The sequence below is a fragment of the Vanellus vanellus genome (assembly GCF_965231255.1).
Source record: "Vanellus vanellus genome assembly, chromosome: 3".
NCBI classification, from domain to species: Eukaryota; Metazoa; Chordata; class Aves; order Charadriiformes; family Charadriidae; genus Vanellus; species Vanellus vanellus.
This window is the reverse complement of record NC_138907.1, coordinates 48,044,946-48,107,202: the sequence shown is the minus strand read 5'-3', so window position 1 is coordinate 48,107,202 and position 62,257 is coordinate 48,044,946. Positions and strand designations below refer to the sequence as shown.

Sequence of the window (62,257 nt, the reverse complement as noted above, 5' to 3'; positions counted from 1 at the left end):
TGAGGGAGGGACTCTTGGCTTTCTCCAGCTACCAGGTTATTCTTGACTGTGGTAACAAAGCAGGTATCAACAGTCGGAGCTAGGCGTGCATCCTGCATGAGTGCCTCGTCTACTTTATGACATAATATTTTTTTAATAACTTGTACTAATAAATAGGATACTGATGCTGAATTTGTTGGCAATGTTTTAAGAATTTATTTAGAAACTGTAAAACAGCATGAACTCATATGTCAGGTTTTCCAAAAGGGTAATAATAATACACAAAGTTTTAGTTGGACCAGAAGACAAAAAGCAGTTTGTTTCCAATTCAAAAAATACAAACGTTTGCTACAGGTACAAAATTATAAAAAGTTTCTATTTTCCTCTTGATCTGGTGACAGACACATACAGCAGAGATGTATATTTCACCAGCTCCAAATTCATATAAGCTATGGGAAATGATAAAGAAAAAAAATGTCGTGGTTAAGAAGAAAACACAGAAACAACTTCTTGTCTTTCCTTTAACCAGAATTGAACGCTGTTATCTTATTCCTTTGCACTTTTGTGGTTGCCAACATTTAAATTAGTGTTATTCATGCTTCATATAACAATCAGAAATAACAGCAGGTTTACCTCATGCATTTATTTTCAATATTCATCACATAATGTCTTCTCACCATGCTACCTAGACAGGTTAGTGTTTTTATTGACAACATTTAAGGGAGGTGGAGGATGAAGGAATGAAATTGGGATCCAGGAATGTTTCTATCTACCTAGAAATCCTCCCAATTAGCATCAAAAATATTTTTGTAATTAATTCTGCTTGGATCTGTTTGCAGTAACAAATGTAACAAAAAGTCGCTTAACAGAAGGGGAAAATGCTGCTGAGTGCTTCCGTCAGTAAAACGCACGTCTATCTCCCGTATTGTGCAAAGGTGCAGGAGCCCCGCACATGTAGTCTCTGTGGGTTGCATATGGGCTTCTGCACCTAAGAAGACCAAGTGCGTCTTATTTGTGATGGATTTGTGCTTCAGGCTGCTGCTCCAGCCGGTTGTGTGTGTGCAGCATTCAGTAGTGCTGGGCAGAGGAATCGCTGAAAATGTTGTCAGTAAAAACTAGAAGCAGCTCACTTTTTAAAAATAATTAAAAAAAAAAAAAAAAGATTCTCCATCTTTGTTTGGTAATTTTCAGTGACAAGTGCCCTGTACATTTGCAGCGTGGTTGATTTGTTACTGTAACCTGTTGAAGGACTTCCAAAGTTGATCTAGCCAAGATGCTTGGGGTTTTCATATTATCTTTCCTGGCTCAAAGTTGAATTTTTGACTTTACTATTTAAGCAGAATGCTGCAAGGCTGTGAAGCCTGAGATTTGGTCTAACAACTCTCTTTCCTTATCTTTCTGTTTGTGAGCAAAGGATGTACTAGATGGCACCAGAAAGCTGCTGCTACCAGGTGATGGTACTCTGCATCCCTTCTCACAGGAACAGGTAATCTAAATTGTGATCCAGAAAAGGCACTACCTCTTGTTGGCAGTTGCAAACACAGGGTTTTTCATATGGTGGTAGCGGCAGCTCGGCTTTGATCTCATCTCTCTCTCTTACCTTGTTTAAGAAATATTATTATGTGAGAAAGAAAGAAAAAAAACCCCGCGTCTCACATTTCTTCTTGCTCTAGAACAACTCAGAAACTAGAGTATTGGGTGCTCTCTGCCATCGTTACTACCTACACTTTGGAAAAGAAAAAAAAAAACCAACCAACCCCTTGCACAGCACTACGACAGAGCTCTATCACCAGCCAAGAACAAACTACAGCAACACACTATCATGGTATTATTTACAACACGATGGAGCATTATGCATATAATAAATTACATTTAATACTTTTCCTCTTAAACTCTGATATATGTAAGCTTATGCTTTTTTAATTTCTTTTGTTCAGTCCAATATATTTTCCTCTATGTATCTTAACTGTATAGGCAAGTATGGGAGGTTACAATGCTGTTTGCCTGTCTTTTCTATGTTTTTAGAAGCCAAATTGCTTTCCAAATTCACGAGATGTCACAGTATGCTTCTGTCCCCACTGACGTTTATTTTATGGCGCATACCTTTCCACAGCAGAAGCAGTAAGGGATTGTCAACTAGGCCTGTGCTCATATTGATAACGAGTCTTAGTAAGAGGTCTTCAAGTGAGCTCTTTCTGAGTGGCTGAGGGAAAAGAAGGGAGTGGAAATTGTGTAGCGTTGCATGCTTTGGGAAGTCTGACAGTGCTCCTCATGGCATACTACTACTATTTGGTCCCACTGAGCCTAACAGGGAAACTTACAGAGGAAAAAGCCAGGAAGAAGGTTCACAAAAGATAAGGTTAGGGTTCAAGAGTCCCTTGTTGCTCTGCAGGACCAAGTTTGCTCGCTGTATTTAGCAGCTGTGCAGAGGTTTCAAATTGGTGTATGCAGAAGTCAAGCTTCCTGATGTTTATTAGAGGAGAGGGCTTGGAGTTTTTTTAAACATTAAGTCAATTTATAGCTACCTTGTGTCAACTCTGCACTATAGTGGATGAGATTAATGCCAGTGCAAATGGCTTTGCTCTCCTACTTAGAAGGAAGAGCCTGGCCTCTAGGAGCAGAAGAGTCCTACGAAAGGCAGCTCTGTGCGGGTCCAGGTGCGGGAGGAGCTCGGAGTCCCGGAGAGCTGCACCAATACCCCAAGGAATCAAAAGGAAGCAAGAGACATCCAGAGTGGTCCCCTTTGGTATTTATGGCACTCCTCAGCTCCCTGGGTTCTCCTTGGGCAGTCAGCAACAGTTTCTGCAAGGACCAAACTACTAAAGGCTGGCTCCCTCCTAAAGAAGGGATTTGGAGGAAACAAAAACTGGCGTAAGAGGTGCTGTAGATGAAGAACATGTGAACTGCTGGGTTTATAACAAGACAGACCTCGGGGGAGTTACCTGCAGAGAAACAAACTGCCTCTAGCCCAAGCAGAGAGGTGGAAGTGCTTCTTCCCACCTGATGCTGTTCTCCAAAGGGAAAATTGTGCTCTGCCTATGTTCAGATGGCTACTGCCATCTAGATGCTCTGCATAAATATTCATGTGTGGAGTACTTGGTTTCCTAGTGTAATTCTAACTACTTAAGCGTTATTTCTGTTAACCAAACTGCCAGACTGTATCCAGCTGCAGTCATGAGGCGCTCTATTGGGGTAACCTGGTTTACTGCTATGGGCCATGCCAAGTCCAAGTCCTCGAATGTGTACACAACTAACACATACGCCCGCTTTGTTTAGGTTTAGAGCTAGGCTAAATTAGTCTTACTAATGCAGGATACCTACTTCTAACTGTATTCCTTTTATTTTGTTTGCATTTCCACAGGGTTAATAGGAGACCATTAATAATGGTAGCTAGTCTGTACCCTACTTTTATGAATGTTAGAATGTGTAGAGGATAACAAATGAGCTTGTCTACAGTTCTGAAGCATGTTGCTACCTACTGTCCATATTTCCACTAGAAATTAGTAACCTGTATCACTGACTGCCTTCTCCCCAAGGTATAACACACCAGGAATTGATACCAAAGCAACTATGAAAACCAAAACTGAATACCGCAAACATTTCTAAAACCCATACAGAATTAATTTTAAACATTTGGCAATGGTTGAAGATTGGAAAGATATAAATTCATTTGAGTTTCCTTCACAGAAGTCGGGAGTAAAGACAAAGGTTCAGTCTCAAAACAAACAATGTCCTTTTGTTTTTAATAGGAAAAGTGAAAGTGGAGCGCCTTCTGTATTAAAATTATCACAGGATGTTTCCCAATATAAAAAACAATGTGCAACTTATGTACAGTATTCCCATACACTGCTCTGACCGGCAATACTCAAAGCCAATGCTGTAATTACAACTGTTAGGTTTGTAGAGGACAACTTTACAATGAGCACTCGAGGAAATCTGGGGTCTGGTAGCATTCTAGCTGAGGTAGGTTAAAACAGACCCACTAATTAGAAAATCCTGCATGAGTTCATAGGGTATTAAATGAAACCAAAAATTATAACACAGTTGGTTTCTGCTACTCTTTAAGAAACTGAAATGAGCATAGCACAGTTATTGCAACGTCTGCAAGCTTACTAATACAATCCGTTCCAGACTTTGAAGAAAGTACCATCGTTTTCCCACTTAAACACTTACGTTATTTTTTTTTTTTCCCGTTGTTGGTTTTGTTTCCTGTTTCAGTTTTGACATCACTGGAGGTGCGCGGCTGTTCTGCAGGCGAGGTGGGCTATAGGATGCTTGGTTGGTTACAGGCAGCGTGACAGCAGGCTGCTTTTTGTCTGTGCAATAGCCTGGGACTGTCTCGTTCTGGGCTGCCTCCCCCTCCCCACAAGGGCTGCGAGGTGGGATGACCCCGGGGAGGATCCTGGCGGCCACTCTGCCACAGGGACGCCTTGCCGTGGCTCAGCGCCGCCTGAGTGATGGGCTCCGGCCAGAGACCAGGAGCGGACCTGCGGCAGGTTGCCTGGGGGCCGGCAGGCTGCCCGAAGGCGGGCCTGGGCTGTTTGTCCTGTGGCTGTGGTTTAATGCAAGGCAGTAAGCTGGATCTTGGTCAGAATATTTCTTTTCAGGTTTAATAATTACACATCTGGTAACAATATGCGTATGCGTGTGCGTATGCTTGGAGAGGAAAATGTGTATAAGCAGCAGGATTCAAAAAAAGGAAATAGTACATCGATGGGGTTTAAGAGTTTATGCTTTTCTTGTTTGATAGCACCACACTTACATAGGATTAGAGTGACGGAGTCTGAGATGTCGTGGGCTCGCAGAGTCTGCTGCATCTTGTCCTTACGCATTGCCGCTATACACACGCACACGCTTGCATAAGTTAACTGCGTTCAGGGGAAATGAAGCACACGCACAAATTAATGTGTTTTCTGACAACAGGACGCAGGTGACGGTGCCATGGCTGTGGGAGAAGTTCCCCATCAGTCAGACTCGGGTTGTCATGGGCAGCACCTGAAATGGCTGCTTGTTTCATGGGAGATGCCAGACACAGGTAAGTCTTGCAAAAGGTTTATCTGTCAATCCAGAAAAATTCTTAGGGACAGATCTCACATTAATGCTATGAATGCCTCTCGCTCAAGTGCTTCGTTAGGATCAAGACGTTAATTAGCTCACACTAATCTAGTAGAAAATTAAGGCTTCTGATCTCAAAGCTACATTGGAACTACAGCTGCCTAGGGCTTATCAGGATCAAGGCTGGAAAGCAGCATTTCTTTACGTGTGCATGTGCTGTATTTAAATAAATCTCTTATCAGTTCAATTCTAAGGGATCTCCCCTGCACCGTTTTTCAAGAGTTGTGCTGATAATCACAAGCAGATCTTCTGTATGCTAGTCTCCACAATCACACCAAAATAACAATCACTAAAATGTATCATGGATATTTTTCTCTCAACTTTTCGTATCTGAATTCTGCATGTATCGTGGTGTTAGTTAAAACAGCACAACTATTAACATAGCAGTGTTTGGAAACCAATCTTACTCTCGTTGAAGATAATAAGTTCTACCCCTGAATTCTAGGGGGACATTATCCCGTAGCTTACTGCAGTCTAGAGCCAGAAGGAATAATTAATGGCCATTTGAGCCCCTGAATGTAATGGGCAACCAGGAATTCTTGAGCATGCAGCCTCCACTTCAGCTGTCAAAACATCGGCTTTCTTGATTTAAGGACTTCAGGTGGCAAGGGAATCCAGTTCACTCACTGGTAAATGGCTCCAACAGCCATTGTCCCTCAGTTTTAGTCTTACCCATTCTTTTCCAGCATCCGTAATATCTTCTAAGCACAAATCCAGCCATGAGAGAGAAAATACACTCATTTAACCTTTTTGCTTTATAAATGTACACGTGTGTCTGTGTGTGTGCATATGTGTGTACATATGTATGCAATGCAGTGCAGATATGTTCAGGTACCCGTCTGCAACTGAGTGCCAGTTCAGTGGGTGTGCTTGCTATGGCTGTTAAATTAAAAGTTGAGCGGGCTAGCTGTAACCCGTGGATTATTCGGTGAGCAACGTGCCGTGCAATGCTTTAAGTCAGGGAAGAGAATGCTTTTTTTGCTGACTTACTGAAAAGTGCCAAATCACACTGAGAAAGCTTACAGAATCCAGCACGGGGTCGGGCAGGGGCTTCATTAGTTGTTGGGCAACTTGGGCTGTTTTACACATTGTGGCACCTCCAGTCCCGTTTGCAAGGTCACCTGCACAAAGAAGAAATAACACATAGATTCAAAACTGAGACATCCTCAGCAGAAAGCGTTCATGAAGGCCAAGAGCAAGTAGATGACGGGAAGGGCTGTGGGACTTCAGGTCCAGGTTTCAGTCGTCAAGAATATAATGGAGATGATACCCAGCCCCTGAAATAAAAAGGTGTCCTTCCCCCTTCCCTCCTGAACACCTTGGGATCTAGAAGCCAAGTGTCTGTGTCTCTCCCCCAATCCAGCCACCAGTTGTAGGTCTCTAGCAGTGCTGCTTGCTAGACACAAGGTGGGTGGCGCCTTTGTGTGAGGGACCCCGAGTACTTCAAGACAAGCATTACACAGCGGAGCCCACGTACTAAATACAAGAAAATCCTCTTATCTTTGCTGTCCTGGCAGGACACAGCACAGGGCATTTTAGTGCTCCTTCTATTACCTGACATCTCTACGAGGTCGGGGTTCCCACACAGACACACCAGAGCACCATTCAACAGCAAACACAAGCTTAGTCTCAGAGTTCCCCTGCCCCCTTGTTGGCCGCACTCTGCCTTAACTCGGTTGTAGTGAGAAATGTAAGTCAGGTACTTAAAGGGTGCGGGTACCTAAAACTGAATGTAGGTTGTGAGTAAAAATCTGTGTTGATTATAGCAGTGAGGTGCCCAGAGAAGTGCCTGTGCCTTCCATGTTGGTGCATCAAATACAATGAAGCTATGAAACTTTCTTGAAAGATTTGGATGCTGTGGGTAACAAATGCTAAATGTTCACGTACCGATAAGGCCGTGCGAGCTTTCTGGTTTCAGTTTGGGTGTTTTAAATGATGAGTGCTCCACCCTGGCTGCATTCGTCCTGCCTGACCTAACCTGACCTCCTTCAGTCCTCAGACTCCTGGGTGTTTCCATAGGTTCTCCCTTACACTATGTCCTCTTTCTAGCCATGTGCGGCGGTCTTGAAGTCAAAATGCATTATTATTGCATTAATGCATTATTATTAAAGAAGGTTTCTCCAAGAGGAGATCCTCTTGAGAACCGAGAGCAATCTCCAAAATTCAGAAGGAGCAGGAATGATGTGCTGACTGAATCTTCTGCTGCGCTAATTCTCTGACCTACCTTGTCTTTGCTCTCCTTACCACTGTGCTGCTCTCATTTCTGTCTCTTGATGACATTAATAATCTCCAAACCTAAGATCTAAGAGGAATTAGGATACCCATGTTTTTTATTCAAACGGCCAGAGGCAGCTTTACCACCACTGCTTTCCAAGTGGAGCGTTGCAGCAAAGCGGAGGAATTATCGTGTGCAGTTACTTGTATTTGTTTTTACAGCATTACGCCTCACATCTGTGAGGCAAGGCAGAAGGTCAAATGCGGTTTTCCAAAAAAAGTGTTAGTAGCCCAGACACCAGTCTGAGAAGGAATGAGCCCCTGTCCATACTGACTACCCATGGATGACGTTATCAGCCCCAGGAGCAACGGCCAGTAGCACGCATTCTCCTTTAGATGAGACCAGTAAGTGGGACTGAACTGCAGAAGACTTACCTGGACGTTTCGATTGAGGCTCAGCGCAGGCATGAAGACACCCTCGACGTTTTCAAACGCAGGAGGCCCTTGCTGCTGCCCATTTATGTAAAAGGTCAGGTTGTGCTTGTTCAGATCCAGGAGAACACCAACGGTGGCACCTTTAGAAACTCCTCCTTCGGTCCTAAGGTAGAAAGGGACTACGCTGTTGGTGAAGGCAGAGTGCTGCACCGCCGCTGCGCTCTCTAGGACAAAGCGGTCTTGCTAAGCAAAGGGAGAGCGGAGCAGCATAGTTAAATTATTATCCCTGCAGCATTTGGCAATGACTGACCCACGCCTCTATCCGAAGCATATGTTCCACATTTACGGGAGCTTAATGGGGGGATGCTAAAGAGAAATTAGGTCCATCCATCCTCCAGCTGCAATCTAAGAGTTGAAAATGGGGTCCAGAGCAAACAGGTCCCCTCGGCTGACGAGAGACGGGGAGGTGAGCAGGTCAGGTCAGCACTGAGCGTGCGGGACAGGAGTCCAGGAAACTCGGCTCCTCAGAGCATCCCTGCGATAGTGGAGTGATGCACAGCAGGGAATGAAAAAGCAGAAAGCTGGTTTCCTCGGCGTTCATTTCTAACCATTATGCCTGCTAACAGCTCAACACTCAGACTTCCAGTTTGAGCACTCACCTTGGCATCCCCCGAGGGGACCCAGCTTTCCAGAGACCAGGGAGCCGGCAGAGGGTACTGGGAGGATACTGGGTTTGGGGAGCAAGGGAAGGTGGGGCTGGTTAGGGGTAAGCGTAGCTCCCTGACTGACAAGGTGCCCAGCTATAGGACTGGGAGCCGTTTCAAGCGTGCAGGCACGGTTATCAATACCAGCGATAATTGGTTGTGTCAGGAGCAGCTGCTGAGAGCTACCACGGTATCAGAGCTTGCCAGGACAGACTCAGCCAGCCATTACACGCTCCAGCGATTTGACATTAATGCACTTTGATAGGAGGGTTAGTCAAACCCAGCGTTACTATAAAGAGCACTGAGCAAAAAAAAAATCTACTAGATATGCAGATTGGCCACAGGCACTGCTACTCTGCTAATATCGGGGGGGGTCTGCGATGGATTTACAGCCTGACACAATTTGTTCAGGGTAAATCAGATTTCAAATAATTTACAGTAGGAAAGGAAGCAGCTGTCTTTTGTCCCACGCACCCCCTCAGGCACATAAAATTCACAGAGTTAATATAATTTTAACATAAAATTTATCACAATAGGTAGGCAAAACATCAAAAAAAAAAAAAAGGGGAGCAGGGGGCGAGGGATCAAAATACGATTAAGAAGAATACAGTGCAGGTTAAGAAATTTTCACCTTGTCCACTAGGTGTCATAAACTGTTTTCCTTTAGTGGCACATGGCATTTCCTCTGAAGGTAAAGGGAGTTTTATCTGTGGCATAATAGTATAGGATATTATTCTGACTTTTCCATTTAAAGCTCTTCAAACAATAATAGTATAGCTGAGAATCATGAATTGGGCTTTCAGATGTGTTAGATTTCAAACTACACAGTTCTCAGGTTCCTTTTATTTGCTTTCTGGTCCTATAGGCATTAATAGGCTTCTCTTTGAGCTCTTGTCCAAAGCCATAAAGTAAATTATTTTCCAACAAAAGTTCAGATGCTCACCTATCCTCAGTATCTCAGAATCTAGACTGTTTTTATTAAAAGCACTCAATCATAAAACTCATGATGTGATTGTGGGAAGCAACAGTACTATGATCTAGAGCTATTTGCAAATAGAATATGTTATTTTGTTCCTCTGTTTAGGAACAGCTTTGATTGTAGGGCACCACGTTTTATATCCTGCAGTGTTTTAAAATAGATTTTATGACATTCTTTTAAATGACATCGATTCTCTTAGGGAAACAGAAACAGCAACTTTGCCTTTTTGAGATTATTCTGCTCTTTCCTATATGATACGCTGATTTGCTTCTTGTGGGCTAATTAGCTATGTGCTGCGCAGTGACATTGAGTGACTCCTCTGCGGCCCCTGGGGACAGCCCAGCTGAAGAGGACATAGATGCTGCTTGCAGAGCCCAGCCGAGGCGAGTGCAGGACCCAGCTGCGACCTCTCCAGAGCAGAGGGATGGGGACCTTCTCCCTTCCCTGCTGCCCCAAGTCTTGCAGGACGTTGTTAGGTAGGTTGCCTCGTTCCTCGGCTGCCACCTCCCCACAGTGAGCAACCAGCTCTGGCAGGACGAAGCCAGGGCGAAAGCAAGCAGGGGACAATTTGCTGGGCTGCTACCAGGGAGGCAGGACTTTTTCTGAGGCTGAAGAGCTGCTCTTTCTGAGCATCCCATGATTTCCTTGGGAACTGTACGTCAAGGAATCCAGTGCTTTTTGGACCACTGTCATGGTCACTTCCTCTAGGAGGAGAGGTCAAAGTTCCATGAGCAAACTTATGCAAGGTATGTCCTCACTCTTCTGTACGTCATTTAGACAGTACTACAAGACAATTTCTCTAATAAAAGCCTTAGCTGCAATAAAAAACCCCAGCTAGCTCAAGAGACTCAAACTGATGTTGCTCCCTCCTGCTCCGCTTCTGTGGCAACATGTAAAAAAGCTGTTGCTTTACTGTAATGCATTTTCTAAACTACTTAATGACAGTTATACCGTAGCCTCTAATAATCTGCAGGCCAGGTAAAAGGAAAATACAACTGTTTTTTACAATATTTCTTCAATATATACTTAGCATTCATTAAATGACAATACATTTTTGAACATATACACCACTCTTTCATTATTCCAAGTAAATCCCAATCTTCACACCTCTTTTCTCACAGTCCTGAACATTGTTATTTCTGGGTGCAACGGTAAGTTCTGAGTGTGGGATTGCTGTGCGGAAGCCTGGAAGGTCAGAGTACGGTTAGGGGAATTTGGCTACCATGAAAAATGCCACTGCCTGTGGCAGCGGAGGCTCTTATTCTGAGATGCTTTCAGCAGCAGCTTGGACAATGTGCGGAGTAGGACTGCAAGGATTGGCTTGAGGAATTAAGAAGAGCAATAAGTTCCACTATTATTGAAAAAGCAATTTATGACCACTTTAAGAAACTGAAGAATTAGTTTAACTATCCATTAACAGTATTTTAATCATGAGTTTTACAATAAGTTAACAACTTCACCCTGTCTATTGTCAAGCACAGTATTTTTCAGTCAATTATAACATTTTTTGTGTGATGAAAACCTGGTTTTGAAATCTCTGAAGTCAGTGAAGAGAGTCTCCTGATTGCAGGGGGCTTTAAGACTACACTCCAAATTCTCTAGATTTTGACTTCCCACTGTCTTTCAGTACAAAATATTGCAGTGCAATTTCCGTCTCTTTCTCTACTTAACCGTGGAGAGGCTAGAGTATCGCCTTTAGCACCAGGAACTCCTGCTCTGGGGAACTTTGCCAAGGAACGGATCTATTGCAATGAATGCCAGTGCCTCTCAGCCATGGGCATGTAACATCTCTGGTGTGAACTGATTATTTCCAGGAATAATGAGGCTGAAAGGTATCTCACAAAGCTATATCCCTACCCTAAAGTGTTTTCTTAACCGATGTTTGTTCAACCTGTTGTCAAAAGTCCCCTCTGTTTTTGAGAGCATGAGAGTCTCCTGTTCCTGCCTCTTCTTCCAGCATTATGGAAGTCATGCTAGTTTTTAAGGATGTAGGCAGGTCCAATTTTGCATTCTGTGAGTGAGAAGAACAAGAAACCGCTCTAAACGTGACAGGTCCCATGAATAGGTCTTTCAAGCTCCACTTCAACTTGTCCTTGAAGCTAGTAATTTATTTATTCCCCTAATTTGTTCTCGTGAAGATTAGGAAGGATGAAATAATTACTAAGACATAGCCTCCATTACAGTAACATCTGAGAGGCTAAAAGCTGTCAATAGATTTCCTTTGGCCTGTGCCACCGTGCCATCACGCCCATGTCTCCGGTGGGGAAAAACAAGACTATTACAACTAATGAGTTAAAAAACTGACCTACTTGACTGTCATGGTTAAAAATATAATGCCTAGACCTAATTTCATTGAAGCGCACGTGATTTCATAAGACTGCATGCCCTTCGCGAGCGTACTTCACTTGAATGGCTATTCCGCGGGTCTATCTGTGCCTTGGATGTGCCGGCAAAGCCTTTGTGCTTTATCTAGTAAAAACTGGGAAACTGTCATCAACAGAAAGCACTTCGTTCTCCTGTTTAAGCAGGATGATTGGAAATTCGAAGTGTTTTCCATTGTGCTTCCCAGAAAAAAAGGTTTTGCTTCGCTCGTCCGTTGCTTGCCGGGAGGAGCATGTCGAGGACCAAATCCATAAAATAGGTTTCTGGGACAGTAGCACACAGAATGGTTGCCAGCTTTTTTCCAGAAAACATAAGCTGTTTCACAGAGCATTAAAATTAATACAGCTTAACATTACTTCCGCCCTAAATCGAATCAAGATATTAAAGGGACAGAGAACTTTTTGGTATATTTGTTACATTGATGTTATTTTATTCTGTATTGACTTAGGACATCATTTAAGGCCTTTGGAGCCAATGAAAATATTCCAATTGACTTCAGATAGCTTTGGATCCAGCTACAAGGTTCTTCCACCTGTCTGTAATGAACTGTGAAATCAAACTATGCTTCAAACAAAAAATCCCAGCAATCACGGTATACTTATTTAAAATACAAGTATGCTTTAGAGTATAAATGATTATTCAACAGGAGACATTACAACCAGCTTTAGGATACAATGAATGTTGGCATGAACGTATCTCTTCAAGGAGATAATATCAGCATTTGAGCATTTTAAAAATCACTGCAAGCCTTTCTTTTACTCATTTGGTACAACAGAAACAACAGCTGAGCTAGTGAGCGTGGAAGACCTGCTGGAACAGTCAGGAGAAAACTAGATGGAAATTGATTCCCGCCCTGCCACAGACCTGCTGTGTATCCTTGCTCAGTCACTTTATTTGTACATCGGTCTCCCACCATGATAGAGTACGTATACAAACATACCATTTTCCAAAATAAGTAAGGGACTTAGCATCCTGAATCACACTCCTCAGCTGAGATCTTCTCAAAGGTCTCAGTTCCCATAATACTCAGCTGACCTTCGGCTGGGGCCTGACCCTCTCGTGGTACACGGAGAGAGAGCAGTGCGGTTCTGCTCTGGTGATACCCCAGGGAGCTTCAAGCAAAGCTGACCCCGTGTAGCTCCCCTACACAGCCCAGCACCATGTCAAGGAGAACACAGCCAGCATTAGGCAGAGGTAACTATCATGAGGGCTGAAAGCCGTGCAGTCACATCAGCACAACGCTGGATCTACGCTGATACACGTTGTCTCTGTATGATTTGGCCCTGGAGGTAGCTTCAGCTAGAAGATGTCTCCCCACCGCTCTGTTGCACAGAGCACAGAGAGCCTCTAAGTGGTGGAAGAAAGAGGGGTTTGGTAATGATGTCTCAGGGGCATTCTGAAATCCTCCTTTGTGTAAATTGCTTGTACTGGTTGAGACACTGTTCAAAGCTCTTCAGTACAACGGCTCAGTTGGATGGATGCTGTCACGGCCCTCACTGCCAAACAGTCCCTTGTGTCCAGATCACCATAGGTGGGACCTACAGCATTATCTTTAATCAGCTTTCAGGACCGGCAATAAACACCTGCATTTTGAACAGGTGATCACCAGTGTTTTGCCTAATTACTGTGCAACCCTGCAGCCACGACTCCTCCTAAGGAAGAGACTCAACCACCTTTCTCCCTGCACTCCTCCAGCACTGACAGAGAACTCCTGCATCCCAGTGCGCTGTGCTCCTGTCTGCTGGTGCCACGGGTGCGCCGAGCAATAAAGGGCTTAACTCACAGCAGGGGAGATTTAGGCTAGATCTCAGGAAAAAAATGCTAATGGTGAGGATAACAAACACCAACACAGATTGCTAAGGTGCAATCACTGTCACTGATGATATTTTTAGAAAGAATAGAATAACTGCGTTTAGCAGGGAGATGGACTAGATGGCTTGCTGAGACTCCTGGTGCAAAGCAGAAAAAAGGATGAGTAATGAGAAGAGCATGCAGGAGGCGCTTACCGATTGGTGTGAGAATTGCAATGCATGAACCAGCTGCGGTTGTTGTCAACGTACATGGCCCACGCCTTGTCGTCCTTGCCTAGCATCATGTCCTTGACGACGTTAATCCTCGCAATGCCAAAGGCTGGATCCGGATGGTTGTCATACCGGTCCACATGCAGTTCCCAGTAATGCACGCCCTTGGAGAAGGCTGCTGTGCCAAGAACAACCCGGTCATCATAGCTGTTGCAGGTGGCAGTCTGGTTGTCATTCGACAGCACTATGTCTCTGTGAGCCGAGGAGGGGTCGAAGGTGAACCACGCCACTGTGGAAGGGGAAAAGGAAAAACAGGATTGTGGCAGAATGGGCTGCGTTCAAGTGTTGTCTGCTTCACTTCAATTAGGAGAATGAGATTCTGCCTTCCTAAAGACCCTTCTGCACTTTCAGGTAATAAAGACCATCTTTCCTCGTTACCGTAGGCAGCTACACAAGATTGCTTTGTGCTGGTACCCTGCTGTTTCTCAGCTCAGAAGTGCCTTATATTATCTGTGCTTGCTCCTCTGAACTTAAGCTGCTAAGGGCAGTGACTTTCTGTTCTCACACGGTAACAAAAATGTCATCGAGGAGACAAAGGCTTCTCCGTGATATGGAAACTGCTCACAAAGGTGAATGGGTTCAGGATCACCTCTAATGGAAACGGAGTTCCACTGCATCCATGCTGGTTAGGACTGACTTCACTAGTTTATCAAAGGGGAAAGAAACGGGGAAAAGAAAACCCAACAGAAAAAGCTCTTAAAATATAAATATTTTATACTGGCCTATTTTGGCAACACAGCATAAAAGTGGAAGTGATAACAGCATGCACTTCTTGATTCATTACAGTATCATTAATGAAGATGAGCTTCTTGTAATGCCCGTATGGATGTCAAGTATAATTACAGAGGAACAAGCGTGAATTCCCATCTCTGTATTATCAAACCTTGCTGCGAAACTGAAGCAGGAGTGAAGAAAAAGGCAATTTCCAAAGATATATGGAGAAGTGGAGACAGAATGTCACAAAAATACCCTGTGTTGCATAACTGCTTCTGTATACTAAAGCAAATAAGAATCTTAGATCCGAGACTTCTACAGCCAAATAAAATTGCATGTTTTGAAACCTGAAGTGTTGCTGATAATGGAAAATCCCCCAAAGTGCTAGGAGGAGAGCTCAGTCCCTGTGCATGCTCAGTGCCCGGCCTCTCTGCTCAGATGATCCAAAATCTCCATGCCAGTAAGTGCTAAAGATATTAGTGGGTATAAACAGATGGAAGTGTCCTGCCACTGCGACCTGCAGCTTTTCACTTACTCAAAAACTGGAAAAAGCCCAACTCACCATCCGATGTCTGTAAAATAACTGTCTTGCTGTAAGGACCAACTCCCGATGAGTTGAAAGCTTTGACTCTTGCATTATAAGTACTGTTGAAATGAAGGCCATCGATGGTGCAGAGAGTCTCCTTGCCAACATATACTTCCTAAACATTCCACAAAAAAAAAAAAGAAAAGAGAGAAGAGAAAGAGGGACACGGTTTAACTATTTCCCTGTGCCTTGTGATCACATGTCAAGACTTCTAAATATAAGCCACAAGTGAACAGCTTCTCGTTGCTTCCCAGGATGTAGAAGTTATGCTCTTATAACATGAACAGCCACACCAGAGGAGACATTGAGGATGGTTAGCAGTGGAGACACTAAGGTGAAGATGAAGCTGGAAGGGTACAGCAATAAAGGGCAACCCAGAAAGATCTCAATTTTTATCCTCTTTTCCTAAACATCTACTCCAAAACACTGTTTTGGATAGCAGTCCCAGTGTCTGACCTACCATGACCATTTTTATAGTTATGTAGGACCAAAAAAGGGGGGAGGGGGAGAACAAAAAAAAACAAGTAAGCACAGTTTTATTCTGTTGGAAAGATTGTCTCATGCCTGTGTTAAAATATAATTTTGAAACCTGCAAACACAGAGCCAGAAGGAACTGATCTCCTAAAGATTAGGATCCCATGCATCACATATGAAACAGCAACTAGACAACAGAGACATCATAAAAGTCTGCAAAGATTTATTAAACAGCAAGCACTTATGTAATGTGAAATATTTCAGGAAAAGGAACATCTAGGCAGACTAATGAAGAGGATCAGTCAGATTATACGGTCTATGATGAACTGAAAGAAGCCTAGAAACCTCGTTTGTTGGAAAACGGAAAAAAGCAACAGAAAATGACAGAAAAGAAAAAAATCCTGTCTTGGCAGTGGGTTGAAAGCCATAGTTCCTTTCCACCTCCGACTTCTCCAATTCTGTGAAATCCATTGATTTATGGTAGCAAAGGGCATAAAGAGCTTAAGGCTGTGACTAAGCAGACCAGTCAAGGCCCAGTTCAGTTAAGACACTTAAGTATATGCTTAAGAGTAGTCCTGTTGATTAAGGATCTTTGATATGAACCTAAAATAAATTAATATGTGATGAATAAGAAAGGGGTTACTGAAGTTTACAGCAGGCCATGCGTTTGTCCACTTTGCTACCATGGTGGCTGCTACATATAACAAAATCTTTTGGGTCCTGAGTTAGCTGGTCATCTTTCACGGAGAGAAAGAAGAGTTTTAATAGAATAGCTTAATTTATCTCCATGTTATAACATATGCTGCCTGTGCAAAAAAGTTGTATTTGTAGGACAACTCTCACATTTTCTAATCCATTTCATATTTTTACCGCCGTTCGCCATTTGTGTTTACTCAGGTTGATGCTCTCTGCTATGATGGGTGACAAAAAACATTCTTTAAATCCATTGAATACTGATAAGGTGCAGTCAGTGTCACTACTTTCAGATATATAACCCATCAAGAAATGGGTCAGCAAACTTATTGAAATGGCATTGCTGAGAATCCCGCAGTTTATCTTTCAATGGGTAAAACTGAGGGTGTTTCTAACACAGCAAGCAAAGTGTTCCCCTTAGAAGTTGTCACCCTAGATTTTTAAGGACTGAGATGGTTTTGTATATTTTTCAATCCAAAATCCTGACCTGGCAGTGCTGGCAATCCTAAAACCTTTGCCAGTTACAAATCCCCCATACAAATGGGCTTGGATACACAGCAGCCTGAAATCTTGTTTATTCACAAGTATTTATTTAGATGTGAATAGCTCTTGAAAAGTTTTATCCAAGAGACTGGAGTTCATAACACCTTGTTCCTAACTCTTCATTCATCACGCGCTAATAACACTCTTACCTACCTACCTACAAAGGTACCTTTTCACGCTTTCAGTAGCGGAGACCACCCTCTTCAAACCCATGTGAAATGACACTTGGACCAAGCAACTGAGGAGACCTTCCAGAAACACAGTGCCCTCTTCAAAATGCCCTGCCAATATTGCTGTGTCTTCTATTGAAGGGCATCCAAACCAGGTGCCTTTGCTGGCTATGGGTGTAGCAGTTTGGCACAGGAAAGCAGTTCCTTACATGGACCAGAGCCAGGACATTTTCAGCTTGAGAAACCTTTAGGTTTCCAGTGGGAAGCCAGTTTGCAGCTCCCAAAGAAATGCCATCACGTGTTTTTGGCAAAATTTCCCATTTGTGAAGACAGCAGCTGTGCTCCACAATGGTCTCCAGATGCTTTCAAGGCACTAGCCCTTAGGCTGGGCCAGCCTGGTCATGGAGCAACAGGAGCATGAAGCCTGCCTAAGGAGGAAGGGACACAGCTTCCAGCAGGATGTGGCTGGCAGAAGCTGAATGAATTAATTCTGTGGTTTGGGTTTTTTTTTAGCAGGATGTGGCGGGAGAGGAAGGGTGCCTAGAAGTAGCCTGCACCTGCGGGCAGGAGGAAGCAGTTGTGGTATCACCCTGAAGGTCTGGAAGGACAGCACTCAGGATGCCTTCCTGTACTTACCAACCCCATTGCAGAATGACTGCAGAAAGCTTCCACCAGCCTGGTCTCATCTACTCCCAGAGAAAAGAATTAGAAATCCCGTATTTTTATGCAGGATCCCATTTTTACTCAGAAAACCAGGAAAAATTGCATTGCACTTCTGGACCAAGAATCTCAGCTGTTGAAATGGGCTGCTATGGACAGATGAGAGTGAGGGCTTCAAAGAAATCTCTGGTTTGTGGAAGTAACCACTTTCAGCTCATTTAGGTTAGTATGGGATTTTCGGGGAGCGGGGGGGGAGGAGATTCTCCAAATTCTACCACGCAGTAGATGTCGTAGTGACTTGAAATTCCACCTTCCACTTCAGCAAGGCCCTCTTTGCCAGAGCCCTGGGAATAACCTCAACAAAACTTCCTCCCCAAGCTGGGGGTCCTTCTAATAAGCAGCATCTGCACCTGGGGCTTTCTACATCCACATGATGTATGCAGGGATGTTTTGACAACCCATATCTTCCCTACCCCCTCTCCCCACCCTCAGACAGACACAAATCCATATCCTGAGGAAACTCATATACAAAGAAACACAAATAAATGCTGAATGAAATTCTCACTCGGAATTGGCCACCATCTCCATCATCAAGTTCCAAGATATAACCCTCCACCGGGTTGTGGCTCAAAGGTGGCATCCTCCAGGCCAATGTCACACTGTTGTTTCTGGTGCAACACTTCTCCAGCTGCAGTAATGGGACGGGTGGCACTGTAAGAGGAACTGGGTACAGATTAGTGTAACTCTACCCTACCCCATCAGTCTGTTCATGGGCAGCGTGACAACCTCCCTCTCCTCGCAGGGAAGTCAATATTCCTTAGGAAGAGGGTCCGTTCCCTTCCTTGGAACAAAAGGCAGTAAAAACGATATAACAAAATGTCGTTACTCAGTTAGACAAATCATTTGGCTGAAATATCGTTTGGCTGAAATACATAAACAGAAACGTATCTGGACATGCTTCTAGTGCCTCATAAGAACTATAGTCTGGGGACCTCACGTCTGGTTTCCTTCCCAGGAAACGGGCTGAAAGAGATTTTTCTCAGGCTAGAGCACTTTGCCCCCACTGTCCCCAAAAGGATAGAGGGAGCAGTGGTGGCAGGGGGTGTCTCATATCATGAGGCGATGCGAGAGATGCAGTGCTGCCAGGCAGCCCAGCTCATTAAGGAAGAATTGGGTTATTAACCAGCAGAGCAGCCACTCTGCCCAGCACGTCAGCAAGATAGAGCCTGAACTCCACTGACAGAAGGAAAACAATTCTTCACAATAGTTTGCTGTTTTTTTTTTTTAAATTTAATCTACCAACACCCCTCCCTACACCCAGTTTTTCATCAAAACTACCTTGGATATGCCTCTTTAGTGACTCGCTCAGGAGAAACACCAAGAGACTGTTGACCAGACCAGCATCTTCAAAATAAAAATAAACAGAGTAAAACATTCACCCATGCCTCTGTGGGAAAGAGGCCTCCACCACACCTTCTCTGCTGAACACAACTAAACTCTCACCGTTCACTCTTTGCTGGAAATTATAAAGTGAAAATTCAGTCTTCTGGAGAGATCTGGCATGTATCTTACGCACCGTTGAAATCGCACAGGTTAAGCGGAATGTAAGCAACGCATAGACCCTGCCTGGTCTTCTGCCCAAGGCTGAATTTCACTGTTCAGGATCATTTTTGCAGAGCTCGACAGTGTCATACAAGCAGCTGAGTGCTCTGAGCATTCATTGTCTTAGCTCTTAACAACGTCAGTTTGCTCTTCTTTTATCTACTCTGCTTGGAGCCTCTAGTTTATTCCCCCCCCCCGCATGAGAGCTAAGCCCTTGAGGTCTTCCTTTCTTCCTATTTTACCTCTCTGGATAAAAGAGGGCTGTTTGCGTTTTGTGTACCAAGCAGGCTGTGGGAAAGTGGATGCTACGATGTGATGGGGCTAAGGCTTCACCCCCACTTTGGAAGAAGTGACACGAAAGCCAACATCACACTTGTGATAAACAGCGCAGAAGCTACTGCAGCTTTCTGCTGCCGCTATCCATCACCACGGTGAACACGGATGGTTGGTAGCCCAGAAGAATGACTGTGGTCTCAAACAAAAGAGCTTTATAAATTAGCTCTTGAAGGTTTTTCTGTGAAAAGAGAAAAAAAAAAAGCCTTGTTCCTATTCCTTGATATTTAAAGATGATTCACAGGATGTCATAAATAAAAACCTGCTTGTTTTTTCACATGGAAAGTTCAGGCTTTTCTCTAGGAGACACTGTGTCTGGAAAAGTAACAGAAATGTGCCATTGCAGGAGTCCAAAACCTGACAACGAGGAATTCAGAGGTAATGGGATTTTTTAAATGAACCATTTTAAGTTTGGGGGTTGGTTTGTGTTTGTTAGTCTGTGTATTTCCAGTGATTGATGAGGTTGGGAGAAGATAGGGCTGTATCAGCCATCCACACTCCTGCCACTTTAGCTAACCAGTTAACCCTCTCAGGAGGCATTCGCTGGATCCTCCCCACTTCTGAGAACTCCCTCCGGCAAAACCGAATGAAAACCTAATTCCTGAAGTTTATGAAGTGCAAAACAGACAACGCCTCCTCACCTCTGAATAGACCACTAACTTCTCCAACCCCCTGCAAAAATCTCCTAGGAACACTGATGGGAGGACTTCAAGAACTGTTCATGTAATGCACAACGCTGAAAAAAAAGAGCACAATTTTGCGGGGAGGGTAAGTGCTTTACAGGTCCCTTTTAATTCTGGAAACAGGAATGCCAAATAGCATTGAAAAAGTTTTCATATGGTACAGTGCTGTTGTTTCCACTTCCCAGGGGCAGTATGAATTTTGGCCCTACGTGTGGGAGTCACAGGCAGTATGGGGAAGTGCCTGGGCTTCTTTACTGTGTCACTGGACAGTTAAGTTTTTGTGAGTAATCCTTATCAGCCTCCTACTCCCTTTGGGTCAACCTGTGGCCTCAACTACACAACCTACAGCAGCTGAAGGAGGGGTGAGATACTCCCACCAAGCAGCTGTGCAGCTTTGCTGGATGATTTTTCTGCTGGATGATTTGCTAACTCAAGGGTAGCCTGGGCTGTAGTGACCATGAAATGCTTCAGTTCGAAATCCTCGAGGCAGCGAGGAAGGTGAGCAACAGGCTGACCACCCTGGACTTTGGGAGAGCTGACTTTGGCCTCTTGAAGAATCTGCTTGGTATGGTGCCATGGGATGAAGCGCTGGAGGGAAGAGGGGCCCAAGAAAGTTGGTTAATATTCAAGGACCACCTCCTCCAAGCTCAGGAGCGATGCATCCCTACAAAGAGAAAGGCAGGCAGAAAAGCCAGGAGGCCTGCATGGATGAATAAGGAGCTCATGGACATGACCAAAAGGCAAAAGGAGGCCTATAGGGAGTGGAAACAGGGGTGGGTAGCCTGGGAGGAATACAGAGGAATCATTCAAGCACCCAGGGATCAAGTTAGACAAGCTAAAGCCCAGATAGAACTAAATCTGTCCGGGGACATTAAGACAAACAAAAAATCCTTCTTTAAGTATGTCAGTGAGAAAAGAAAGATTAGGAAAAACGTGGGCCCTCTCCGGAAGGAAACGCAAGAATTGGTTACCCGGGACAGAGACAGAGCTGAGGTACTCAATGACTTTTTTGCCTCAGTCTTCACTGGCAAGGACTGCAGCCACATTGCCCATGACGCAGAATGCAAAGGCGAGGATTGGAAAAATGGAGAACCGCCCACTGTAGGTGAAGATCAAGTACAAGACCACCTGAGGAACCTGAAGGTGCACAAGTCCATGGGACCTGATGAGATACATGCGCGGGTCCTGAGGGAACTGGCAGATCAAGTCGCTAAGCCACTAGCCATCGTATTTGAGAAGTCGTGGTGGTCTGGTGAGGTTCCTGTCAACTGGAAAAGGGGAAACATAACACCTATTTTCAAAAAGGGAAACAAGGAAGACCCGGAGAACTACAGGCCAGGCAGTCTCACCTCTGTGCCTGGCAAGATCATGGAGCAGATCCTCTTGGAAACTCTGCTGAGACACATAGAAAACAAGGAGGTGATTGGTGACAGCCAGCATGGCTTCACCAAGGGCAAGTCACGCCTGACAAATTTGGTGGCCTTCTACAAAGGGGTTACAGCGGCAGTGGATAAGGGAAGATCAACCGATGTCATCTACCTGGACTTGTGCAAAGCATTTGACACCGTCCCACACGATATCCTGGTCTCTAAATTGAAGAGACATGGATTCGACAAATGGACCACTCAGTGGATAAAGAACTGGCTGGATGGTCACACTCAAAGAGTTGCGGTCAATGGCTCGATGTCCAAATGGAGAGCAGTGACAAGTGGCATTCCTCAGGGGTCGGTACTGGGACCTGTACTGTTCAACATCTTTATCGGTGACATGGACAGTGGGGTCGAGCGCACCCTCAGCAAGTTTGCCAATGATACCAAGCTGTTTGGCGAGGTAGACACGCTGGAGGGGCGGGATGCCATCCAGAGGGACCTGGACAGGCTGGAGAGGTGGGCCCAAGCCAACCTCATGCACTTCAACAAGGCCAAGTGCGAGGTCCTACATCTGGGTCAGGGCAATCACAAGCACAGATACAGGCTCGGCAGGGAATGGCTGGAGAGCAGCTCTGAGGAGAAGGACCTGGAGGTTCTGATTGACGAGAAGCTCAACATGAGCCAGCAGTGTGCAGCCCAGAAGGCCAACCGTATCCTGGGCTGCATCAAAAGAAGGGTGGCCAGCCGGTCAAAGGAGGTGATTCTGCCCTTCTACTCCGCTCTCGTAAGACCCCACCTGGTGTACTGCATCCAGCTCTGGAGTCCCCAACATAAGAAGGACATGGACCTGCTGGAGTGTGTCCAGAGGAGAGCCACAAGGATGATCCGAGGGTTGGATGAGGAGAGGCTGAAAGAGTTGGGGCTGTTCAGCCTGGAGAAGAGAAGGCTCAGAGGAGACCTTATTGCAGCCTTCCAGTACCTAAAGGGGGCCTACAGGAGAGCTGGGGAAGGACTTTTTTACTAGGGCATGTAGTGATAGGACAAGGGGGAATGGCTTCAAACCGGAAGAGGGCAGGTTTAGATTAAACATTAGGAAGAATTTTTTCACTTTGAGGGTGGTAAGGCACTGGAACAGGTTGCCCAGAGAGGCTGTTGAGGCCCCATCCCTGGAGGTGTTCAAGGCCAGGCTGGACGTGGCCTTGGGCAACCTGGTCTAGTGGGAGGTGTCCCTGCCTATGGCAGGGGGGTTGGAACTCAATGATCTTCAAGGTCCTTTCCAACCTAAACCATTCTATGATTCTATGATTCTATGATGCTTGCTGTGCGTGCCCTCCTGCCTCCTCCCCTGAACAGAGTATGGGCAGAGATTTGCCTTGATCTCAGATTACTTCTGGGAGGAGAAAAGGTGAACACTTGCAAAAGTCATAGGAAAGTGCAAAGCAAGTTGAATAATCGGGACACTGGGATATACTTCATAGTGAAGAGCAACGGGACAGGACTAAAAAGAGAAAAATATAGGCTAAGTGTCAGAAAAAAAAAAGAAGACTCAGATGTTAAATTACAGTACTGTCCCACTTCTTGTTCAACTTAAAGTCCTCAAGAGAGTTTTTGAAGGAAAAGAGTAAAACTGTTTAGGGAGAAATGACACTGAATTGGCACAGCAAGACCTATTAATGAGTCTGAATGATGTCCTACTATTTTAGAAGTGCTTCATGCAGGTCACACTTAGCTAAAAAATGTGATATTGATGTCTCACGTCAACTCAGCAGTTTCAAAACCACACTACTCAATGCATCTCAGAGCTGATCTCTTCTCAGTGTAGAGCAGGGCTGTTCTAAGATGTTGTCTGTTATTCGTCCCCTTGACAAGCAAGTTGTGCAATGATGCCCTGCACCTTCCCAGATTGATTTTTAAAGGACTAAATGCAGTGAAAGAAACCCTCAGAAACATGAAAACTTTGACGTCCTCCAAAACTGCAATACGGTCTTGTAAGAGCCTGAGTCATTGCTGTAGCAAGTGCCCTACAAACAGTGTTATCGAGAGAGAAGGACAGACCACAGGCAAAGACCTGGGTCCATGACTCAAAGCAGACAGAACCAGGGATAAAGCCTACGATGAAACAATTACTCTTTCATTATCAGGGCTGGGCAGCTCATGGCTGGAGAAGCAGAGAAGATTTGTGGCAGGAGCTATGTCTGGGGCATCTTCATGGACTGGTTGGCAGAAGAGGGAAGGAGTCACTCAAGACAAGGAGAAGGGGCATATGAATGTGTATTCAGAGGTGGTACAGAAAAGTAGAGAGTAGCCGTATTTTTTCCTATTTTGTACCTAGTCTCTGTTTTACAACAAACCAAGATTGCATGACAGTTCTGCCATTTGAACAGAACAAACCTGGGACACGTATTTGCCTGTGCCCAGGCAAATATGATACACACGTTGAGCCAGCCATCAAAGAGCACAGGAACTTTTTTGCTGTGGCACTCAGAGAAAGCAACAGAGAGAAGGAAACGTGGACAGAAGAAAGCGATCTGGGAAAGCTCAAAATGCCAGCAATCACTAGAGCTGTGCGTGTGCCTCAGCAGGTCAGCTAGCCTGGGGAGTGTGGGACTCTTGCCAAAGGGCTGTCAGTGAGACCCTTTGGTCAACATGACTGCTTAAGCGTTACTTCTGCACCTATCACGTTTCTGCACATTTAATTTGTTACCAAACTCCCCCTGACCTTTATTTATTGAGATTAGCTTTAGGTATGGGCTTATACAGAGTCCACCAGTGAGGTACATAAACAAGTCATCAAAGCAAATGTAATGTGATTTGTTCTCATTTTCATTCTTTGTCTAACACAGTCAATCAATGTTTACTTACAAGCATGCTTTCACTCTAAATGACCCTTGCAAGCTCACTGAGGTTGAATGAGGCCAGAGTTTGAAAAAAAAAAAAAAAGGAATTCAGTCATGCACTAAGCATCGATAACAATAGTACAGACCTTACATTGTAAAGCTTTTGGAACAAAACAACTTGCCGTTGGAAAAGCTACGCTGGCCCTATTCTCCTATGTTTCCCCAAATTCCCTTTACAGATCATCTCTGAAATCTTTAACGCATCTACTCCTGTCAGATCAACCCATATAGTGACTTAATAACACTCCCCTCAACACCAACAATTTGCAAAGACTGATGACTTGTTGGGGCACTGGGGTAGGTAGCATTGGAAAAAAGGAGCAGATGGGAAAAGATACATAGATTTTTCTTTGTGAAACTGGAGGCTTGGAAATATACAAGCCCAGATGGTGATAAAAAGCAAAACATCGCTGTGCAACACCAGCTTCCCCTCACAGTCAGCAAAGCGATGTTCCCAGTCAGTCTGGGTGCTCGCTGCTGAAACGCTGAGCTGCTTACTGTGTGGTACCTGTATTTCTAGATGCAAGACCACTGTGCCTGAGAAGATAATGCAAAGCTGGTTGAGGTCACAAAGGTAAATTTCAGGAAAAAAAATGCCAAAGTGTCAGACTGAGCAGTTCAAATGCACATAGATTCGCAGTCATTAACTGGAAAATATAAATACACCTCTATATACTAAACAATCCTCAATACCTATGAAAATTAGCTTGGGACCAGTTGAAGGCTTGTACTGCTTCGGCACACAGAGGTGTGAGGAGCAATAATGCAGTCCCTTATAAAGGAATGGTGGCCAGGACAAATGGCATTTCCACCATTTTTTGCATGGCAGGTACATGGTCACACCAGTTGTGCTGAGCAACTTGATGGGACATGCAGCAGGTACTCCCTGGTCGAGGCCAAGACAGCTCAAGGAAAATCCCTTTCTGAGGTCTGACTGTTAAGATGCACCCGGGGAGCAAAGCCCAGGGATGTTCGTAAGCTCTGTGCAGCTTTGGGCAGAAGCAGTCCTGTCCTCTTCTCTGCTCCTCAGACGGGGTCTAGCTCCGTCTCAGAGCTTCACTGCGATCATATGATAAATGAGGGCATCAACAGACAGCACTGTCTTTCATAAAGCTCCAGTGAATCTGGCTCAATTAAAGTCTCTAAGTCTTCAAGCTTAAGGCCAGACGAATGTCCAAAAGCCAAATACCTAAGCTGCTCTCACCTCAAGTGACCTGTGGTTAATTACCAATCTAAGTGGATAGTTCAACTAAATTCTTTATACGTTTGGGAAGGGGAGCGGTGGAAGATTAGTATTAAATATATTTAACAATAAATATGGCCAGCATTAAATATAAACAGATTTTAAAAGACAAGTGCAGACAGTATTCGGAGAAGTTTTTTTCAGTGATACCCTTTCTCACTTGACCCCGCTTTCCCGACTGTTAACATTGCAAAGGAGCAGTTCACAGGTGTTATTTGTGTAACTTTAACACAGCCCATTCATGCCAAGATGTAAACCATTCTTGGTGAGCAGACTTTGGCCTTTAGCTGTTTATCCATTGTTTATCCACATATTTATCTTCCAAAATATCCATCCTAATTAGTTTATCTTGGGTCTCTTAGGTTCAGAATTAGGCCCAGAGAGGACAGATAAACTGAACAGAACTCTTCATGCTTGTTTGGAGTCAAAAAAAAGCACATCCGGCATCACAACACGATTACCTTTAACTCATTCATCGACTTCTGGCAGCCTCTATCTTCTCACCCACATGGATAATTCAGGCTTAAATCACCACTGAGGGAAGCTAATGGCAGCATTCCCAGGGACCACAATGGCCTTCAAATGTAGCCGGTCTATGGATCTATCTAATTCTGATGCAGTTCTCATCCTGCTCCATACAAACCCAGCTTACTACAAGCGCGTGATGTTAATATTTTTTTTTGTTAATGGCATCTACTGTTCATCAGCTTCTGCTTTAAAATACTTTTTTTTTTTAACCTCCTTTGCCTTTAGCGTGTCCCTTGGAATCATTCAGATACCTGAAATCAAGGAAGAGTACAGCCATGAAGCTACTTTTCCCTTGTGAATCTCTGCCTCATGAATTTTTTTAAGCTGGGCACTGTTCACAGCACAGTCCAGATATAAGTCAAAGGGGTTTTTTTTTTCCCTATTCAAGCATGTAAGTCTGCGAATATTTATTTACTACTTCAGCTGTTCCTGACAAGATAGGGGTAACTGGTACTTTGAATTAACCGTGTTAAATCTAGGAATGCTGTAAAATGGCATAAAGTTTCATGCAGCTAATGGCTTTTTAATCTTCAAAGCTGATAGACAGCCTTAGTCTGAAGAATTTATCTTTTCAAATCTTTAACTGCACCTGGTATGTCTGTCTGAGCTTGTCAGGTCTCTGTATGTGAGGTGAGCGCACCCTTCTAGGAAACACCCAGTAATCTGAATTTGCTTGAAAACCTTTTAAAACTATCCAGCCATTTCAAGTCACTCCTCTTTCCTCCCCCCCTGCCCCCCGACCCTCCCAGCACTGTTTGAACACATGCACGAAAAACAGAAAAAAGAAAATCATAAAAGCTCACCCCTACATTTCATCTGAATAAAATCCAGCTGGTGAATCGACTGCAGTAAAGGTTCGCTATCCAGAGTCAAGTCAAACTCAGCAGACACTTTTGGCTCCAAGGCTCCTTTGACCCACTGTTCCTGAGATACCTGAACACGCTTGATTAATGCATCCGAAATCTGAAAGAGAGTATCAGGCTTATAATTAAATGGCAGATGCATCCCTTAAAAGTGACAGAATGCCTGTGAGATACAGCAAAAGAAAAACAGGAATACGACTGCACAACAGCCGAGACGGGATCTGGTCAGTTTGGGGTGAGGTCCATTTATGTTGCATCCTTTCCTCTAGTCTTTTCAAAACAAATCTTATCTTGGGGTAAGAAAGTAAAAATCACATTTATAAAGCCTGTTAAGATTACGTTACGTATCGTGCCTCTGAATGCCACATATACTTCTACACTCTGTTCTCTGATCTGCACAGCCTAGTTTTGCTCTCCTGTTTAAAAAGCAGTTACACAAAGAGAGGCTTAAGTGTTAGAAGGTCTCTCCATTCAGCAGAGATGACTCAGTGGATGAAAGCTGAAAGGAATAAAAAAATCAAATGGGAAGGAAGGTGTGTATTTCTCACAGTGAGGGTGCTAAGTTGTCAGATTTTCAAAGAATATGATGGATTTTCTATCACTGCATCAAAACTGGATTTCATTCTTAAAGCTTAGCTCTAATTCAGCCTGCAGATGATTAGGCCAAAAGTCAGACTAAGATGATCGCAATGGGCTCTTCTGGAAGTGAAATCCTGGCTCTGTGAAGATCAATGAACTCAACTGTCCTTGAGTTCAGTGAAGCTGCCATTTGGATATCTGGAGTCCCTCCCAGTGAGCTTTCTGTAAGTCAAGGGAGCAGAATTTTCTTCTGGATAGGTCAGAGAGAGTTTTTCTTTATTGCAGGAGTTCAGATACTTTTCCTCATTGCTGCCACTGGAAGACACTCCTGTCTGAGCCCCTGCAGCAACAGCTCCTAATCAGTCTGTACAGTAAGTGGAGGAGCATCTCATATCCTACCTGCAACCTTGGGGTCACTTACTGGGATGCTGGATCCCTTGGCCGTGTTTCAACGTCCTGGCTGCAGGAGCAGTCACTCTAAGTAATGCAGTGCCCCAGTGTTTGCTGGTTGGCTTGAAAGCATCATTGGATAAACCAGGAAAAGGTAAAAACAACAGGTTTTTTTTATATAAAAGGTGACCACAAAGAATGAAGCCACAAAGGTTATGCGAAAAGCAAGCTGAAATGACAACGAAGCATGTATCTAGCCAGCATGTGGATAAGACCTTAAGGTTTCATTTGTCCTGCAGTATCCAATCGACAGCCCGTTAAAATCTGTGTGGTCTTGAGATTACTATACACCACACACTCCCAGCTCTTGCTTGAGACCAGATGTGACAGTAACAATCAATCTGGAGTGCTAATAGGTTTAAGTTGGCTAATTCTCATCCTGTTTCTTAGGGATGCTGTGACAGCCCCCTGACACTCATGCATTTATGTGTGCAGTGTGCCCTGTTCAGCTGACAGCCACATGCAGATCATTTTGTTTGATGTGCCTGTCTTCTTAGGCGATTAATAAGGCAACAAAACTAACAGGCCAAAATAAAATAATTAACCAAATAATATAATTAATAAGGCAAAATAATTGATTGGATAATAAAACTGTTATGTTTTATCTCATCAATAGACACTTTCACTGCTTGCACCTAAGAAACAATCCCCTGCAAATTAAGGCAATTGTTGGCTAGGCCATGTTTTGCAAAGAGGGGGTACCTGGATTCTCCAGCTACAAGGCAGGTTTTGTAGCCCTACGAGGTGTGACAACCCCAGTGAAGCAAAGCTACACACGAGCCCTTGAGGCTGGATTTCCTCACAGGGGAGATGTTGAAAGGACTCCTTCACATTGGAAAGAGTACTGCAAAGGGGAGAAGCAAAAAGGGGGAGAAGTACTACTCTGCGGAGCCACAGACCTTTCCAAATTGATTGGAGAGCTCTGTGAGGCTCTGTGTTGGGTTTCTCGGAGGAGGATAAAATAATATTCTGGAGGAAGTTATCATTAACTGCACGGCATCTCTCTTTCAGCTCAGAAGGAAGGGCTGGCAAGAGGAAAGACGTCAGCAGTCAAGGAAGCGGTGTGACCGCTAACTCCACACCTCGGTCAGAGTGCGGCTGTTCACAGCCATCCCTTCTTTGGGACGCTCATGCAGTCACCAGGCTTTTAGACAGCTTTGAGACAGTACTAACAGGAGTTCAGCTGAACCTGCCTCGGAGGTGAAAAAGGCTAATTAGCAAAGCCGCCCATTTTTAGATTTAACTTCAGTGTCTTTTCTTTTTGTTCCCCCGAAACATTGGAAAGACAAATACCTGTAAAAACCCAGAGGGATCGTTTTCTTTGATAACTTCTAGGCAGTACTCCATAAGCCCCGTTGACTGGCGTAGCTTCAGTGTACAGTGATTTATCTGGTCCCAAACAACCTGGAAAACAAGCATCAGGACAGTTCTGGTGACTGCCTCAGATTACAGTGAATATATAATCTTATTGTATAAGATTATTTCAGAAGAGATAACAAATGGAAGAGTGTGTTAAAGCTATGCTTAATTTAGCTGCCATATGGCCATTGCCGTATCTCCATCAGCTACACTCACTTGCTCTGTATTGTAAATACTGATAATTAGCTTGGCAAAATGTTGTGCACAGGGAATCTCAATTTTCAGAGCAAATTAATTGCTCAAAGATCAGGCTTGCTTGGGGCAGAAAGAGCACAGAACATGTTTCTGCATTTGCAGTATTCACATTTACAATCACGCTTTCACTAAAATCCGAGCTTTTAAAAAATCCTTCACTTAAAAGGCAAATATTATAGAGAATAACTGCAGGAGTGGTTTCTTGCAGATTATGCTCTACCTACCATTCCCTTCATAACTCACCATTGATCCTGCTCTGCTTAAGAACACATTCTGGGATTAAGAAATAAAAAAGCCGCATCTCATTTTTCCAGATTTTGGACTTGATTCTGCTGCCGCACGTCTGTAGACTGGGCCTAATAGCACTGTGTTCGACAGCACAACTCCCGAAGTGCAACAGCCAAAAAAGAATAAACTGCAGGATTAACTTTGCTGTTAGCAGTTTGTCTGAAGTGTTGGTTCTTATTAAACATGGGGGTTTTCAAATGCTGATCTCAGGTAGATTTTATTCATTGTTTGTCATGTTAGGTTTTTCACTTCAATTTTTCTTTCTGTCTTAGATACTGTTAATGTTACTGGCACTATAATACCTCAAAATCACAGATGCAGTTCCACATTTCAAGAAATGTGTATATTTAAACATTTCTTGACTGCCACCTTGTTCAACCATTTTTAGCTTTCTTCTCCCACGCCCCTTTACTGCATTTTTTTAATACTTTTTGAGTAAGAATGTGGATTTCCGGGGCTGGCTTGCCTGAATTTCAAAGGTTTGAAGAGACACCAAAATCCCAACATTCTACTTGGGCAGAAGGGATTTCTTGCATTTGGAAGGTCCTAGAATCCAAACCACACAGGTTTCACTGTCAAGTACCTCAAAAGACAGCCCAAAACCATCAGAGAAACAAAGACTGATGGCCTGATTCAATGAACTGCTGAAGTATATGTCTAATTTTAAGTGTATAAGCAGAGCTCCACCAAACTGCTGAACTGGAATCTGCCGAAGGACTTCAGGATTTGGTGGTTAGGAATTTTCATAGCATAAAGGCCTGGGGACTTAACAAAATGCACAGTAACACAAGGTATTGACAGCCGTGCTTAGCTGATGAGAGTTGTGCTCACCTTCAGCTTGTGCTCACGTTCTTTGGTCACCTTTGTGAGCAGTTTCGCCTTTTGTCGCGTTAACGCATCAACCAAGGCATCACACTGAGCGACAAGACAGGCTTCATAATCCAACCCATTCTCCTAAAAGAAGGCGAGAGTCATACTCATAAAAGAAAGCATATTTTACACTTTAAGCTATTATTCTTTCTTACCTGGTTTTCCGTTCAGAAAAAATTTCCTTTCAAGACTTCAGCATCTCTGTTGCCTTTCTGATTTCATTATAGCTGTACCAGTAATAGCTGAGTGCTATAAAACGAAAGAGTAAGATGCTATGCCACAAAATGGGTTTATTTAAAACCCTGATTTACTGGCACTTTCCAGGCAACAGATGCAGTACGACATAATGCAAAATCTAAACCTAACATACACAGTGCATAGATATACGTAAGAAAGCTCTGCCCCCCCTCTTCTAATTATCCTGTTGTAACAACTTTGAAATCACTGGCTCTGCATCATGACAATTAGAAGAGAATTATGAACCAGAAAGTGGTCTACAGGTTTACTACAAGGAAATTAATCAGGTACAAAGCCCTGAGATTTTGTGTATTGCTTCAAGTAGTTTTTAAAAATAGCTAGCCCTTGACAGTGGATACATATATTTGGTGAGCTTTAAAAAAATAATAAATACATGGCAGGTTTTTTATTCACATTGTGGTAAAAGTCGCTGCTAGGTAGAGGCCAGCGTCTGAGGTGTACAACACTTGTCCCCACTGAGCCTTGCACAGGGCCTGGGTATCATAAAGCCCAGTCCTATCAATGGGGAACAAACCCTGCTACCACAGAATCCCACCCCAGATGTAGAAATCTGAGTAGATGGTACTACAAGGTCCTGAGCTGCCCCTCCTCCCGGGGATGGCTTTCTCTGGCCGTGGAACTGATGCTGTAGCACCCATCCAAAGGAGGGCTCTCCCTCTCTTCCTCTGCTCGTGAGACTAGACGAAGGAGAAAGCGTTCAGGCTCCTCTTCCCAGTAGATGTTCAGTTGTCCTAGCAGCTTTCCCCCCAAATACCCAAATTAAAAAGAAAAAAAAAAAAAGCAGCATGGAATGTGAGAAAATTTTAAAGAGAAGCATCTCTGTCATAAACCGTCACACGCCTCTAACTCATTACTATCTCTTAGCTCTTTTGGTTATGCTCTTCTTTTCTGTTCATTGCTTTGTCTTCATTCTTTTGAGAGCAAAATTTTCAGCACTGTATTCCCTTCTCCCACTGCGATCCACGCATCCCGTTGTCCAGCTGAGAGATGCAGGGTAGCTTTTCCCTGAGAGCCCCCCGCCGCAGTCCTAGACCTGCCAGCAAGACGGGTGGGCGGACAGACACCAGACAGCTCAGTTACTCTTCGCAGGTTTGACTTAGACTCTTCCTGTTTGCGTCTCTCCCTCCTCGGCTTATATCACACCCGACTCCCCCTTAAGCCCACTTCCATCCAGCCTCTCTTGAAGTGCTGGTTCGCGTACAGAGCCTGAGCCAGTCGATGGCTGTAGTGCATCCTTTCTCTCCTCGTTTTCTGTTCGCACATCAAACAGGGTGCTTGGCGATATGCCTCTTTCAAGTGAGAAAGGATGAAATTGTTGCAGCAGATGGGAAAATGTGAAAATCAGATAACGACAGCAACAAGGAGGAGCAAGGAAGCAACAGGGGCAGCGAGGAACAGGCAGTTTCTGAAGAGACCAAGAGATTTAAAAGTGACCTCAGAAAGAAGGGAAGGAAAAAAGTGGGAGAAACGAGATCTGCAAAGCAGGGAAAAGAAAAGTAGATTATGAATTTGCAAACTGCCCCAGGCAAGATAAAAGCATAGGTCCTGGTAGCTCTGGCAAACTCAGAGAGGAGATAAAGAGTGCAGATGGCTGTCTGGTCTGCTGTGCATTGAAACAGGATAATAAAATGTACGTTTTGCTCACTCCTTTGTGTAAACATACATTTTAAAGACATTTTTGCTGAGGGGTAAATGTCTGTATGTGTGTGTGGCAACCCTCATAAGACTTCTACTAGAAATAACCTGCTCTGAGATACATGGTTCTGAGTATAAATCTACACACAAAGACTACATCTGTTCCGCCCCAAATAACAGTCCAAGAACTGGGGTTTTTTTGGTCCGGATGCCAAAAGGCACAGATCAGCTCACGACAGACCTAAACCGTTTCCCCTCAAATAGCATGGCTGTACCAAATCTGCCTACCAGGAGTATGCCCTGCTATATGCTGTCATCAAATGCTGCTTGAGTATCACCTGGGAAGAGTACAATTTGCCATGGGAAAAACCATGCCAGGGAGCTCATTAAGGGTTAAAGGGTGCGGGTGATCATCTCGGAGCTGTGCTCCGGCTTTGTTTTACTTAGGGATACACGTGCAGCTGATTAGTCCTGCGGTTTTAGTTTGCTGAAATTTGATGTCCTCACTCAGAGTCATGCCGGAGACCGGCTCAACATGCGAGGGTCAGATTCAGCATTGTGCCCAGACATGCCTCAATCTTAGAGGGTGACTGCTGGATCCAATTTCCTCTTCTGAGTGCTCCTCTAGCATTTTAAGCAATGAGCAGCATCAAAGAAATGGCTTGGTCTTTTGATCTAATTGTAGCAGCTCCCTTACGCAGAGCAATTTGGCAGTGATTTTATTGAAACACATTAAAGGATTTTACAGCATAGTCATAAATAGTTATAATAGGCCACCTTTAGGTTTCGGAAGGGAAAAATACATTTTTAATGGAGCTAGGTGACTCAAGACAAGATTGGTGATAGACTACTGTTTTGGATGAGTTATTCCATCCTAAAATAGCTTTTCATACCTGTAGGAAAAACTGCTATCTAGAGGTGCCCATCCTTCTCCTTGGACAACGAAAGAAGCCTAAATGACTAGGTTAGATGAGCTGCATAACTTTTAAACAGGTGAAGTCGGCTGAGAGAAACCTCACACTGTGTCTAAAACACAGCATGTGACAGGTGCCAGCCGGTGGCTCTGCACTGATTTCTTTCAGTTAGATGTGCTTTTTTTTTTTACCAGTTTCCCTGTCTTGGTTTGTTGCCTTCCCCGCGTGGCTGCAGAAGACTGTGAGGGTGGGTAGCTATGCTGCCCTCTGGCAACCTGAGAGCTTGAGTAGCATTTGGGGTACAAATTCATCATCTGAAGTGTTAAGTGGAATTTTAATGATTAAATTCTAAACCAAATACAGATTTTTCAACTTCTGCCGTGGCTTTCTGTTAGTAACAGGAACAGGACTTGCTTGTTGATGGAAGATGAGCAAGCAGCAGAGTGGGTATATCGTAGAACAGATGATGTATATCCCCCAGAAAACGCACCGCCAACAGAGCACCACCACTGCGTCTAATAAATGTCCCCTCCTGGGCACTTTCCAGCTCAAACTACGGCAGCACATTTCCAGCCACACTCTGCAGGGTGAGAAGGACCTTGAGGATCATTTGACCTCCGGCACTGACGGGTCTAAATTTGGTTGAAAATGGCACTTGTGACGTTTTGGGTTTGTGCCCTCAATTACTGCACTCACCATGAGTGACTATTAAAGGAGGGCAATTGCAGGCATGAAAATATCTTCTGCTTCAATAAACCACCACATTGCTTTAGCAGCGCTTGTTTCTTCTTTTTTTTTTGACTTCCTACAAATACTCTAATAAACAGGTTGATTGCGTTTATTCCAGAAACGAGTACATTTTTAGGAACTGTAAGATGAAAAACAAGAAGTAAATTTTGAATGTGTTAAAATGAGAACTTATCCTACATGCCCAATTGAAGCAATTGCAGTCAGGAAGGAGGCCAGAATCATGACCGATGGATTCAATCAAGTACTAATCAACACAGCTCAGACGTCCAGTATTGAGTATCAACTCCTCGCAACAAACAGCGAACAATTGAGAAGCTAAGAGGGGCTTGCAGGCATTACTTGATGAATAATTTTGCCTAGCAAATCCATTCAAGAAAGGTTAGAGGATTCCAGGAAAGATGATATTAGCACAGGAGACAAAGTCATCAAATAAATTATTCACTCAGTTCTATTGATTACTGTATTATCAAAACAGCTGATATTCTGCAGTTACCTGAATCTGCTGCAATAAATTTTTCAGCTGAACCAAAAATTCTTTAGCTTCCTTTGCTTTATCTGAAACACCATTTAAAGCCTGAGACAGCTGTGCCTGCAAGGGAAAAAAGGAGGGGGGGAAAAAGGAAAAATTAGAGATAAAATGCAAATGTGTTTCTTACTAATCCTTAGTTTTGATGATTAATAATGTGCTAAAAGGCTTACTTGCTGTTGCGTGTATTCTTACATGCACAGAGTGTTTGTGCTAGAAAAGAACTGTTAAGATTTTAATTGTATATAATATTTAATAAAGGTGAAATATGTATGTGGGGGCAGCCAAGTATTGTGTCTGCACACTTCACTTTATTGCAGTGACTTGGTAAGTCAAAATACCTTTTTATAAGACAGCTACCCACATATATAAGGAGATAATAGTCTTACACTTACGCAGTAGCATCTGTCATGCTGAAAAATCCCCAAATGCTTTCCAAACTGGCACTTTTATTTTCATCAAAGCCTGAATTCTTTAGAAATGTGGTAGATCCTACCAAACTTGAGATACACTACAACTTCAAAGACAAATCTGCACTTTCAGACTTCTTAGCCATGTCCCTTTGGGGCTCCTGTTTCCCATACTGTAGCCCAACAGAAGGGTGAATACTTCTGGAACAGTTGGAAAAAAACCTTCCTCTAACTTTTGACTGGTGAGACATATGGAATATGTTTTTTGTCCACACTAACATCCCCCTTCTGCAGCTGGCACCTGAGATCTCTCAACCAAACCTGAAGCTTCTCGATGGATTTCTAGGACGAGAAGGAAATGGTGGTTCTACACCTGGCAGACCAAGAACAGCTGTGATCTGACCAGAGCAGCTGCAGCACCGCTTCCCTGGAAGCCTGGCTGGGATTACAGAAACCGTACTGCTCTGCTTGTCAGCCCACGGCAAGCCCAGGTGCAGCAACATTGGAAAGACACAGACCTGTTGGACTGGGTCCAGAGGAGGGCCACGAAGATGATCAGGGGGCTGAAGTACCTCTCCTGTGAGGACAGGCTGAGAGAGTTGGGGTTGTTCAGCCTGGAGAAGAGAAGGCTCCGGGGAGACCTTATTGCAGCCTTCCAGTACCTAAAGAGGGCCTACGGGAGAGCTGGGGAAGGACTTTTTAGTAGGGCATGTAGTGATAGGACGAGGGGGAATGGCTTCAAACCGGAAGAAGGTAGATTTAGATTAGATATTAGGAAGAAATTTTCGCTCTGAGGGTGGTGAGGCACTGGAACAGGTTACCCAGAGAAGCTGTGGATGTCCCATCCCTGGAGGTGTTCAAGGCCAGGCTGGATGGGGCTTTGAGCAACCTGGTCTAGTGGGAGGTGTCCCTGCCTATGGCAGGGGGGTTGGAACTAGGTGATCTTCAAGGTCCCTTCCAACCTAAACCATTCTATGATTCTATGATTACTTCTCCGTGTCGACATAATGTAGAGTGACCAGAGAGGTCCCATCGTGACTGTCCTGCAGGTTAGACACCCTCTTTGTGGGTCTACCCCTCAGGAGGACTTTGCAACTACCAGATTGGCAATGCCCACTTAATTATCCTCACCAAATGGATATGACAACTGACATCAGGAAATGGAAGATGAAGTATCTTTGCTAACGTCAGGCTTTCAGAAGGATGCCATCTCTTGTTTTCTTGGGACTACTAGAGTGTGTCTTGAGACAGTGCCTTGTATGTTGGAAGGTACAAATGTTATGAGCCTCTAAGAGGAGACCTAATTGAAATTCAGTAAGTCACCACTCATTCTCTGCTTCCCTCTTGCTCCTGGAGGGATGTAAATTAATCCACCCCTGAAAAGGGCACAGCTCACTTCTTCATGCTGCCAAAGTTTTGAGCTTACCTCCCGCCTGAATGTCTCCTACTCATCCACCCCTTGTACTCGCCCATTTGTGGGGGACAGCAAAGAGCAGCTCCTTCTGGGCACTTCCCAGCCCAGCTCCAAGGCAGGCAGAGAGGCACTGCCTGACCTCACACACCTCTGAGGGAAGTGGGGACAAACCCTGGCTGGGAGCCAGGACTGAGTTATAGAGAAAGAAGCCACCGTAGGTTTTTTTCCCCTCAGATTCACACAAACTTTTTCCTTTTAGCCCAGCTGCAGGTATTACATTAGTGCTAAATTTGAAAATAAAATACGCTTCACTACCAGTCATTTGTAACAAATGCAACGGGAAGACACATTACTGTGTATGTTTCTCAATATTTGAATATTTAGCATTCTCTTACACAAACTTGTCACTGCACAAAAATTTAAAGTGAGGATGTTTAATATGAATGCTACTTGAGGTCACAGAAGCAAACCTCCAGGTGCTTGAAAGGGTCCCTTTTTTCTGCCAGATCAGACAACTGGGACTCCAGATCAGCCCTCCATGGGCTGATCGCAGTTGCCAGAGCTTAAAGCCCACCCTATTTGATTACACTTTCTGCTCCATCCGCAAGGCACATCTGAGCCTTTGGTTTGTCAAGCTGAGGAAGGACAAGGTGGAAGCGGCACATGACCAAGTGGCTGGGGAGGAAGTGAGAAAGAAATAGGTGGCAAAAGCATGGTAGGCTCTGCCGTTGCCTGACCCAACCAAATTGTCCCAGGGAGGCAAGGGTTCCTTTCCTTCAAATCAAAACCAGTGGCTGGTCCCAACAAAAGTAAAATGTCCACTTTCCCAAAACCTGCCCTAGCTGTCAAATCATCTCAATGTGCACTTCACCAGATAAGAAGAGCCAAAAGCTATACATGGGCATCACAGCAGCCGTAGAAACCTGAATCACTGCAGGCAAATTGTAACCGGCATATGTACCGATGGTAATTAGCACAGTCATGCCCAGCTCCCAGCACGCTCCCATTGCAAAGAGCCACAATAGAAACTCAACATCATTGTTCAAAGGGCTCGTAAGTGAATTGCCATGTTCATTAAAACCTGTGGTTGCGTTAACGCAACTGCAGCATGAAGCTGAGAAGACCAGATCTCCATTTGTGAAACCCACTTAGAGGTAATAGCCCTGTTTTTCCAAGCATTTGTAAAAGATTCCTTACAAAGCAGTGGAATTTAGTCATGCACTTCTCATTAAAATCAAATGGAGCTACATGACTAAGCCCTCAGTAAACCAACCAAGCCATAAAAAATGCCCTGTACTCTCAGAGCAATCTTTCGTGCTGCAGAAATATTTACTGGAAGCCAAACTGAAATGTTACAAGCTCCATTGACTTCGACAATTAACTCCTGAGAAACAGTATCCTACCTGGTCTTATCTTTACTTTAATACCTGGTCTGGCAACCAATAATGTGGGTGCTGGAGATGGATACCAAGTTTCTACTTCTATCAAATACAGGAACAGAGAGATAACAAGGGTGAGTAATTAAACCCAGATGGGCTTGGAAGACCGATGCTTTCTTTGATTTTAGAAAATGAACCAGATAATGCCCATGTCCTTTTTCAACCAAACAGTTCATGCTCATTTAACTTGTTTTCCCTCCATCTCTCTTTAGCGGCAGATTAACTATTGATTAGATAAGTTGCCCTGCCGCTGAATTCTGAAACAGCCCACATGTTTTTGGGAACATAGCTCTTCAGGCCAGCAGATAAAAGCAGGCATTTGGACTCCAACACTTGCCCTCAACCACCTGCCTGCCCTTCACACACCTATCCAGCTGTGGCTTTTTTCAGTGTTTCGGTATATACGTATATATAACCATTTAGAATGAGCAGAGCTGAAATGCATCCACCATCATTCCTCGTGCTGGTAGGTCAAAAGGCCTACCAACTTAAATTTGACAACAGCGTCACGGGTTTTGCTATGAAGACACTGCAAAAGGACTTAACTTCGGCAGAAGACTTACACAGTTTTACTTAATAACCTTAAACTGCTGGTCCAGGTGCAGTTTTCATGCAAGTGAATATAATAAAGTGCAGCTAAGTCAGTGGATTTTCACAGATTTATGTCATTGGAGGCCTGCTGTTATGTCACACTGTTTTTAATTTCTCTGTAGGAGAAGTTACATACAGCAGCATAATGGAGAACCTGCAGCATTAACAGGGGCCAACCAGTCCAGTACAGCTTTCATGCCAACAGTACAGCTGAGGGTAAATGCACATTTCATTGCACGGTCTGTAGCACTGTACGGACCAGGTTATACACTCTATGATTTGCCACTAGATCACTATCTAAGGCGCAGAACAAAGAGGAAGTCAGACAGTTTGAACAAAAGGCTAATACAGAAGTGGAATGGAAACGGATGCTGAAGCTGAAGGTGGGGAGGGCCTCTGGAAAAGCAGTTGTACGGTCAGTAGAAAAAATGTTTGAAGCTTGCTGTTGTGGGATAAAACTCTGGCCTGAGAGGTGGGGAAATGGCCCCAGCAGCCCTTCTTAGGTGAAGAATACCAGCCACTGGCTTTAGAAGGAGACAAGCAGGTGCTTGTCAGCTAACAGTAAAAAACTGTCAGCCTGTCAAATTTACCGGGCTAAGGTGGCTTAGGGACAAGCCCTTCCAGCTGCCTCTGCCCGCTACGCCTGGAGCATCTGGAGAGAACACATAAAACTTGAATTACGTTTGGCATTCCACTCAATGTAAGTAATTTATGGTTTGGCCAAAGTAACTACAGGTAATAAACTTGTAGAAATTGCTGTATCTGAGATCTATTTCTAAGCAGAAGTCTCTAATTCCAAACCAATTTATCTGAATGAATGTGAGCTGATGATTTAGGCTGTCTGGCTATATGGTTCCATTATATTTATTTTCTGTCAAGCACATTGTTCTGGGAAAAAATAATATTCACAAGAGCACAATTTTAGAGTCCCTGAATTAGTTAATTTTGAGTATTTTTTTCTTTCACTGTAATTTTCACATTGATTGAGTCTGTAAATCAAGAGAAAATTCACATTCTGCGATACCTTAGTCCCAGAAAAAAAAACGCAGTAAAAATACAAACCACCAGGGTATTGTTCATTCTTTTGACAACATTTGACAGTAGGAAAGAGAGAATATTACTGACTCTGAACTTTGATTACACTGGAGTTTATCACATTGTTCAAAAAGGCATCACATAGTTTTAACTCAAGGTAGACTGTAATAGAGCAGAAGCTGGTCTCTCACACTCTCCAAAACATTAGCCACACTTGAACAGTGAACTCAGTCCCTGATCATTAAAATAATTCTGCTCAGAAGTGGATTATGCCATTGACATACGCAGCAACAGCTGCAAATTCGTAACCTGCTCCTTCTGGGCCAAGAGAACTTCTCCTCTGCACAAATACCCGTCATATTAGGGAGGGGATGGCTCAGCCCTTGGCAGAGCATTCAGACTGAAACACGTACTTGAAGAAGTTTGTCTTTCTCAGATGGACAAACTATGCAAATCACCCCAAGGGACATCTTTTTTGAATCTTAAAATCAAAAGTCAAGTTTTTGTCTTGCCAAATGCCTTAGCCTAGCTTGCGCTCAACCACTCCATGGCCAAGGGATGATGAGACCAGTCTTGACTTTGGCCTCTTCTGCAGTGTCTGAAAGGATCTCTCTGGGCTTCCTTTACTGCTAACTGCAACAGAGAGTGAGAAGAGGGGAATCCTGCGGCCAGCAGGGCTGGCCAAGTGCTCTTTGCACAGCTGTGGGAAAAGTTCCTTCCCCCCAGTACAGTGGGAATCTCCAAAGGACTGCTCTCAACACTCAGGTACTAAAGTCCCCTCTATATGTTCATATGTATTAACTAATCATTTTTTCAAGGTGCACCGCTCTTAGCAAGAAGGAGCTAACTTCACACTCTCTTTCAACTTCTAAGGTCGTGTCTTGCTCTTTATTGAAATGGTTGCAAAGTCTTATTTTTAACAAGGAGAGCATGCCCAAGTGACCCAGCAGCTCTACCAGACTTTGGCAAACCCCGGTGTGGTAAAGGGGCTGGCTCTGATGTCTCCCTGGGGGGCTCCAGGGAGGCCTAAGGAGCATTGGTTGCAGGGAAGCATGAATCAGACTGTGACATTAGGTGAATCAGAAAAAGCTTTACTTGTCCCCAGACCCCATTCCTTACTCATCTTTGTGTCATGAAGGTACCTCCAACCATTCCTCCTGGCCTCTTTGGGATCTGAGTGGGAGGGGAGACCTCTCTGAGGCCCAGGAGACAACATGATGTCCCATGATCTTCCTTATCACGCTTTCCTGTCTAAAACATTCAGATGGCTCCAGGCCACTCTCCTTCATTGACACATGGTGGGAAATGGTTGTAGCAGCTTGCACAGAGTGAAAGGCAGGTGGTGATAGGAAAGAATGACCATCCTGTCTCTTCACTGGCAGCTGATGCCACCTGCGAGAGGATGGGATGGCTAAGGACCCTGCAGAAGGCAAGCAAGTTAGTGAGACGGACTAGCTAATCCCAGGTGTCTACCTGAGGCCTGATTGAGCCTAAGATTTGCTGGCTAAGGTGAGGCCAACATGGGAGGGAGTCTGTGGGTTTTCTAACCCTGCACAGAGGCTGTGGGGTCACTGGGCAGTAAGGGAGGGCCAGAGACCTAAGAACGCTGTGCCAAGGGGGAAAAAAAATCCGGGAGGACAACGGACCTGAAGCACCCTCATGTCATGCAAACTCCAACCCAATGTCAACCAATGGGACAACCAAGCCCCAGCGCCGAGCACCTCCTAGCCGGCCGCGGGGACTCACCTTGTGCTGCTTCCACATGGCGCCCAGGGCCTTCACGTCGTGCTTGCCGTGCCTGCCCTCCTCCAGGCACTGGTAGCAGACGGGGCTGCGGCAGCTCACGCAGTACATGCTGTAGTTCTCCAGGTCGTGCTCGGCGCAGGTCGCCGGCTTGCGGCCGCCGCCCGCCCCCTTCCCGCCGCCGCCGCCTCCGCCGCCGTCGCCGCTGCCGCCGCCGCCGCCGCCGCCGCCGGGGGCGCCCGGTTGTCCGGGCGGCGGGGCCAGGCGGTGCTTGGCGAAGGGCCCGCGGGCCGGGTGGCAGCGGAGCTGGCAGGCGGCGCAGTACAGCACCTCGCACTGCTCGCACAGCACGGCGGCCGGCTCGGGCGGGCTGCGGTCGCAGAGCTGGCACTTGGCGGCGGCGGCGGCGCGGCCCTGCTGGTAGCGCTGCACGATGGCCTCCAGCAGCCGGTTGCGCTGGAAGCCGCGGAGGCCGCGCTGGTCCAGGGAGGCGCTCCGGTGGCACTGCGGGCAGGTGAGGGAGGAGCTGGCGGGGCCGCTGCCCCGCGGAGCCGCCGCCGCCGCCGCTGCGCCCGGGGGCGCCGGCACCAGCGGCAGCACCCGCACGCCGTTGGGGGACTTCAGGCTGGGTGTGTAGGAGCCGTAGCCGCTGTCGGTCTCGCTGTGCAGGCTCAGCTTGTCCGCGTGGTCCCCGCCGCCGCCCGCCGCGCACTCCGAGTCCAGGCAGCCGGCGGAGCCCGCGGCCGCTCCCGGCCCCGGCGCGGCGGCGGCGTTGGCGGCGGCGTTGGCGGCGGTGGGCGCGGGGCCCCGCGGGTGGAGCAAGGGCGGCAGGTGCTGCTCGCTCTCCGGGGTCTGCACGGCGATGGTGCGGGCGCAGGGCAGGCAGACATTGTGCGAGCAGGGCAGGATGATGGGCTCGCGGAAGAGCGAGCCGCACACCGGGCACTTCAGCTCCTCTTCCATGGCCGCGGCGCGGCTTTGTGTGCGGGCCGCCGGCGGGCTCAGGCGGGAGGCGCGGGGCGGCCGCCGGCTCCCCCCATCCCCCGCGGCGCCCTTCGCCTCCTGCCTCCGCTCCGGGCGGCGGGGGGGAGGCCGGCGGGGCTCCGGGCCCCGCTGCCGCGCCGAGGCGGTTCAGCACCCGCCGGGGCCGGACAGCTCCGCCCGCCGGCGCCGGGGCCGGGGCCGGGGCCGGGGCCGGAGGAGGCGGCGGAGGAGCGGCCCGGCGGCTGCCCGGGGCGGGGGAGAGGCTCCCTCCCGGCCGCGACTCGGGCAGGGAGCGCGGTGGGGCTGTTGTAACGTTGGTGGCATAGAGTAATCGTATATGGGGAAGGGAGGCGGGGGGAGGAGGGAGGGCAGGAGTAGGAAGGGGCGGGAGGAGCCCTTTCTAGCAAATAAGTGGTCGCTCCCTCTACGGCTGGGGACGGCGAAAACATTTTTTTAAAGGGTCTCCGTGCAGCGATGTCTTTATATGTTTAAATAAAGCCATTGTTTGGGTAGTGGATGGAACGCAGGTGGGGTTTCGTTATCCCTAGCAGCCCTTTCTCGCCTCCCCGGAGAAAGGAGAGAGGAGGACACTTGCCAACAAACTAGGAGCGCGCTTCTCCTTCGCGCGCATCTCGCCGTGCTGGAGCACAACCGAGGCGCACAAAATGTCAGGCGCTGTCAAGAGGGAAGAATGAAAAAGGGGTTAAAAGAGGAGCTCGAACCCCGGTTACAAACACTGTGGCTGGAAGGAAGGGAAGCGTGTAGTGAGCGGGGGGACGTGCCGCATCGCCCAAGCTCCCAGCCCCGTAACCCCAACAGAAATTTGCCGTGAAAATAAATCAGGGATGACAGCTGAGAGTTTATGAACTGAAAATAACCATCCTTAGAAGAAAGAAACCAGCAGTGGGAAATCCCCCATCTGTTTTGTTTACTCTACATATGCTTAGCGTGGATGTAGCAGTGGTTAATTTTCATAATGAAGAGATTATACATGAGTGATTTCACTGTGGTGGTTTTTTTTTCTATTATTATTTGTCTATCTTGTTTAAAAGCCACCTCTGTATTAACTCCAGTTCCATAAGCAGATCCTAATTTTTTGTTTGCTTTAAAATGCGAGCTGGTTGTTTCAGAGCGCCTATTTAAAAAATGCAGACTAACCAGTGTCAAATGAGAAAAAGAAAGGAGAGAACATATTAAATGCATCCCCTCTCATCCTAATGTTTCTTAGTACATGATGAAAATTTTGTGACACTGGGTAGGAAAGGATTTTCTTGTTTCAGGTTTTGCTTTTGACAGATTATTAAAACTTGATGCATAGAAAAGGAGGAATGGGGACAGAGAGCAGGAACATATTAAAGGTTCCATTTTTTTCAGGCTTTCCTCCACTATTTTCCTCCTTGTATTTTGCCTAGCCATTCTCATGTCAAGCCTCGGGGGAAAAAAGTCCCGAGGGGATTTAAAGCTTTGGAGTTCCCCAGTTCAAGGTGGAAAAGGGCAGGTTTGTCCTCCGGCACATAAAAGAAACAGCCCTGACCCACATAAACCTGCCTGTCTTCTGGCTAGATGTCTTTTTCTTTCATGTGACCTCTGTGCCGAGATTGAGAGCTCATAGACCAACTGTGTGTTTGGGCTACCTCCAGCCAGAAACCTCAGCAGTGCAAGGAATTTTCTGAAACACCGCTGATTTTACAGCTACCTTGTGCTACTATATAGCAAGAAAAAGCTGTGGCTGAAATGCTGTTATCTTCATAGTCTCTGTTCTCTGCTCTACCATCTGTCAGCAGCAGGAGTGGATGTATCCTAAAGATTTCTTGAAGATCTATAGGTGAATCCAAGGCACAAATTTCAAGTCCACATTGGAAACCATAATCCTCAAAGTAATTAGGAAGGCATGGTAGCTTTTTTGCCTGGACTTCTGCTTGCTTTCTTTACCTGTGTGGTGTGTAAGGGGACAGTGATCGTAATGTGTGGAATGGTGGTATTGGGTCTGAGACATCTAAGCCGAACTGGACATATCAGAGAAGTGGTAGAAATGAAAAGGTTTGAACACCAAACCCAAACAGCTCCCATTTATAGCTGCTTTTTAGCTTCCACAATTCTAATATGGTGAATTTCACATTTCCATTTTGACCATTACTCTAGAGTTTATGTAAAATCCTAGGATTGTTAGCGCTTGAATACAGAGGGAAATGGCAAGAAAGAAACCACCTCTGAAGTACAACCACTCTCTTTCAAAAGGAGCTTTACTTCTGGTCTTCACAAATCTGATCTGGCCTTACAGCATATTTCCATAACAGATGACATTTTAAACAGAGATGAAAAAGTGATCTGGTCTTCTCTGTACTGTGGCGTGACTTGTACTTCATTCAGCATCTTTTTCCACCTACTTTAGAAATTTGTCTGAAGCGTTTATGCCCAGGAGAGCTATGGCTTTGAGAGAGGGAGAGCTGCATGGGCCGGTGCACCCATTTGCCTATCCTGCTAATCCCAGAACAGCTTTTGTTTCCACAGAATTTTGAAGTTTGAATGCAGAAACCTTCATTCCCCGTGGCACCGGAGACTGCTGATGCAACTAGCATCTGCTGTAACGATACTCAGTGCTCTGATGGGTTGAGGTTGCAGAGCACAGGTTTTCCTCCTTATGACAAATATTTATCCATATAACTGTAAATGTGCTACTGATGATGGATTCAGAACACCACTGGCACCCTTACTGCTCCAGAGGCCGGAACAGAAACTGATCTAAACATTTAAAAATGCCACTGAGCTCGAGCGATCCCTCTAAACCCTCCAGACTGACTTTGGGCACCCTTACTCTTGCTGAGGAACAGATCACACAGTCGATCCCACTGATTTTAATGGAGCTATTTATAAAGCAGTGTTCGGTCTGAGCCTGATAGAATCGGGCCTGTACTAGGTTTTGTAATCAAGCCATTTTTATAATGGAGATGATCCCTATGATTTTTCCTCTTTTTATGTTCAAATGAGTCTTTAATCTGTAATGGTATATGGATAACCCAGAAACCCTATTCTGGCAGTCCTGGCTTTGATCCTTATTTTAATACTTCAGTATCACTACTATCGTCCCCTTAAACTATTTACCCTCTGCAGGAGCTTATTAGCATGTCTTATATCTCCCCCAACAGGAAAAAAGCTAATTAAGTTTATATAAAAAAAATGATAAGGCGGGTGCTGGTACAACCCCTCAGCCCTCAGTAAGGAGAGAGATTTGATTCATCTTTTTGCTTCTCTTGTTTTGTTGCTTATGCCTTCTCCTTCTGTTTGTTTTCTTTGTTGTTGTTGTTGTTTTCCCATTCCTTTTCTTGTACCTTTTTATATTTTATATTGCACTCACACATTATTTACTTTCCAATTAGTTTTCCCCCTTTTATTTTTCCCTAGTTTTTTTCCTTCAATAGCTATCCACCAAGGTCACTTCACTTTCTTCAGTTTTCTTCTTTCACCACTGCTGTTTCCCCACGGGGAACTTTTTGATTCCAGTATTCCAGCATTGCTCTTGCTAATGGGCATCACTCCAAACACGCATCCTGTGGTTTGAAGGGTAACAGAGAATAAAGGGATCTTATCTCCACAGGTGTTTATTCCATTGCAAAAAGAAGGACAGAGGGAGAGTTCACAAGAGCAGAGAAGACAAAATGCACCTGGGCTAATGCCAGCAGCCTGTGTGGCAGCGTAAGGTGAAGAGTCTCAGTGCCTCGTTATAAATGCATGGTGCTCAATTGTCGGAGGAGGATGGCCTCAGCAACCACTGCAGACAACGCAGCTGCAGGTCACCTCTGAATTTTAGGCTGGAGTACTAACCAGTGGCTGCGTGTTTTGATACACATCTCCCCCGCACACCTTGGCATTGCTCTTACGCATAACAAACAACTCACCGCACTGTAATCTCTCCTCTCTGCTTGTTCTTCATCGCATTCTTTACCCAGACTCTTCTTCTCAACATTACCAGCTCCAGCTGATGCTGGGGTTGCATGTTCTGCTTGAGGGATGATGTGGCAAAGCAGCCTGGGAAGGTAGGCTTCCACCGTGGCTTAGAGGAAAAGCTGATGTGTACGGTCTGTGGGGCAGGGCAGCTTTGGAAACCGTAGCCATGTGCTACCCCTTTCCCTTCCTTCCTTGGTTTTGCAGATTTGCATTAGGTGCATTATGTAGGTGTAACAGTTTTGAAATCCATTTGGTTCTTGGGGAGTCGGGGGGTAGAATTTGAGCATGCATTCAAGTAGCTATTATGTTATTTAGGGTTTTCAAATGTTTGCACATTGATCTGTTCATGAAAGGAACGAAGGCAGAGCTTGGCAGGAGCCCAGTAGAGTGCCACAGAAGCATGGCTGCTGATAAAAAGCTTATCTGTTGGCTAGCAGAAGACTGTATCTGTAATAGAAATGCAGCTACATATTGAATTTTCTCTGTCAGAGGAGTAAATCTGCCATAAAAAAATATAATTCACAACAGAGGACAATTCTATACAACGGAATTTTATTCAGACTGTCTGCTGAGTGTATGCTTGTTATGATGGTTAAATGGCAAAAAATGATGTTTGATCCTAAACATTGCTTGACAAATACTGACACTTCTAAATCTATTTCAGCAATCTATGAATGAAATTCGATACAGAGGAAAATACTGCTTTAAACATCCATGCCGACACAAAGTGGTAGGTTGGCACAGACAAATTTCAGTAACAGGTCAGTTTCAACACTTCTTAACAAATTTGTATGGAAAAGAAAGCACAAAGAAAGCACAAAAGGCACTAACCTACAATCAGGACTCTTGAAAAATAAGATCTCATGTTTCTGCGATGTTGTAAAAATACCTCAGCCTGCAAGCCTCTGGATTTACTCCAGGGACATCTTGGCTTTTCTGCTGTGCGAGGAGCCCTCTCTTTGTTGCTGTTCCTGCAGTGGAATGAGATCCTTTCCTTTGCTGCTACAGTTCAACCTGCAGGCAGCGTCCTCAGAAGGGCGCTTGCTCTTTTCAGAGGCGAGAGGATGAGAGCGCTGGACCCCAAGCAGCTGCGTGTGAAGGACAGCAGGAAATTGTGCCCTGCTTTGGACCCGTTTCAGAACACCATTGACGATGGGATCATGGTCAGCATCCTCACAATAAGATTATTATAGAGAGCTCTTGTTGGGTTTGCTGCCTTTTTTTTTTTTTTAGAGTAAGTGCTTAAACTTCTCACGGAGCTGATTTGGTTTCAATGGCATTATGGCAGAGATTGGGTTATGGATCCTTAGCTTATTTTTTTCCCTGTGCCCACTTGAGAAGAGGGTTGTAGGGAAGCTGTCCTGGGCACGGACTTGCAGTCTGTCTCAACGCCCCGCTCCTGTCCTGCCGTGGTTCCCTGCTCTCCCCAGCTGTCCCCATAGTCATCCCACTCATGCCTAGAAGGGAAAGAAGCTTATCTGGCTTTTTAAGAAATTAGCCAAGGATTATATAAAATCCAAACCTGTGCCAGTACTCTCTTTTGGCAGGAAGACTCAAAGGAGGTAGGAGAAAATAATGGCATCCTCAGCATTGCGGGGAAGGAGGGAAGAGAGAAGAGGGACAAACACCCCCAAAGAAAGCAAAGGAAGAGCAAATTATCTTAACATTGAAGTGCCAGCGTTTCCTAAGGGCACAGGATGGGGCTGAAAGGAAACCGACATTTGGAAAAGAAGCTCGACTGGGTTACTTGTAAAGTTGTAAAGTGGAGGTAAATTGCCACCATGTGGCAATCTCTCCACATGTAAGGAAAATCCTTACATAAAGCGGGTGGGGAATTTTTGTCCCTGAAAGGGCAGGCAGTATTCTGTGAACTGGGCTAGGGAGCTGATCCGTTTGTGACTCGCTGAGAAAGGTCTGTTGTCAAGAAGGGAGGCCCAAGTAGCTTTTCTACAGCTTTACTACACATAAGAAAAGATAAAAAGTGCTATCGTTGTTTAGTAAAAGACAGAGAGTGAGGAAATTTCCCTGAGCCGTGAACAATCTATAAATACCCTGAGAGACGAGCTTTGCTTTTCTATTGTACAAGTAACTTGAGATCAGAACCTCACACAAGGTCTCCAGAACTGCTGCCCTGCACACATATTTGATAGACCAGGGGAAAACCGTGAAACCTGCCTTGGCTGTAGCTACTGGGACAAAATTTACATGGACTTCTAGTGGGTTTGACCAAAGCCACCTCTATTGCAATGTCGCCCAGGCGCATGGCAAATCAAGAGATGTGGAAGCTGCATGGAGAAACATGGGGTAGGAGATAAGAAAGCAGGATCGCTGGGGAGAAATGTAGGAGATGATAATTGTGAGTGAGGCCAGATAGACAGGTTGCAGAAACAAGGGCTTCCTGGGGCTTCCCCTTCTCTTTTTAGCTTGGTTTCTGGTAAGTAAACAAGAATTCCTACATTGTTATGGACCGGAGGCCTATAGGAACATGGGGGCTCATGTCCTGCCAGTTGGTGATGAGATGAGCACTGTAATCTGGTATAAATCCCTGTCACTGCTGTGAAGAGAGGTCCCTTCTGCTGCTACCCCTAGCTGCCCTTTGTCATCGGCTCTCCTGCATTCATGGTAGCTTTCACAAAGCCACAAGAATTAATCCAGCCCAGGACAGTTAGTTGTCAGCATCAGCATCTTGATTCAGAGATGATGCTCGTGCCTACACAAGGATGGGAGTGGGGAGGACTGGTCCCTTGCAGCACCACTGAGAATTTGTACCAGATCCAAAGAGCAACGTCCATGGCCTGAGACATCAGCATCAGTCAGGTGGGGAGGCAAGTCCACAAGATGCCAAGCATTATATACCTTTTTTCACCAACGCAACACCTCACCTACCCAAGATTTATGCGCCCCTCTCTTCAGCAGCTCATTGAGTTGCCCAGTAGGAGGGAGAAAATAGATGTCAGCCAAATCAATCGCACTCGCACCAGCAATGTATTTTATTGCTTCGTTTAGCATTACATTTTCTGATTTGCAAAACAGCTTATTTCTGCCTCTGTCCTCTCTTTCCCTTTGCTACATTTTCCTTTCATCTATGATAGTATCTTTCAAGTATTCTTAAATAAGCACAGAGATTCTGCTTCCCTCTTCCTTACGCTGCTTTCCCTCACTGCTCTTCACTTTACTCTCTCCTTGTTGCAGAGAAACTCCCTTGCTCCTTCACCCTCTCCTCCTGACACTCATCACAGCCTTATCTGCCCTTCTCCCACCATTCTTCTCACAGACAAACACCTCCTCCTTCCAATACTCCACTCGTTCCCCACCTCACACTGAGCCCAGCCCCAGGTGCACCTTCTTCTCCTCCATGGACGAGAGGGAAGCCATCTGGAGAACATGATTCCTATGCAAAGAGGTGAAGTTTATCCCGTCAGTCCTCTGTACTGGCTGTGGCCGGAAACCCTCATTCAAGAGAAGACCGATTTGCCTTCCTGTCCCTCAGGCACTGAAGGATCGATCGCTCTTTTCCTGCCCTCACCGCAAGGGAAGGACCGGCCGGCTGATGGGGTACAATGCTGACCATAAGGTTTTCTTTTTCACATCACTGTGATACAGGAGGCAGAGGATCCTCCCTGGGGAGAACCCCTCACATAAGAGATTTTAGTTGTCAGTGTGCATTGCCTGATGCCAGCCCACAAACAGAAGCACAGCAGAGAGGTTTGCATGAAGAAAGCAGCATCACCCAACTCATCTAGGTCAGCAAGGGACGTAGGAACTGTCACCATTTAGCCTACTGGGAAGTACTAACCTAGAAGAAATGCAAGGCCCTCTCTGGTCCAGAGTCAGAAGGTATGAGGACAACTATGCGTCCTACAGACACAGCAGACAGTCTGGTCCATCAGATTCAAATTCTTGTTTACATCGATTTTGCACCATTGTAACCACTGATTTCAGTAGCTTGAGCTGCTTTTTCACCATAGCATGTACCTCATATGAAGTATGCACAGAATCAAGTACATATGCTGGGTAGTTCCTCTTTAGTCTTCTGCTGCCATCCTGTAGGAATGGCTAATCCACTTTCAGGCCTCCTGTTCATTCCTCAAGCTCCATAATTTCCCAGTACACAGCACATGGGAAACCAGAATTCCATAAATCCCACTTCTTAAAAGAAACCCCCCAAAACCCCCTCAACCATTACCAATCTGATTTCAGTTTTCTTCTTATACTTGCTTTGATGCTCACAAAGATAAATGAAATGGCAATATTTGTGAAACACACGATCTACTGCGTGCGTATTTAAAACCGCATCTGTCAGCACATTACCCCAGCTGCAGAGAGATTAGTCAGAATCTCCCCCCTCAACTTTTCCCTCCTAAGTGTCTTTCTGGGCTCTTGCCTCTGAGTTGATTCCACTTTTAATTTTATGTTTCTGTCAATAGCAGAGAAGTAAAACAGCTGAAGGGGACAGATAAGGGACTTAGCCCACTACAACCACCATCCAACTCCAAATTGGATTGACTGGCTGAGTGCCCCCAAATCCTCCATGGATATGCAATTTAATAGAAAGAAAAAAACTCCACATACAAAGAAAAATATGCAGAAAATAATAAGACCACTTTATGAAACATAACAGTTTCGGCAATGTGTATGTGATTATAGCCTTAATTCAAACAAAATGTAACATACATACTCTTATGTTACCGGAGGAAAAAAGAACTCCAACTGATTATTTAATTTGTCCTTTTACTAAATGATTTAATTTTTAGCAAGCTGTTACGCAAGGAAGAACACAAAAAAAGGCCATATCACATCAGCCTAACGATGAACCTGGTCCACCTTTGTCTTTGACATCAGCCAGGAATGGATACTGAGGGAAGACTACAAAATAGGAGTGCAACAAAACTGATGGGGGGGGGGAAAAAAGTGCTAAGGAGAATTTGAGGAAGAGGAAAAATAGGCTAAGGCAGGTGGAGGTACTAAAATAATTCCCTCAGTTTTGCGGACAGCTGTATATGCACTGTATCAGTGCACGTGAGGCTTTACTCCCATGGATGAGCGCACATGGATTCCTGGAGAGGCAGCTCCGAGCAGGAGCAGTGCTCGCAGGAAGCAGCGCTCTTGGCTGTGCGTGGGTGATGCCTTACCTGACGGCAGCGACAGAGATCAGCTCCCCTGCCCCAGAGGCAGAGCAGCAGGGATTTGGCCAACCATTCATTTTACCTTTTTTTTTTCTTTTAACTTGAGATATTGCCCCTAAGATTCAACCAGTTTTAACTGCAAGCAGAAATCGTGGATCTTCGAATTACATGTTGACGTCTTCTGTAATTGTTCAGGTAACGGGAAGATTAAGATTATAACAGTCTTATCAAACTCCTTTGTCCCCAACCAGGCAGATCGCTGCCCTAGTAGTATGTTGTGCTGTCCTCATCTCTCCCTCTCACTAGTCGTCTTTTAAATTATTCCATTTGGCTTCACAACTTGCCTTCCCTTGATCTCCTAATAGGATAGTGACCCCCTGATCCCTTTCCCGGAGCTCTGCCTGCAACCTAACCTTTCCAGACTGCCAAACTTCCATTTGCTCCTCATTTTCCTGCTGCTGTGCCACCGGTGTCATCAGTCCCTTTCTACGTCTCGAGCTTTCAATTTTCTTTCATTATTTTTCTGCTAGGAAAACTCAGTTTAGCCTATTCACTGCTGAACTGCCACATTAGTTGCTGAATAACAAAAAATCAGTGGAACATTACGTTTGCAGGGGCTCATTCAGCAGCACCACAAATGTTTTGCACAAGGAGAGCGCAGTGATTTCTATTTGCTCCTGATAATCGGAATGTCTCCATTTTGAACGCTGGTGGGTTGGTTTGTTTTGTTTTGTTTTGTTTTTTCTGATTTGGTAAAACTTAGTCTCCATTTGTGACCTGTGATCAGCGCAGGTCTACTAGCAAGAGCTGGAGGGTGGGATTCATTTCACCCAGAGAGTGTGGCTCATCCTGCCATGGGACAGGCGCCTCCAGCCATGGGGACCAGCCACCCGCCGCCCCACCTGTGCTCCTCCAGGCCACTGGCGAGGTTAGACTGGACACCCACCCTTCAGGTGGGTCAAGCTGGATGAGGGAAATGCTGTCTCTGGGGACTTTGCCTGCTAAAGTCACAGCAGCACCCCCGGCTAGGGGCTGGAGAGGTACTGCAGGCACGAACGTCGGAGGAGATGGGGGCATCATTCTTTTGGCAAAATACCAGTTTGTACAACAGATCCCCATTCTGCTCACTGTCCTGTCTGCTTCTGGGCATCGGGTTATTTCTGGCCCTGCTGACAGCCATTTCTGTTCATATGATGACTGTGGGTAGCAATGCTAGCTCTGACATTCAGACTTAATTGACCCTCATCCCTCAAGGACGTGGAGCAGAATAAAGAAAATACACTGAAATAGGCCACGCATCCTTGTCTGGAGAGCCCTTCACCTCTTCTGTCATTGTCTTGCCCGGGGGTTCAATGAGACTGTAGGTTCTCCATGGTGCCTGTCCCACACATGTGTCCAGGAGCAGCCGCATGGCTGTGGAGCCTTCTTCCACCCCACAGAGATGGTCCAGTGGGGGCTGGACTGCCCCCCACTGAGCGCATTGGTCCCCTCTATTACTTCTTGCTTGCTGAAGAACATTCCCCTGGTCTTCCTTGTCTTCTCAGAAATTGTTACTAATTCCGGACGGCTCACTTTTGGGTAGGGCAATGTGTTCAACCATTAGCCATAATTACCAATTTTTCAATAATTGCCAATATTTCAATTTAAGGTGCAACTGCAACCAACAAACATCCCCCACTCAGGCAAAAGACAGGACATTCTAAGCTAAAACTTGGGTGATACACAGGTTGGCCTGTTTTATTACCCATGTGTAGTGACATTATCAGTGAAGTTATTATTTGAGACAACAGAGATCTCAACACAGTAGTAGAATTATTTTTCATACATGTAAACCTATTCTGTGTGAGTATATATCCATGATATACCTGTTGATCTCTTCTGAGTAATTTCAGCCCGCTTTTCTGTAGCTCCATCACAACCCAGAGACGGTGGATGAGAATCAGGGGTGAATGAGGTCTGCAGAAATTCTGGAAGAGCTACTTGCCTCTTCCAGGCAGGTAGCTTCCTGGCTGACGGCTACTTGAGGTGACCTCAATGAGACCAGAAAGGCACTCGCCTTCCATTTGCTTCTTCCTCACTGATATTTAAAATTTTAAATATTTTTACTGAGTCATTTGACAGTCCACTACTAATAATTACCGTGATAATCACAAGATCACTGTAAGTAGTAAAGTGTGGTTTTGTGATGTTGTAAGACACTCAGTTGAACAGTATTATATAATAGTAAATGCAAACTATTTTTCCTGTGCATTTTTTTTTATTTTACATCTCTATTTATTTAAAAAGTAAAGATAATATGCCTTCAATCTGTAATATAAAAAAGCAGCTGCCTTCACATTCCAGCAATACAAATACAGCATGGCAAACTATATACATATATATATATGCATCCACACACCCCTAAGTCTGTGCAGCTGTTAATAAATATGTATTTTACATTCAGCCAGTAACTGCTGTTCAAGGTTTCTTTCCAGGTGCTCAGGGACGAGTTAAACATCACTTTGATTACAGGGCGACGCATTCCCCATATCAAAAGCTAGTAAAAGGACCTCCTTTGAGATCAAAAGAGACAGCCGGGGGAGATTAAAACAAGCAAATGTCCTGGGGAAGTGTTTGAAGCGAACTGCAGACCCTGATCAAAGCACAGGTAACGTAAGCAACACAAGGCTAGTAGGAAGAAATCCCGCCTTTTGTTAGACCAGCACGCACTCTTGGAGAAAATGGGGCAACTTTTGATACAAAGGCCTTTCTTGGGGTCTGTCGTTTGGTCTAGTAAAAAGTGTCGCGTCTCCCTACCTATGTTGCTTCTCTTGTGTTCGCAGACGGCTGCTGAGCCGGTACTCCTGCTGCTACGGCAGAGGTAAGCCTTGCTGACAGACGTGATTGATGCTACACTGTCTAACAGTTTAGGGAAATAATCTCAGGTCTTAATGATTCCAGTACAGAAATGCAGCTCCCAAGGAGAATTTACTTGAAGGAGAGCTCTGTCACAGGAAGAAGAAACGAGGAGTTGAAAGACGTGTTTGTTGAAGCGCAGCGCTTCTATTACAACAATGGCAAAAACCTGTTTTCCAACGTGGCGAAGGTTAGTGTAGAGCGAAGCCGTCTGAAGTCTCTGTCTCTCACAATCACTCTGGTTTTGTGCAACTTTATTCCAGTGACTTCAGATATGTATTGGTTTCTTAACCTGTAGCTACACCCCCCTCTGCCCTACCTGACTGTCTGGTTGCCCGCCAAATTGAGACAAAAAAAAGCCCTTCTGCCACTTTCTCCCAAAGGCTGCAAGACTGACAAGAAGGACATCTGAGAGCAAGCGGAGAGGTGAGAAGAGCCCTCTCCACCTCGCGTTTGCAAGGGGTTCACTGCTTCTCGGCTCTTCCTCCTCTTGCAGCAGCTTCCTTCACCCTGAGGACTTGTGACCTCCGCAGGGAGGGAGGCTGAGCTGCCGATAAGGTCCCGAGCCACACGTGGTACAGCAAAGAGAAAACAGTGGGACAGGGAGGGAGAAGGGAAAGGTGATTAACTGGGGTAAGAATTTCTGCAAAGGCAGCATTTGACATAGAGATGGGCAACAAGTTGGAGAAGAAAGAGCCTCAAGTTCATGTTTGGGCTATATAAGGACATAAAACAGATTTGGGGATTGGAATTGGTTTATCCTGAACGTCAGTTGGGTGCCTTGGAGAACTGTGGGATGGGACTGAAGTGAGGGGGGGCAGGTACAAGTCCTGGGAGGGGAGCGTGGCTCTTTCATGAGAAGCTTGTTTGAAACTGCCTCCTCTTCACTGGGGTGTGCGCTGGGTTCCTCCAGGGGAAGGAGCAAGACAAGGACGAGAAGGACAAAACATTAAGCCGAGCCTTTATTTTTTGTGCTACTAAAGTGAATCCATTAGTGAAGCATTTTGATTGAAGGTAATGGTGACACATGCTCCAGTTGTAGATCTGCCAGTTTGCTTCCAAACCGTCTGTGATGAAAGGAACATTTTCACCAGCCTGCTCCGCTGCCAGACAGGCAGGCAGGCGGGAGTGAGACAGGGTGGCTGACTAATTTCCAAATGTCAAGGTTTGCCATTAGCTTTCTCTCTCTCTCCCCCCCCCCAGTTTTACAGAGGCAGGCTGCCCGTTTGCGTGGCAGTGCCTTGGGCAAGAGGACTGTCACTGCTCTCAGGATGCTGGCTAACGATGCTGCACGCTGCTCCCGAAATCTCAGCACAGAGTAATCCCTGAGGAACGTGTCTTCATCTGTCTCTTCAGGGGCTGTTTTTTCTCAGGTTGTGTAATATTGTATGAGAAGCTGCTGCAAAGTCCTGTGCAAATGTCACTTGCGCTTTCCTTGTCAATGAAGAGCCGAGCTTGTTACAGATCCCCGCTTTGTACCAGCGTGTACCTGTTTATTCCTCTTACAGACAGATACGGTACATTGTGTACGAGACTCTCCAGAGACCACGTATATAGTTTAACAATAACACATCGCCAAATGTATTCCCTCTCAGATACAGAAGAAGAGACAGTATTTCCCGAAATAAGCACATCCCCCATCTATCTGATCCTTCCATATTCCTTCAGACAAAGACCTGGGGAAAGAGATGAAATTGTAACCTTTCCCTGAAAGCCACTCGCAGTCCTTGCCTGACTCGGACATGGCACAGCAGAGGTCTTCACTGGAAATGTTGCATAGCCCGTGGCGCATTAGACCTAGGCACAGGGCTTGTAAACCCCCAGCAGCTCTTAATGGAAGATGTGACTCTGTAGCAGTCAAAAATCAAATGCTGAGGTATATGCAGAAGTAAACAAGAAACCCCTCCAACTGCTGACGAGCAGAGTGTCAGAATGTCCATCAGTTACTGCCCATCAGATTGCTGACGCTGCAAATGCTCAGATGGCTTTGACAGCTGTGTTCTGCTGAGGCTGTAACTTCTCTGGAAACTCTCAGGGGTGATGCCAAATGGGGTAACCTCATCCGTGAGTCATATATATGGATGAACATAGAAAAGCTACACACAAAGGTGCAGAGAGATGTGAATGGAAAAGTAAGAGCTCTTCACTATGTACGTTAACAGAAATTTGAGAAGAAATGGGGGAATCAGAGCCCACTCTCTCCTGCATGCACTTCAGCATAGCTGTGCTTGTTTTTCTCTTTTCCCCCTTCTCTTGGCTTCTCTCTGCCTTGCTGACCATTTTAATAACTGTTTTAAAGGCGCTATTTTTCTCAGCACCGTTTCCAACAGATTTTCTTTCCCTTTGCCACATGTTTCTTTTTATTTCTTGTCTCACTGGCCACGCACCTCACCCTGCTGCTGGGGCGATATCCCCCAAACATGCATTTCAAATTTGCTTATTTGTCCCCATTAAGTTTGCTCCAGCCAAAGCCCCAGTAACGGTCATGGAGAACAGGAGAGGTGCCTGAGGACTGGAGGAAGGCCGACATCACTCCAATCTTCAAAAAAGGCAAGAAGGAGGACCCAGGGAACTACAGACCGGTTAGTCTAACCTCTGTCCCTGGGAAGGTATTGGAGAGACTCATTCTGGATGTCATCTCCAAACACGTTGAGGAACAGGAAGTTATTGGAAGTGGTCAACATGGATTTACCAAGGGTAAATCGTGCTTGACCAATCTGATAGCTTTCTACGATGTTATAACTGGTTGGCTGGATGAGGGGAAAGTCGTGGATGTCATCTACCTTGACTTTAGCAAGGCTTTTGACACTGTCTCCCATGACATCCTCATTAGGAAGCTGAGGAAGTATGGGCTAGATGAGGTGACAGTGAGGTGGATTGAGAGTTGGCTGCGGGACAGAACTCAGAGGGTTGTGATCAGCGGCACAAAGTCTAGTTGGAGGCCTGTAACCAGTGGGGTCCCCCAGGGCTCAATACTTGGTCCTATTTTGTTTAATATATTCATTAATGACCTGGATGAGGGGACAGAGTGTATCCTCAGCAAGTTTGCTGATGATACCAAACTGGGTGGGGTGGCTGACACCCCAGAGGGCCGTGCTGCCATCCAGCGTGACCTGGACAGGCTGGAGAGCTGGGCAGAGAAGAACCTAATGAGGTTCAACAAAACCAAGTGCAAGGTCCTGCACCTGGGGAGGAAGAATGCTAGGCACCAGTACAGGTTAGGGGCTGACCTGCTGGGAAGTAGCTTGGAGGAGAAGGATCTGGGGGTTGTGGTAGACAGTAAATTATCCATGGCCCAGCAATGTGCCCTTGTCGCCAAAAAGGCCAATGGAATCCTGGGCTGCATAGGGAAGAGTGTGGCCAGTAGGTCGAGGGAGGTCATTCTCCCCCTCTACTCGGCACTGGTGAGGCCACAACTGGAATACTGTGTCCAGTTTTGGGCTCCCCAGTTCAAGAGGGACAGGGAACTGCTGGAGCGAGTCCAGCGAAGGGCAACTAAGATGATTAAGGGCTTGGAGCATCTCCCTTATGAGGAAAGGCTGAGAGAGCTGGGACTCTTTAGCCTGGAGAAGAGAAAGCTGAGGGGAGACCTTATTATGGCGTACAAGTATCTAAAGGGTGGGCTGAAGGAGGATGGAGCCAGGCTCTTTTCACTGGTTCCAAGTGACAGGACGAGGGGCAATGGGCACAAGTTAGAACACAGGAAGTTCCGTTCAAAAACACGGAAACAGTTCTTTACGGTTCGGGTGACAGAGCACTGGAACAGGCTGCCCAGGGAGGTTGTGGAGTCCCCTTCTCTGGAGATTTTCAAGACCCGCCTGGATGCAGTCCTGAGTAATGTGCTCTAGGCAATCCTGCTTTAGCAGGAGAGTTGGACTAGATGATCTCTAGAGGTCCCTTCCAACTCTGATAATTCTGTGATTCTGTGATTCTGTGATCTTTGAACTCAGCTCCTTCTTCCCTGCAGAGGTCTTAACCTCACAAGAGGCTCTTCTTCTCTCTTTACCTTTTCCTTATTTCACTGCTGCTTTTTCAATGTCATTATCTCTCTTTTCCACCACCAACAAAACCACCTCAAAGCTCCCCTTATGTTTCTCGTCTTCCAACCTCTCCCGAGACTCTCCTCATTGAATTTCCCACAAGGATTCCCTGCAAAGATCACAAGACCCGTAGGCGCCCCTGCCAAAGGGATGAAATATGCATCAGCTCTACCTGCGCTGATAGTGATAGCCCTTTCGAGCCTCCCATGTCAATCATGAACTCTGCTGTTCACATGGTATCCCGCAAAGACGATAAAGCAAGCAGGGACTCCTGCAGAGAAAATAAAAGCCGGAAGGGCTCCCCTGGTGCTTCACATTACACTGAAGCTTCAAAGAGGTAGGGATAAATATATTCAACCTTTTCAAGACAAGGAAGCGCAGCAAAATGCTGCAGAATGACTCATTTAGAGGAGTTTCAGAAATGTGAAGGAAATGCACAGCGCTGGGTTGAGACGCAAAAGTGATACTTAGGAAAACTTCACGGGAAAAAAAGAAGATTGGGAGGAATTAGAGCCTGGGAATTCACAGTGAAGTTAACCCAACTGTTGCATATATAAACAATCAGGACCAAGTTGGCTTAGAAAGGCTTAAATCTGTCTTGGCACCTTGCTGCCCCAGGCTCTCTGCTAGTCAATGTTTGCCCCGAGACTATAAATATTTGACACCCTAAAACCTCTGTAGCTTTAACAGTTCTTTGGCTCATATCGCAGTCATCCTAAACTAGGTCTGACCCAATTTAAGTTGCAGAGGACACGCATAAGGGAATATCCTTGCACACAGGGCTGCAATCTTTTCGAAAATCATAAAAGCTTAAAGTAGTTAGCAATTTCCCAGCCACTGACATCAATAAATTATATGAGGAAAGAGGGCTGGAAATGAACTGAATCTTCGGATAAAGTATGAGAAGAAAAAGAGGGCAGGCACTGCTGCTGTCTCACCAGAGCAAGGACAGGAGAAAAGTCTGTGATCTTCTCATGGCCCTTCAGGGCAGGTTCTTAGGTACAGCCACGGCTCGCTCTGGGGCAAGGGTGCTAAACAGACTCGAGCTCTTGCTCCTTTTAGCGTGAGGCAACATGAACAAGCAGCGCTTCCAGCCAGATGAGATATGTGTCCCTCCTTCGCTAAGGACTGACCGGAACTTTAAAACTGTCCCAGCTGACCCGGGACTTTAAAACCCATGACACCACTACTGACATTCATGTATGCAATTCATTTCACAGTAACATATTTTGCAGGTGAAGATTTTGCTCAAAACCAATGGATTCTGCTTCAACTGTCCTAAAATGTAGCTTTTTCTTCTCTAAAGGTCCATTACAACAGTCAGCTTTAACTTGATTTTTCCACTGTTTTTATATAGCCATTTGCTTCTACACGAGAGAACAGATGATGCCAGCTAAACACAAATTTATGCCAGTATGACTTTAATGACTTCAGTGGAGTTGAATTAAGTGATATGTTTAGCTTCACTTGGTAGTGTTCCCTTCCTTCTGTTTTTGATAAATTAACCAATTGCAATCATGGGTTTTTAATAAACTGACAAGGTCTAATTTCTTCTTATAGCTGTGTGCTCCCTACCTGATAAGCATAAAACAAGACTTAGTAATACCACTATTTTTAGTCCTCTTTTAACCTACATTATTCTTGGTTTTATTTTGCTTGAGTGTTTAATTTTGTATTTATATATTATTTTATTTTTTGCCTAAATAGCAGTAGAAATGAAGCAATGCATGATGATTGAGAAAAAAATACTATACAAGCAATAAACATTAATTAATGTTTAATTAATTTAATAAAGAATAAAATTAATACATAAACCAAGAAGTATGTAGTTGTACAGTGCTGTAAACTGGGAGAAGAAGAGCCAGGGGGCAATAATCCTTTGTTCAGGCTATGCTGCCTCTCTCATCCGAGAGGACAAAATTAAGACAGTAGGGCATTGCCAGGCTGCACTTCCACTGCCATCTGAAAAGTGCCCAAGGGGAGTTGTGCTGTGCTAGCTCAAGCTATTTTCCTCCCCATCTGCTCAAGCTGATTTAGAGAAGTGCATTATGCAACTGCCCTGCTGTAGTCCTGCTATGCTGAGGTTCAAATGGATGTGACAGTGCGCTTAACACTTTTAGGAGAAGTTTTGATAAAAAGGATTGATTATATCAAGCCAGGCTTTTCAGTCTGCAATGGTAAAGGTATTGCTATACAGCTATTAAAAAAAAAAAAAAAGAAAAAAGAAAAAAAAAAGAGAAAATACCTGAGGAAAGATGACAATTAAAACTAAGAAAGGCTGAAGTATACTCAATTGTATCAGCAAGAAGGAGTAAGAGCATGAAAACCAATCAGGACAAGACTGAAGACACATTACCTGCGCATCTTGGGTGTTTGGCAGTGAAACAGTGATGTTATCGCACACCTACAATTCAGGGCACGGTCACCTGCAGTTCTTTGGATTGTCTCATATCACTGCCAGTATGGGAAGTAGCATTTGTAAATCACACATGTCAAGTGCTTTCCCTCAACTAAAAAACCCCAAACATTTTAGTGGCTATTTGTGAAATGTGATAAAACATCCCAATTAATATTTAGTTTAATGAAATACTCCTTCAAATTCCCTACATTTTCTGTGATAAAGCTAGCTGATGGTGTCCTTTATGCAGACTAGTATTACGAATGACACTGTCTTTCTTGATCCTCGTTTACATGACCATTACGCACCTCCCAGCTCTATGTGGTTAATCAGTGTTGCTCTAAGGACCTCGCTCCCCTAGGGAAAAGTGTGACAGCAAGTTTCTTTGTCAGCTCTTTTCCGAAACATTCATCTTACCGACACCACAACACCACAGACATACAGCCGCTTTTTAAGAGCAGGGGGAAGTGGTTGGTCACAATGATCTGTGTGGCCAACCATTCCCAGCTCAATCTACCCTTATTTCTTCCAGAGGTGAGCAAGAAAGCCCGAACACCATCGCTGTGCTGATTCAGCAGGGCTATATGAACCTATCTCAGGTTTGCAGTAGTCCCTAAAAGCCCATTTTCCCCAAGAACAGTCCAAGTTGTAGTTCAGGAAGGTGTGGACATACAGGGTGAAAAGCTAAAGAGGCTATACGCCCCCTGACAATACAGTTGCATCTGGTGCTGGCTTCAAAAATCCCCCATATGTGTTGATCTGGCTCTGCGCTGTGCTGTGTTTATGTATTACGAACAGCTGTAAGAGTCATCACTGCTGCTGGGATGCATTTGACAACCAGGCTGCTGCCCCCACTAAAAAATGATGTAAACTCATCTTTGAGGCTGAGTATCACTTACTCCGTGAGCAGGACATGCACAGGACTTCGATATGGAGCTTATGTCAGTCCTAGGACCAAACCCAATTCCCTCTACAGCTGAAGTCAGTGGACAGACTGTCGCTGATTCCATGAGATTTGAGGCTTGTCTTAGGAATGCCTGAGGTATCCAGGACATATTAGGAAGCATCTTCCTACGAAAAGCCTGGAAACTATCTTTGCATCCTT

The 62,257-nt window shown here is 45.2% G+C and overlaps 1 protein-coding gene across 2 annotated transcripts; it reads right to left on the bottom strand.

The window, feature by feature from the left end:
* Window positions 1-6,149: 6,149 nt before the first annotated feature.
* Window positions 6,150-42,727, bottom strand: TRIM67 (tripartite motif containing 67; the record flags this gene model as incomplete). Of its 2 annotated transcripts, none has more annotated exons than XM_082480508.1 (10): window positions 6,150-6,215; window positions 7,744-7,906; window positions 13,815-14,118; window positions 15,166-15,304; window positions 18,295-18,440; window positions 27,189-27,348; window positions 29,571-29,681; window positions 31,011-31,133; window positions 35,100-35,195; window positions 41,768-42,727. In XM_082480508.1, the coding sequence occupies 10 exons, from the start codon at window positions 42,725-42,727 to the stop codon at window positions 6,150-6,152; spliced, it is 2,268 nt and encodes a 755-aa protein (XP_082336634.1). The 2 variants fall into 2 exon arrangements, with proteins under 2 accessions (XP_082336634.1, XP_082336633.1); XM_082480507.1 differs by having other exon boundaries at window positions 18,295-18,452; window positions 27,195-27,348.
* Window positions 42,728-62,257: the final 19,530 nt, after the last annotated feature.